This window comes from Strigops habroptila, chromosome 2 (assembly GCF_004027225.2).
Source record: "Strigops habroptila isolate Jane chromosome 2, bStrHab1.2.pri, whole genome shotgun sequence".
In the NCBI taxonomy this organism is placed as follows: domain Eukaryota; kingdom Metazoa; phylum Chordata; class Aves; order Psittaciformes; family Psittacidae; genus Strigops; species Strigops habroptila.
In genome coordinates, this window is record NC_044278.2 from 86,917,215 (window position 1) to 86,989,303 (window position 72,089).

At 38.2% G+C, this 72,089-nt stretch overlaps 1 protein-coding gene across 1 annotated transcript; it reads right to left on the minus strand.

The window, feature by feature from the left end:
• Positions 1–41,400: 41,400 nt before the first annotated feature.
• LOC115604448 (rho GTPase-activating protein 20-like) lies at positions 41,401–59,748 on the minus strand. Its single transcript, XM_030477574.1, has 11 exons — positions 59,489–59,748; positions 45,933–46,985; positions 44,886–45,053; positions 44,669–44,710; positions 43,945–44,286; positions 43,395–43,788; positions 43,110–43,271; positions 42,826–42,935; positions 42,275–42,464; positions 41,839–42,094; positions 41,401–41,689 (listed from the first exon to the last, which is right to left on the minus strand). Exons 2-11 carry the CDS (start codon positions 45,956–45,958, stop codon positions 41,670–41,672), a joined length of 1,710 nt encoding a protein of 569 aa, XP_030333434.1. The 5' UTR covers positions 45,959–46,985; positions 59,489–59,748; the 3' UTR covers positions 41,401–41,669.
• Between the last annotated feature and the right edge of the window lie 12,341 nt (positions 59,749–72,089).

The window sequence follows — 72,089 nt, forward strand, 5'->3', positions numbered from 1 at the left end:
TTTTCTTATTCAGTTTAAGCAAAATCTGAGCAAGATTTTACAATAAAAAGAAGCAAGATTTTAAGAATATGATTGTCAAGCTCTTGACACTGTCCTAAATCTATTCCAAGAAGAGCCAGTAACTGTTATTACAAATTTCAAATACATAAGTCTAAGTATCCTACTGAGGATCTTTCAAACAGGCTAAACCAAGGAGGCAGGAAGTAGAGACATTACTGAAAAGCAGTGATTGGTTTCATATTTCCTATTTTTTGAGTTTCACAAGCATCAGTTTTCCCAGAGATAGTTGTATAGTTTAGGGTTGTTCAAATCAAGAAGATCAGAAGCAGATCCAGGGTGCTAAATCCACAAAGTCATGCAGGTGTTTAATGCTACTTGTGCTTCCCAAAGTTTAAATTAAATCACTATGTGGTCAGTTGCCTAAATATGAGATAGCTAAAGGCTTTAGGATGGGAAGGCAAGACAAGGTAAGGCAAGGCAAGGCAAGGCAAGCGAAAGAAAGGCAAAGCAAGGCAAAGCAAGCCAAGGCAAGGCAAGGGAAAGATGTTCTCTAAATCATTCTGCAAAATCATGCGCACTGACCATACTATCAGTTTTGCAGCTGTCTTATGTTAAGATGCTGTAATATGTAACATACGTAACATGAGATGCTAACAAAGCACACACTGAGTAGAAATAATAGGTTTAAGTTTTATATACAGAAAAATATTTAAGTGATATGAGAGCTAAAATTCTAGTAATTTCAAACCAGGACTTTTAGGAATTTTTAGAAGTGCTGCCACTGCAATTACTTTCCCTTCATATCTTTCTTCATAAGAGGAGAAAATAACTAAGCAGTCTCCTCTATTGAATAAACCTAATCATACCTTTATTGAATTAATTAGATGTTTATGAACAGCAGTTCTTTAGGGATGACTATGCTAATTTTGGGATGACAGTTATTTACTTTTGTTCTGTATTTATGTATTTGGCGGGTGATAACAAATATTCCATTCTGCATTATCTCGTCAGCTCAGCTTGTTGGAGAGCATTTTGATAAGGTAAACCAACAATGAAATTGAGTTTAAATTAAGATTTCTAGCATAATGAAACTCAACATTCACAGCTCCAATTCCACAGTTGAGATCTTGCACTCATTGTAATACAATTAAACTGAGGTAGGGAAAGTATATGCTGTAGAATACTGAATATTCTCACTGAATTGCTTTTAAAACTGAGAAAGCGAACCAATAGCGAAACTGAGCCGACACTAGATGTTACCTCCATCTTAAATACAAATGCTTTTAAAGAACTTGCTTTGGTACTGCAGACAATATTGAACTTGCAGACCACAAGCTTTCTTAACATGTTGTTAAGAAAAATGTAAAGCATGGTTGTGCTATGAATCTTCTTTTATCTTGACCAAAAAAGTACATTCCCATAGGAGTGAGGCACCTGATGCAGACTGACACTTGCTGGTGTTTACATAGTATCCAGCAATTAACTTTCAGCATGATCTAGTTATTTAGCACTGTTTAGACATTATATGGCCATTGTTCCATATGAGAATTTTAAAATTCCACTACGGGATTTAAAAGATTCATTTATGTTTTGTACTGAGACGAATGACATGGTAATCTAGGCTACTCCATTCATGCCCAGAACAACCAAAGCAGGCTCAGATGCCCAGAGCTCAGTGCATGCGTAAGCCTTCAGGGCCAAAAAATTCACATGTTGAATATATTTTTGAATGTGTTTACGCATTAACATTTACATGTATATACATAAGAGGGCAATCCACAAACTCCTACCTTGCTCCTGCAATCCATGGGTTTGAAGAACACAGGCATTGAAAATAAATGTCACCACTTCAGTCTGAGCTAAATGCCTCAGTATTTACCTGATGTTTACACTTATGCAATGGCCTTCATCTCCACGAAGGTGGGGGATGATTTTCCTGTGGTTTCTGCCCCGAGGCCGCGAAGATCAACGGGCCCGGAGCCCGCGGCTGCCGGCACCGCGCTGCGCCTCAGTGCACAGAGTGACCGGGCCCGGGGCTCTCCACAGACCCGGCACCGCCTGGAACGTTCCAGAGCAGCTCACGGCGCGTGTGCAGGCGTGGGAATGAGTCTGCGCTGCGGGAGGGCTCCGACAGACCCTGACTCGGTAGAAAGGGCAACGGCCGCGCTACAGCCGCGTGGTGTGAGTCCCTACGCGGCGGGAGCCCGGGCTGAAACAGGAAGGATTTCAACTCACTGACTGAGAAGACGTCGCTGGATCCACCTCGTGGTGAGTCTGTTTATCTTCGTTTTCTTTCCTTTCTCATTTTGTCTTTCTACTTGGGATCTTTTCTAGCAATAAGAACTTGCTGGGACTTTTGTCCTGTGCATAACTCAAGGGAATTCTACCATTATTCGTGGTGAACATTTAAATAGTGTAGTGTCTCATTTTTAGGACTCCGCACTTTCTTTGGTAGTACAGTAACGTTTGTGAGAAGTATATTTCGTATTTCTTGGGACACGAGGCATATAGCTAGCTCACCATTTCATGTGTCTGCTTGCAGATGTTTAAAGGAATATTCATTTAATTGGAGCTAAACCAAGCAGAGAGCCTTCACAAAGCCAAAAAATATGCTCATTGTGCCATGGAAAACACGAAATTAGCGTTTGGGGTTTTGTGGTGTGGTTTTGTTTTTGTTTTTTTTTTTTTGCAAAGTAGAATTAACAGTTCAACAATTTGCAGGTTGTCATGAACATGAAATCTAACGTTGTAGAATATTTGGAGAAAGAGTAAGAGAGAGGGTAGGCAAGGGGAAATATTTCTTTTCAAAATGCCTTTGTCTTTTTTTGGGGTGTCCCCATCCCGTCCTGTCCCCCCGGTTTTTTTTGTGGGTTTTTTTGTTGTTCTTGTGTTTTTTGTCGTTGTTGTTGTTTGGTTTTGGTTGGGTTTTTTCGGGTTTTTTGGTTGTGGGGTTTTTTTCCCCTCCATCTTTACATATCTGGATACATACCTACAGTTAACAGGTATAGGTGTGAATATTTCTGAGGTTTTTTTAGTTTGTCTTTTGATAACTGGAAAAGTTATAGCCAAAAAAACTATTTGGGGAAGTTAAGATCATGCAACTTTACACTATTATAAGGGTCCTGTAATATTATGACACACATTTCTGGATAATTTGCCCTGGCTACCTTCCCAGTAGGAAGAAAAAAACCCCAACAAATTCCACAGAAAAAAACCCACCCCAAACCAAAGAGCCCTTCCCTCCTTCCCTCGATTTTCTCAGTTAATCAAAACAAGAGATTTAAAAATCAACCTGTGGAGGAAATATACAGTGTTTCCTTATAACTTGTCATCCTTTTTCTCTTCTCCATTTAGAGTGCAGTGCATTCTAGTTAGGGTTCCAGAGTGGGAAAGATCAGGCCCAGGACACTAATACATAAACTTTTTTCAAGCTGACTTGAGCTTTATGTCAAATGATTGTTCAGTAAAACAGTGTTCAGCTTCTTTCAGATAGCATTCAACACTCATAAGAGAAAGTATATGCATGCAAGACAACAATATAGTAAAATAAGGTTCCTGGTGGTTTGAATGAAGCAATCTGGGATTTGGTGAATTCCCACCTTAAGGGGATTTTGTTCATGGTGCCTTTTTTTTTCCCCTCCTCAATGTCAAACAGCATAGTTTATTAGAAAAAAGTAGAAGAGAATTTAATCTTAAAACTTTACATATCATAAATTGGCTACTATCATCCTCCATAATGGATGTATCCATTACATCTTCTGTAAGCCTGCCTTATGCTGAGCAACTGATAGCTGACATGATCATCCACTCACAAACATTAGCACTAACAAATTGAAATACTTGTAAAAAAATAATCCTGAGATCATATTTATGACTGAATGAAAAACAGATCTACCACCAGACCATTAGAACTGAAGTTTTCAATGTTGTAATGTGTGATACATGGAATACTAAATAATTCAGCTTATTGCTATTCTGTTAAAATAAGAAACACTACATATGCTGTAGGTGTCCTTAATGTCATTAATGCATGCTAAAATCAGCAATAAATTACAGCTTTTTTATTATCTTTTAATTAAACTCATTCTGTCAGTATATTAATTGCAAATCCAACCTTTGGTATCCATCCACTTTGGCATGTGTCTGTGGCACTTTCTTTCAAGTGATTTCAGAATCAGTATTTTAAATTGTCCTCAATATTTCAAAAATTGAGTACTAATTGCAACTAAGTAAATTCAAATGAGTGAGGTTTGTCTAAACCTGTGTCAGTTTTAATGATAAACCATTTTAGAACGCAATGCCAATATTCTAATAGACTGCTTATATTTTCATTGCGTGCCAAATTTATTCCCATGAATGCAACACATGTGTTTGTTTAGGGGGAAAAAATATCTTGATAAATTTCATTTTTCATATTTAGTTTTCTTACCCATTCTGCAAAGCATTCATTATTCCTCTTCCACTGAAGAAAAATCTAAACAATTCTCCTGTATGCAAAGACCTCAGGACCATTATTAAAAAATGAAGTCTTGTCATGTCTTAAATAGTAAAAATACTGAGTGATTGCAACTGGAACAAAAGTTTCAATCAATGGTTGAGAAGGCAAGGGCAGGAGAAGAAAGTAAGAGTAATGGGAATAGTTTTTTTTCTTCAAGAACTTTTCATCTTAATCTCTGAAAGCAGTTCCTAAAGGAATCTTCCTGTAGACCTTAATAAAAATTGCAATGAGCAATCAATCAGTGAGCGTCTAATATCAAAAGACAAGATAGCAAAGAATTGGTTTTAGTGTTTTTATTCAAAAACTTCTTTTACTCGTATGCTTCTTTTTAAGGTTCGCTAAACATTTCTAGGGAGCAATTTACTACAGTGATTTAAGAAGGGAGCCTTAGTATGGGATTTACTTTGTGAATCTCCTTTTTCACTTGGTTCATTGAACTAAGCGTATACATACTAAATGACTAACAGCTGAGATTAATTTTCTCATTTGGAGGTTTTTGATTTCCTTACTGATTTGTAACAGTGAAAAAGGGTAAAATAGGTAAATATTTTTAGATGTATTTCCGTACTCTTTTCTGTATTTTTCATGGTGATATAATGAATATTGCTAGTTTGTTGGTTTTTTTTTTTTCTGTGGAGGCTGAATAAAGGCTTTCTTGACTATTTATTAACAAGCAATAAATAAAGTAGATTCCACCATTCCATTATTGTGGCTCTCAAATGTGCCTTTTAATATGCTGCATCCAAAGAAAACCTTTAAAAGACAAAACACCAGACAGTTTAGTCTCTGGAAACAACAAAAAAGACATACCAAAACAACAACAACAAAAAAACAAAAAACCACAAACAAAAAAAAAATTGTAAACAGTATTTTATTTGTGACTTATATTGTTGTTTTCTGATGCATGACATGACTTCTAGCAAGTATTTTTGCAGGGGGAAAAGAAAAAAAAAATATACATATATATAGCCATGCCTATCACTTCACTGAAAACATGGAAAATTTTGGAATCTCTCATTAATAGAAAATATTTTTCATAAGTCATGTAAGACAGGAACTAGACATATTTGGTACCTGTTGGTGCCTCTGTGCTCTGTGAGATTTCATGTATACTCTGGCAGAAGAGAGCTAACTGTCTTCTAAATAGGTAATATTTCCTCCCCTGGTGTAATTGAGGCTTAATACATAGAGGTCCTGTAAATATAAATTATTGAGCTCCATGTGAAAAGGCAGGCAGGCTTAATTTTTCTGTCTTTTGTTTTTTACATGGTGAATAACACTGCTTATGAGATTAGAGTAATAATAATATATGTCATGGTAAAGGAGCGCTTTTTAAAAAAAGACCTGAATCATGAGGAAGCAGAATTACACTTTGTTGGAGAAAGTGGAATGCTGAAAGAACCTGTAAACTTAAAAGGAACCTAAATTGCATAAAATTTAAAAGAATATAAAGGAAATGGTTATGCACACAATGCACACAGAAAAGCTAAATAAGACATTACTATAAACATCTTGGATTTCATAGCCAACTAAAAAGGGTATAAATGGGGTAGAAAAAAACTCATTGCAGATGTAATTTCTAGCCTCTGTTCCTACAAATAAATTTTTTTGCATTCTTGAGACAAACCAAGCACTTTTCTGCTGCTAAGCTCCATCAACAAGTGTCTTAAGACTCAAAACAGATGTTCCTGTTTTTCAGGCCCATTGGTGCTAATATTCAATGTAACTTTGCCCAGAGGAGTAAGGGAACTGATAGAGTATATCTGTAGCATTAACTTGCTGAGAAATGGTCTCTGGCTATGCCAGAGATTTGCTTCAGAGGACACAGACTTCGATTCAGATTTTTTTCCCCACAGTGCTCATCACAGATATCCCAAATACCTAGGAGTCACTCAGGGGTGTAAATGGGAGAAGATAAGTAATGGATTGGTTTGCATTGTAGCTAATTTCCCAAAGACACAGAGCAAATCTAAAAAAGTTTGTAATTAAAAATATATGCATATAAACTTTTACAGCTTAAACATACTGGATTGCAAGTAGATCAAGGATCACTTTCTTCCCTGAACCACCATAATCAAGGAATAAAATCCTATTTATTGATTTTGCCACACACATTTTAAGTAAGACAAAAAATGTACTTTTTTTTTCCAGAGATAAATTTTTTTTTTTTTTTTTTTTTTTTATGGCTATACTTCGTTAAAACTTCTCACTCCAGGAAAAATGTAAGTTGATTTTCAGGAGTAAATAGATGGAGAAAGGACTCAACACATTAGTGATTCACTCACAGAGTTCAGAGAAATACTCAAGCTTAGGAAGAATGACTGTGAAAGCATAAACAAGGTCCATGGTAGAATTCATAAGAATAAAGTATTTGTGTCTGCAGCCTATGGTATCTGGAATATATGGATTTTCTTCTGAATTTTTTTTTTTTTTTTTTTTACTTTTCAGGAACTGTGATTTAGTTTCAACCTGTAAGAGCATTAAGCCTGCATAGTTTTGGAGGGATTTTTGGTGGGAGTGGGAAAGTTGTAATTTTTATGTAAATTTCACTAGCAAAAGATTGGTTCATTTCAGTGTTTTAAACAAAATAGCACACATCTCCTTCATGTTCTTTAGAACTACTGTGTAAAACCTGTTTATGGATAATGCATTTCTGTCATTTCTCAGATAAAATATTGCACATAACGCATGGATAGCAAACTCACTGTGTTCCAGATGTTCTACATCTCCTGAACATATGCTGTTTAGAATGCTTGTACACAAACAGTAAACCTAATAAATAAATACTTGTAGCTTATTTGAGGGAAACATATAGCGCATCTGCACAGCAAGACCATTACAGTACATCTGCATCAGACCCTTTCCATATGCTTGTATTTGATCTGGCCAAGATGGAGTTAAGTTTCCCCAGAGCAGCCTTTGTTGGGCACCTGGTGTCTAGCCAGTGTCAACCCACCACAGGGTTCTGCAGAGTTGACCTTTGTATTCTCAGGATTTGTGGAAGTATGGAAACTTTAAACATCATCTGAGTAGATTGGCAGATGTTCAAAAAGTCAAAGTTAGAGGATACCTTGAATTCAACCTACATGCAAATTTCAAGTGGCCAGTGAAGGTTTTAGAGAAATCTGAATACACGCATGAAAATGTTTGATGTCTAAAAACTTTGATTAGCCCAAGCTTGAAGATTATTATTTTTTTAAAGAATTAACTACCCTGTATACAAAAGGGTGAGATGGAACTTTGGTTAACAGTTACGTATAGTGTCATAACCAGACAGTTTCTTTTTCCGAGAAGCATCCTACTTCTTCAGTTCTTAAAAAAAAACTTAGACTTTAATGTTACATCTCTGGAAATTTGTATATGATAGGCAAATCTCTAGGTCAGAGTTCAAATAAGATTGCATATGTGGCCAAACCTTTCTGGTGACCCATATGGGACACCTTTCTGAGTTTGGTAGAAAATTTTATTTTCCTGTCCAAGTGGTCACTTCTATTTATAAGCAACCTGTAGTTTCTTTTGGAGAAGAACTAGTTTCATGGACATCTGTTACCTTAACAAATAATAAAAGTTTGAGTCTGTATTTTACAATATTTAATGCTATTCCTAAATATTTTCTAACACTCAGTATGAAACAGCATGCATTTAGGGGGGAGGAAGAGTCACTTTTTTTCACTATTCTGCATTTAATAATAAACAGGTCTTCCTGGCAGTCTTTTGAAAGTGGAAGAAGTCACATACAGGCAGACCCTTAAGAGGACTATGCACAAACCCTTTAACTTGAAGTCTGCCTTAGTCCTAGACTTCAGCGTGGAGAGGGTTGGACAAGGCTATTACTAGCAAGGTTTGTAACTCATTGGCCAGTCTAACTGACATACATGAAGCATGATCCGCATGTTCCTTGATTATTCTTTCACATGCACATAGTCCCAAATGAAGTTCCAGGTGTCTGATTGTCAGTGGTAGCCCTGTGTTTTTAGAAGGCCAGAGCTCATAGAGAAGATTTCTTTCTTTTGACCTCGAGACCATTATATAAAGGTGCAAGCAATCTAAAGGCACTTTTTGGAGCCTAAATATGTGAGTAGTTTATATTAGACTGTTATAGATTGTGAAAGAAAATATAACAAGTGTATGATGCTTGAGAGCTGATACCACAAATAAGACACACAAAAATTTCTTTATTTTTAAGCATTTCCTATTGACTAAGCCTAGAAGTCTCTTAATGTATTGTGCTAGTTGTGAATTTCTTTTTTAGCTGCTTAATACCACTCTTCCAATGAAAGAAAATTTAACTTATTGACTTAGCATTGTGGAAGTAATTCCTGGAGCTTACCCTTTTATTTAGCAATGATGGAACTCAACTTAAAAACTACAACTCTTCTTTTAATACGGATACCATTGTTCTTGGGGGTTTTTTTGGGGGGGGAGGGAGGAGAGGAAAGAGAAAGGTATGTTAAGCCAAATTCTTTCCAATGCTTTCTATTCATTATTGATTATACTACCAGGAGATAGTACTAAGAGATTTCTGATTATTAATTGCGATTAATATTTCAGAGACTTAGAAGAATTTCTTCATCTTCTATTGAATTTTACCATACAAAGTGGCTGAAATCTTAAGAAACCTGGTAATGAGATAGTGAAGAAAATAGCATCTATAAGAGAAAGTATGTCTTCATCTGTAAGTATTTTCCATGAGACAATAAATGCAAATTGTGAAACATCCTCTTAGATATTACATTCTGTTTAAAATAATCGTGCATTTGGGAGTTAGGTTTTGTGAGATGAATCCACTCCTAGATTAAATTTAAGAAGATGAGGGATGGCTCAAACTTTCTCTGTTCTTTCTAGCAGGAACTGTGGACATCTGACTGTTGCTTAGCACTCCGCTTTGATAGAAAATACAAAAAATGCCATTTAAACGTAACTAAACCTTTTCCATGTGAGGGTGGTCAAACACTGGAACAGGTTTCCCAAAGAAGTTGTGGGATCTAAATCCTTGATGATTTCTTGATGGTATTCAGAACCTGACTTGACATGGCCCTGGGCAACCTGCTGTCGTTGACTTAGCTTTGGGTCAATAGAGTTTGGACTAGATCTCTAAAGGTACCTTACAAAATCAGCCATCCTATCGTTTTTCTAAATACCACCTGCCCTGGGATACATAGATCATGAAAATACCTACCATATGACTCACAGGAAAGCACTTAGATTTTGTTTTCTGGTCTAACAAAAGATGTAATTAACACTATTTGAAAATACAATTTTTTAAAACTGAAAAAACAATTAACAAGTCCTGAACTACATACTTTTTCAGTCTCCTTTTTTGCACTGTCACACTTAAGTTCTTCAATGTGATGTATGTCTTTGTTTCATGCTGAAGGCATGGCTAACGGATGGCCCACCAAAGCACCAGTTCCTCCCAGACCCATTCAGACTGAGCAGTCTGTGAAGAATGTAAGAGACCTGTATTATCCTAACAGTGCTCTTTGTGTTGATTGTAAAGATTCTCTTGGGTAGCCTCAGCATGTCATCGATTTAATAATAAATGAATATGCTGTGGAAACTATAGATAGGCTGTAGGTACCAAGGCAGCACAATATTTGCAGTAGCAGACCTAAGCTTAACCTAGGAAGTCATAATATTCCCTCTCCAGGTCATATTTGTTCTGGCATCTTTTACAATGCACAGAGACTCTGCAGGGAGGATGTGTTAAGATTAAACAGCTTTTTTTTTTTATATAAATAGACTAACATACCTGTAATAGAAAGACATGACTGGTGAGCTTCTAGGCTAAGTATTAATATGTTTGCTATCCCCCATAAGATGCCTGACTAGTCTTCTGCCTTCTGTATTTTTGAACTGATTTGGTATTTGATGTTACTGAGCTGTTGCCTTGCAGCTGCCTGCTTTATTTCTAGGACATAATACCTTTTTGCTTCAGTATTTTTCTTAAGGTTCTTGGAGTCATAAATATCTGCATCCAAGCAGTGTCACTTGTGTGTGCTTTCTGTTCTCGTACTACACTGTACATTCCCAAAGCTTTTTTCTCACAGCTTAGCAATGTTCTCAGTAAACCTAAATCAAGGTCACACTGTTTTACAGCTAAAAATGCCATGGAGACAGATGAAAGATGCACAGTGCTATGTTGACAGACGTAGAGAATAGGATTCCCCTAAATATCAAACACCAGATTTCTAAAACATGAAAGGATTATGTGTTCAGCCAGTTCGGGAGACAGTGCGGCTTCTGTGAGGCACATGGAACATAATTAAATGACACACTATTAAGTTATAACAATCAAGCACATCTTTTAGTAGGTACTAAAAGGTTAAGTGTGACCTGTTCTGGAAAAAAGTGCATTTTCTGAGGGTCAGAACGTAATCCCAAGCTAACAACCTCCAAGAAAGAAACCCACTTTGTTCCTTATTGATCACAGCAACTACAGTACAGGTAGAACTGCTGGTTTTGAGTGGATTTTGAACTGATGAAGTCTGCCATGGACAGTTTCCAGAGTACTAAACTTTGTTTCTGGGACAGGGGAACTGTGTTAAAATGCATGTTGACTTTCAGGAGTTCTGACGGTTTCTGTGACAGTGCCATGTCTGTTGCCTTTGCATCTTGCATTTAACAGATCGCAGTAGATCATACCGTTTCTGGATAACAAGTTACCTCACTGTTTGTGTGTAATAATAACAAGTCATAAAGAATTCTATGGTATGACCTGTACAGACACATATTTAAGCAAACAGGCCATCATTACTGTATCCCAGGAGAAAGTTTTCCCCATCTGTTTGAAAAAGCCAGAAATGCTGAAATTGGAGATCTCTGGCACTAAAGCTTCCCTCCCTGAAATTCCTTTTGTTGAGTATCACACTTCCTTTTGACAATCCTGAGTTTTCTAAATATTACTATATTGAAGAATGTTTATACTAAAACCCAAAATGACTTTTGAGAGGGGGTTAAGATAGATGTTTACATAAGAAGATATTTAGAAGATAAGGTAAGGTTAGAAGATACTTACATAAGTATGTATTTTTCTTACTGTAAGTTTTATATTTCTTTTCCCTAACTAATAAGCACTACTTACTTTTTGTTCTTAATGGAAACAATCCATTTATCTCATTGTGCTACAAATTACCTTGCAAGTTTGAAGTGAGGCTCCATGCTGATCAGTGAAGTTGCTCGGCTTGACATAAGCATAGAAGTAGAGCAGGATCTGATCTCCCATGTGCAAATGTTTCAGAACATGTAATTATTTTGAGGTTTTGAAGTTTCAGGTAGCTGAACTTATCAAACCTTGTAATCTTTAAAATACTACTGTTGGCAGATCAAATATTGATATTGACCAACTGGTATTGATCAAAATTGTTATTGGTCAAGGTCTGCAAACTCATTCAATATGTGGAACAGAGAAATTCCAAAAACTGAAGATAGTGAATCAACCACCACAGCAGAGCACTGCCTGTCATCAGACCCAGTCTCTCTGGACCTTGCTGACAAGACATGGATAAATCTGAACAAATCAGCACTTAATCTTTTTGAGGAAAATTTCCCTTACAAAAATCACAGTAAAGCCCTGTGTTGGGCATTTGAATTCACTGGTCATTAATATCATTGATTCCCAATTATATAAATAAAGACAATAAAAATAAAAGTGCTGATTATGCAAAAAGCTGCTAAAATAACACAGGTTTTTTTTGTTTTCCCTAAAAGTAGGTGTTGCTATATATAGAATTTATACCAGTGAAAATGCTGTATATGTCCTGTCCTCTCCTTAGCCTTGTCTTCCTCTGTTCTATATTTACCATCACTTTATTTCCTCCACCTGTAGAAAATACCTAAAAATTTCCCCCATTGGACTCAAAACTGAGAAGGAAAAAACTCTTCCAACTATCTCATATTCTTCCTGTCAAAGAATCCAGGCTGCTCTGCGACCCTTCTGTTCTTCAAGGAGACTGGAATGATATCCCAATACTGACTATTAACATGCAACTCTAAAGGAAATGCAATACTAAAAGAAGTTGAAAGATATGAATGCCATATTAAAACATGTCTCACTAGTGTCAGTGGGAGCCATTTATTTGGGTAAGCTAGCTAGCTATTTAATCTAAGCTTTCTGTATCCCATAGTGTGGCATGTTGCTGCTTAGCCTATCCACCATCTGTGACTGAATTACTTGCAGGGAATCTTTTGTCCTTGTGTGAGGCAGGTTAAAGCAGCATTTATAGACTGAAAGCTCCAAGGACAGCAAGAAACAAAGCAGGTCTTTTAAACAGATGAAATCCATCAGATGGGTACATCAGGGATTCTGCGTAAAAAGTATTTTAAGCTCCAAGCATGTGACTGGCAGTTGTGGAGAGTCTTGGAGGGACTAACAACAAACTGGTATAAGGCACTTTAGAAAGAAGTGCTATTGTTCTTTGCCTGTTTTCTTCCCTCTGAAGTCTAGCCTGGCTTTTACAAGTAGGGCCTATGCGGGGAGAGAATAGTAATCACTCCATATCCAAGGCAATGAGTAAATCCTCAAGGGAGCTGAGGAACATATGTGAAAGCAATTGCTGTGACTCCTTTTGAAAGATTACAGAATGCAGTCCCCTAACACCCTGTCATTCTCTGTCCTGCTGACTAACATAAAAACAAGCATGGGACTCAGCTGCTCCCTTTCATAGCTGCCCCTCACTCTTTGTCTTATTCTTTCCGCCCTTTCCAAGCACATCAGAGCTTTGGAATTTGTGACAGCACTTTGCTAGAGGCAGTTGATGCTAGTAGGCTCCCTCCTGTACTCACAACTTGGTAGGACTATATATATAATATCTTTACACAGTGCAAAAAGTATTTTCTAGACATGATCAGACAGAAGTCTCAAATTAAGTGAACATGTAAAAATACTAGTTATGATGAGAGAAATAACAGTTGAACAGCACAGGAAGCATTTTTCTGGTCTGCGACTGTAAATGTTGAGCAAAAAGCCAGTTTTTTTGTCTCAATCTAATTTGTCAAAACAAAATGATAAGACAAAATTCCATGGTGTCCATTATTATAGGAAAAAAAAAATCATTAAGTTAATGACTGTCTTTTTCTTGCTATTTTGACTCCGTAAGCTGTGAAACCCAGTGAAAAAGTTCTATCCACAAGTCACTTGTATTAGCACATTTCAACACATGGCAAACCTCAGGAACGTTTAAAGTTTTTAACAGCTTGAATCTAGGAAATGGCAGTTGGTCAGCCTTTTTACTTACTCTTCTTGAAAAACTGAACTTTATTTATGAATGTTTAACAACAGTGGAAGATACGTTTTTGACAAGAACCGTAGTCTCCTGGAAGATGGACTGAGAATTTAATTGAAAAAGGAGACTGAAAAAGCAATTTTGGAGGACAGAAACAAAATCATAAAACTATTACATTTAACAGTTCTGGTAATTTCTGAATTGAGCACTTATTTTTTCTTAAGTCTTCAATTAAAAAAGTAACTTCTTTTCCTAGTTTTCTATGAGATGTACAATATTTAAATTCTAGGAACCTAGAAATTGCAATAGCAGGGATGATGTGGACTACAGCAAGAGGTAAAATAGTTGACCTGTTACGAATTTCAAAGTTTCAGTATTTTAATTCTTAAAAGGAATATGAAAATAGAAGTATGTTTATCATTTTGCAATACAAAAAAAGGAGTAAGTTTCTGAATATCTTAATTACAAGAAAGCAGGTATGTTAAATTAAAACAGGAAGGAAGTGTTTTTCAGGGCACTTTGAGCAGTCCCAGATTTCAATGCAGTATTCACTACTTCTTCAGTGAATATTACTCTTTGAATCTGGCCATCTTTCTGGCATCTTAGCTTGGGCTACCAAAACAAGCTTTGAAAATCACTACTCGTGGCTGAAAATGTTAGGCAAATAGATAAGGAAAATATAATTGTTGTCCTCACTAACTGTTTTAAACAAGACTTATTTAGGATCAGCTTACTGTTTTCTTATTTATACTACTTAACCTTCTTTCATATTCATAAAATATTATTTTAGGCATATCATTGTAGTATGATGGTCTTTTCACAAATGTCATGACATTTGTCCTCCAAACTGGCTTCTGTCCTCTTCCCTCATTAGCATTTCTGCTTGGCAGTTGTCCATATTCTCTCCTTATGCCTGTGCCAATTCATGACACCTGGCCATAGTAACCTTTCGAATGGTTTAGGACATGCAATTCCCTAGTTTTAGGATAATTTCAATATGCCGCTGAAGCTATGTATGTTTGGACAGATGCCCAGATGTTTCATGAGGCTCCATGCTTATTTATAATTTAAATAATATGAGCTTATTTTACCAAAGGTGAATTTACCAAAGGTAATATTTTTTCAGATTTGATTGTTCAAGAGACATATGCACAATTATGCAGGAGGAGTCACACAAGCAGACATGAGAGATGCCAGGGCAGGAGGGACACCAAAGAAGAAAAGCAAAATAACTACCCAGAGGAGGGCAGGAGGAAAAGCAAGTTGCCCCAAGCAGGGACAGAGAGGAGGCCAAGGAGGAGGTGTGATTGCAAAGGGACTGCAGATGGTGGAGCATCAGAGTAGAACCACAGTGCACTGACCTCTGACTTCTGCCGTACCTGTTGCCTGTATATAGTGTGTGGAGGGGGAACTGGGCACTAGAAAGTGGGGAGGAAAGGTGTTTGTGTATTTGTTTCTTTGTTATTTTTCAATACCAGAATTAGTAACCAAAAGTTTGCTAATTGGTAATTAAAGTGATTGAAATTCCATTACTTGAAATGCGGGTTGTTGTTTTTTTTTTTTTTTTTTTTAGAATTATATTATCATCTTTACTACTGGTTATACAAATAATATATTGATGAATTCTGAAGAAATGGTTAAAATGCATAAAAGTAGGATCACTAGATGATTAGTTTAGATCATTTATCCAATCGATATAAATGGAGCCGCTGGCCATAATCCATAATTAAACATGATTTTCATTTTACAACAAATTACATTTTTAATGTGTAACATGCTCTCTGTCTTTTTCTCATGTCCTGGGTAGTATTTTTTCTGCAAATTATAAACCACCTCTTTTAATGTGAAATTATTTTTGTGCATGTAAAAATAAATCCCTTAATGAATTAGAAATACCTTAAAAATAGATACTTTAAAAGATACTAAAATGTTTTCTTGGTCAGAGTGTACTTTTATGTACAGATATACATTGTAGTAACACGATAGGCTCCCCACACTCTTTTGACTTCAAAAGGAAGTACGATTATTTTTACTCTAACTTGTGTTTATCTTGCATTTACTCTAATTCCCTGTATTTATTCCATAAACATACGCCTTCGGTAACTTTTCTGCAGTGAGACATTTCTTGTCATTGACATTGATAAATAACAGGTGCTTCATGTAAAAAAGCTCTATGATAAATGTTTTCAGAAGAGGTGTCAAAGAATCTCTTGATTAAAGTCAATAAAGCAGAATGATGACTGGGAAATGCCCTTTAAGGTTAGTGGAACTACAGTCTAGATAGTCAAGGGCATGTTTCAACCCCAAATTTACCATGTCTTGCTGTAGGAGTACTCCCTGCAGTTAATTTTGTATTTAGTGTCTGGAGTTGATTTATATACAGACTTTGTTGTAGAGTTTCCTAACAAAATATTTCATATTTCTGTTCTTGAGAGTGATTAAAGGTGAACATCTGTGCCGTACACAAATTATGACATTATGAAAGTAAGTTTCAAAAGTGCGTAAACAGATACGGTAGCTGCCTCAGCTTGCTTATCTGTAGCAATATGGTGACCCAGATCTCTGACAACTAGATTTGTTTACCACCTTCTTGGTGTGTATGTGAAATCATATATAAGAAAGTGCATACAGGAATATGCTAAAGTATAGGTAGTAGACACAATAAAACCTGTGTTTTCATATGTATTAAGGTGTATAAGGTAAATGTAGCACCTAATATATTAGATGTATTGTTAAGTTCTTAAGAAAACACAACTATCTACATAGGTTTACATGCATAAAAGCCTAGACAATTTGAGACTCTAATGATATGCATAACTGAAAAATGAAATACTTGTCTACAATATTTAATCAGATAGATTAAGGCTAGGATATATTTCATTCAATACAGGAATCAATAAACAAAAGTTTGCTAATTGGCAGGTGATTAAATTGACTGAAGTTCCCTGACTTAAAATGTTTATTATAGTTATTTTCTATGTTTATTCTACCAAAAATATTTATTGGTTTTGATCTGAATTTACTGACAATTTTTGGTTACTACAAAACTGTGTTTTGTGAAAGCAAGCGTTTGTTTTTTTTTTTCCCCCGGGGGAAAAAAAAAAAAAAAAAAAAAAAAAAAAACAAAAAACAAAAAAAAACCCAAAAAAAACAAAAAAAAAAACCCAAAAGAACCCCAAAACTAAAATTGCACCATTCTTCAGTATGATACGGATATGTTATATGAATATAACATTTCCGTATCATACAGACTCTGTCAGACCAGGAATAACACCTATTTGGCATTTTTACTTCTTAATTATTATTCTTAATTATTAAGATATGGGGGTGTTTCACTGATAACTGTATGAAAATCTGCCTCCAGAGAAAAAACCAATAATACATTTTTGGCTTGTTTGTTGATTTGTTTGGGTTTTTTTTCTGGTGTATCAGTTATTTAATACCAATGCTTTACATTATCTGAATATCTGATAATACTGTCTGTTTCACAGAAAAAAAAACAAACCCAACCCTAAGGCAGACACAGATCTTCTGTGTAAGCCCCCCTGATTTAAGACAGGGATATGGGTTAGCTATCTTTTACCAAGGCTGACTACTGATTCTCTGTGAGACAGCAGTCTTTAATTCTTAGTCACCGAACAACTTGTGTAATTGTTTGCATCTACAGAATGTATCTAGAACTCTACCTTTTCAAAACAGCATTTTATATTGTACTGTTCGGAGGGCAAGACAGTGGCGGGGGAGGGGAGAAGGAGGGAGGATCAAGCCCAGTATTTTAGCCTGGCAAACCCTTGAAATACTGCTTCATAAAATTTCAAGCTGCTTTAACTCTTCCTCCACTGAGACATTCATAAAGGTAAGAGGGATACATTCCATAGTCTTTAGCAGAGTTGCGCTACCTTGACGGTTATTTGAGATCTTCTAAACTATTCTGTAACCTAGGGTAGTAAGATTCAAACTTGACAAAGTTTGGCAAAAGACGATAGTTCATTGAAACCTCTCAGGAAAACGACTCACTGTAAGTGAACATGAGATTTCTTATTTACCATATTAAGCTCTGTTGTTTTGTCACGCTCTACTATGCTCTACTTGGAAAGATTCTTACTACAGAAGATAGGAAAATAATGCCAGCTACATAAGTACTAAATATGTTTGCTGTACCCTCAGAGAAGTGGCATAAAGTGTATTCCAAATGGAGCTACAATGTGTGTGTGCTGTAAAATATTTACCTCTGTGGATAGTAACTAGAGTATCTGTGAATGTCATCTGATACCTGTCTTCATAAAGATAGCACCAATTGGTAATCAAAGTTTTATCTTCATGAAGATTTCTGACCTCATTCTTCAAGAGAAACTTGATTAGCTACCAGGTTTCGTTGGACTTTCCATGGGAATTAGGTCAGAATTTATGTCGTAATCTAACTATATTTTTATGAAACAGATTTTTACATTCATGGTTATGCTGGAAACAACCATAAATCACCCATTTAATATCTTTCACAACAAATGATCAACAGCTGTTTTACATATGCATACAGGTATCTAATTGGATTAATGAAGTCTTGTATTCTTTGTAAAAAGATTCTGTTTGTTCAGCACAATTGTCTTACTGATTTTTATGCACTACACTATGCATACCCAGCAAATACCTGTAGTCATTAATTCTAGCAGTATGAGTTAGAACAGATATTACATATTTCTACACTGCCTTATGCTGCAAGACTCTAGACCAGTGTGTTTTAGTTTGCCGAGGCCATGAAATACTATTGTGAAGCTAATTCATTAATAAGGACTTGGAGTCCTCACAGGTGGCCAGGCGGTAGCAGATAATGTTAGGACCTGAGAAAAGAATGAACAGAATTAAATGAAAAATGGGGTCATAGCTTTATTTACACCTGAATGTAGTATATATCCAGGCAGAAACCTTATTTAAGAAAAAGCAAAGCAACAGAACTATGGAAAAACATTCTTTAATGAAAATTCTATTTCTTAGGGGTTTTTTCTTTATTTCATCTACTGCTCTTTGTTTACTCAAGTGCTTTTGTAAATAAATTGATCAAGGAGTCATCTCACCAAAGAGACAGTTGTACCTGAGCTAGTTAGCATAGGCTTCTTCTTTAACCAGTGATGAGGAAGAAAACCACCGTCACCAAAAAATATGTGACACCTCCCCCCCAACAAAATTTTCAAAAAAAGCCACTTTTTTTTTCTATTTTAGTAATTTCTATGAATGAGGTATTTCCTTCTTTTTTTTTTTTTTTTCCTCTGTTGTATCCATTGTAGAGACAGACTCTGACTGCTTTGTCAGAACAAAAGGAACACTAAAATATGCTTTGAGACAGTTTGAACTTGGGGATAGTCTTAATCCGATTAATACAGACAAACGCAAATATTTTTAGCACACAGTGTGATCATTTAAAATTTTCAGTAACTTACAATAATTTTAGGAGAAAATATTTCACCAATATTTTGCTTTTAACTTGAAAATTTGTGCCTTTTAAGTTGAATGAAAATTTGTGCCATCACATTTCATATATAAACGTATGTGTATATGTGTATATGTTTGTGTATATACACACACATATCCTTAGTTCCTAAGGCATGAATGGTGAAACACAACAATTAAATACTTATATTTCCAAATACTCTGAATTAAACATTTGATAACATGTATTAATTTTTACAGGGCAAGAATATTCTGCCAGACTTTAATTATTATTTAACTGTTAATATTTTAGATCAAAAGTACAAAGTAACATTTTTTGCAACATGAATACTATGGAAACAGTTTCTTAATGTTAAAATATCCAGAAATATTTTAAAATATGTATTTCAAAATAATTATAATAATTAATTTCAAATGCAAGATAGTTGGTTTTGGCTTTTTTTTCTTTTTTTTCCTCTGGGCCCCATCCCCACACCTAGCATTTGTTTCACTTATTCCACATTTTGTTACATTTGTTTTTTTATTATCCCTCAAAGTTAAATACTGACTTTAGTTTACACAAAATGCAGATGCATCTTAGAAAATGCTATCTTCCTCTAGATATATTGAATTCATCACAGTCACTATCAGTTTTAAAAGTATAAACTTTGAACAGAAAGGATGTCTCAGCTTCACAATACCACGCAGAACTTGAGTAAATATTGTCCCTTAAATATGTTACCAAATAGTAAACTTTATGCCCCAAGAAAAATCAAATCTGTTAACTACCCATAAGACTTCAGATTAGAGAACATAATTTAACTTTTTTTTAATTATATTTTAAGTAGTTTCTGTTTGCATATGTTAAATCCTTCCCCAATCTCCTGTAATTGTCAAATAAGATGAGATGATCCACAATAATGAATAATCATAATTAAATAGCTAAGAAGCATGCCTTGCTTCACTTTCCTTACACCGTTATCGATGTCACTATCAGCTCTTTGCACATGGAGGCTATTACTGCAGCTGCCATAGAATTAAATGAAATCCATCTGGAAACATCTGGCTCCTCAGAAGAAAATATGAATAATTTCACAATTGTGCCTGCTGTATTCTAATTATGATGTAAGGGAGGACATCAGCATGCTGTGGACTTGGTGATTAACGCAGGGCAGCTGAGAAATAGGCCTAGTGAGATGAGCAAGGCACACAGATCAGCTCAATCTATTATCTTTTTTTCTCAAGGCTCTTAAATACAACAGTGACCTTGTGATGGGAAACAGTAAGTTGCTCTTAAACCCATTTAAAAGGTCACATATTTCACAATATGTTACAGGAGCTAAATGCTTGTTTTTCAATTCAGTTATACAAAAAACAAAAAGGAGTGTTATGTAAGTATGTATAATACAGAAAGTATGTGTACACACATACACTTTGCAAGCCTTTGTTTTTCCAATATAAGTGTAAGTCCTTAGCTTGTTCACTTTTTCTTTTTGTTAATTAGCATATGCAGCCATTCCTCCCTTGCTTGGTTCCTATTCTGATTAAACATCTGACTGCAGGTGTTGAAGTAATATGGAAAATGGTATGTTAGTATAGTGACTAGGACAAGAAAAAAAAAGTAAAAGCTTTCAAGTATTGTTTCCAGTCTTCACACGTAAGTGTGGGCACATCAACAAAATCTCAGTTTTAAAGTATACTCACTTGTACTGCCTTGTGTTCTGGAGACTGTGGAGCTCATTTAATTCAGACTGCAGATTCATCCAGTTTCTTGCCTGAAATGTTCATTCAGGCAGTAATTGCTATAGAGCAGTTGGACTAATGATCCTAGATTTATTCTGGTAGCAGTCTATGATGCCTACACTAAATTAAGCAATTCAGTGCAGACACTCATCCACATTGTCCTGTTTGGCATCATTTGCAGACACTTTGTGCTATCCAAGCAGTTATAACAGAATGGGGAATCTACATCCTAACAAATTCTTCTTTACTACTTACTTTAAAGACAAAGTAAGAACCATTGATCACAACAAAGACAAAGAGTAAATAAAGAGAATGAATCAAAGACATTAAAATGAATCAATTTAAGTGAAGGATTATTTTCACAAGGAAAGTGGAAAAAAACCCACCAAAAACCAACCGACAGACCAAAACACTGATCTTCTGTGAATCACTGGTGGGGAAAAAAAAACCCCCACAAATGTTTCTCCTGTGAGCAGGGCTCTTTCTGCTACTCTAAGAGACAATGTAATCTTTCACTCTAATTATTAGAGGGGAATAAATGTCATAGGATTTAGCAATTTTCTAGTGCCAGATGCTGCTGCAAAGAGTTTTGTTAATTTAAATATTGAATTACAACTTCAAGTCTTTGTAAATACAATGGTTGAATTTGCTTTTATTAATTTATTTATTTATATTTACTTGATTTATGAGAGGTGTATTTATTTTTTTTTTCTTTTGGTCACCCACATGGAAAGGTAGCCTTTATAGGAACCAAAATTTTTCTCTTCTGTATTTAGTGGGAATAATAAGCATGTTCAGCATTAATACTGTGCTTTTTTCATTTGTTCCTGTATGTCTTGAGGACACCGTTATGTCCATTGCAGACATGCTAGGTTCAGAAAGAGGCTTTGTTAAGTGCACATGAGGAACTACCACAACCATATACTGAAGTCCTTGCAAGGAATCTAAAATCCAGAGTAGCTGACAAAAGTCAGTTAAAAATATATTTAAGTAAACCCTTGAGTACTGACATAGAGTTATCCAACAGCAGAATGCTAAGAACTGGTTTATATTTTTAAATTCTGTCATCTTCAAGAATGTAGAGGATACTTAAGTCCAGGCTGCATTTCTAGCCCAGTCTTTTTCCGTGTGTACTTACTTAGCTATGAGTACTGAAAAATGTAAAACAAAACAAAAAAAACCCAAACAAACCCAACCACAAACCTAAAATTATCACTATCAACCAAAAAGGATTTGATCAATGAAAGCCCTCTTGATTTCATTGAATTTGATAAAAAAGTCATGTTAACTACTAGCTATCATTTCCAATTAATGAAGCTACCTCAGAAATCTGAGGAGACCATAGAGAGTTAAAGTCCTTCTTTTTGCTCTGCTGTCTCTTGACTGTAATGAAGTTTTACAATTCCAAAGGTCTGAGAAAGTGTGGATAGTTAAGAACTTGGGTGAATTACTATTAGCTGCTATGACTGACTAGTAACCTCCATAACACTGAAGCCGTTTGCATCTAATTCACTTAGGCTGAATTGAGAACAAGAGTATCCTAAGAAATGTTATAGGATCTATTTTGTTCTAGACAGAGAATAAATCCTTCTGAATTTTTCCTTTCTGACACTATTTAAAACATTGGGAAATGGAATTTTTTAAGACATATATGAAGCTATATAATAAAAATGTACAGCTTTTTTTCCCAACAACAAGTTGATATTTGAAATCTGCCAATTAATCTGCCTTGGAATATCATTTTATGACATTTTTACCAATTTGAGACACAAATCTAAATTAAAGTTACATTTCACCTAGAAAGCTTTGCTTATGAATTCCTATTTTCTTACTCATTAAAAGAGGATACCAACGCACGTTATTGTTTCTATTGTCAAGTCAACATTTATTGAATAAAATGGGCCTAATAACCTTCTGAAAGAATGAAAGCAAATGCATGTGTGAAAATATTTTCTAGAAAATTAGCTTCTGAACATTCCACTTATTATGTCAGTTTCCAGTGGGAGGATAACATTCCTTTGGTGGGTTGACTCAGAAGGTAATTTCAAAATTAAAAAGTAATGAACAGGCAAAAATATTATTTGACCATACCCAGAAATCGCATTTGAAAAAATTCTAGTTTGTTAATTTTGTAATCATGAGAATACCCTCCAAATAATCTTACACTTTCAATTAAAATTTGTGAAGAGAGGTTAAATTTTTGAAAGCTTCCATTTTCTGCTCTGTTAATTTGAATAATATAATAGAGTATGAATCAGATAGCCATAGTCTGGGGTTTCAGTTGAAGTGAAAAATATAGCAAGAGTTTTGCCACAAAGAGACTTGCTGGTAAAAGAACAGCAAATTTTGTTTTTCTCAGTTCTTCCTGGCTGTGCAACAAAAAGCAGTCCCACAAAAAATGAATATGAGATTTTAGTTGGGAAAGGCACAGCTTGAGTTTGTGGAAAAGCACTTATATTTGTATCTGATCAGCAATATGTTTTTCTGTTTTGTGATCACAAGTTTTTTCTCCGTCTCATTTTTTAGTGAAAAGCCCTAATGTTTGTTTCCCACATATAGCAAGTGTTATGTCCCCCTAGGCTATAATATTAAACATCCTGACACACACTTGTTTCAGTTCCCTTGATGGTGCTTTAGACTGAAATGGGTTTAGTGGGTTTTCTCCAAGCTTTGGTAACATAATGTCATTGAGCTTTTTCCACATGTGGTATAATTAACATCTAAATTTTTTAAAGAGCAAGTAGCAGGCCAAGAGTGGATGTTTTTTATCAAAAATAAAGAACTATTGTTTAAGATTTAATGAAACAGTATCACCAGTATCAACACATCCCTTGTTAAATGAACTTTGCTATTTATTCTGGTAAAAAGACTGCTATTTTAATAAAGTAGTGATCTTCTCAGGAATGGCACAAGTCCTTCAAAAAACTGAAACAGTGTATTTGTTTTATTTGATATGTATTTTCTGTAGTGTATCACCTTATTCAATACAGTAAGTGTGAGCTGACTCCACCAAGAACAAAAGCTCAGGGGAAAAAAAAAGCTTTTAGTTGAAAGACAGAAATACATTTAATGGAAAGTTGCAATTTTATTAACTTAAGAAAAGAATGATGCGTCCCTCCCCTTCCGCCCATCTGCCTGTCATAACTTACAACATTAAGAGTCAAAAGGTGAACAAGATGTTTCCTATGAGGAGTAATGCAAAGCTGATGTTACTTAGCCAGCCTAGGGGTTTTTTTCTGTCCCTAGTCTTCAGTGGTTCTGAGTGCCAAGACAAGTCACCTGAAGTCAGATGGCTTGTCCATATTTGCGTGATACTGCAGCTATCAGACAGTACTCACTGAGGTCAGGTAGAGCTATTCTGCAACTAAATTTAGTTCTTTGGCTTAGAGCTGGGCATGATTTGTATGTTACTCATGTTCTTACTGCAGTCTCGTCCGAGTCCCAATATCTATTTCTACAGGCTCCCATAAATTCAGTAACAGAGTATATTTGCAGCAGCTTTATAGTCTTTAGGAATAAGTTACAGAAAATATGTGTGTTATCAATAAACATGCAACTCTTTGTGATTTCCAGAGATCTGAATGTTGGAATCTTGCTGGGTTAAGTTTGGTATTAACAGTGGTAAATGTTTTCTCAGTAAGTTTAAAGGGGTGCCCACTTTTGTACTATTATAGCTTGCTTTAAGACCACATTTGCCAATAGAGGTCATATTTTCACTTCCAAATAAATGAATATGGAGTTGCAAAAATTTCCACTGCTTCTACAGCAGCAGCCATAACAGATGGTTCCTCCTTATTTGAAGTTTATGTACTGCGTGTTATTTCCTTTTAGAAAGGTAATGAGTGCAGGAGAAAGTAAGGTTACTTTTTCACTGGCCTGCAGCAGTGGTCGTAGTAGTAGTATTTTCTGGGAAAAGAAGGCAGTGGTTAGGGAAAAGAATATGCTTAGAGAAAATGCTGGAGGGCAGCGTGTTGGAAACTGAAGAAAAGGAAAGAGAAAGGAATCTTAGCATGTGCAGAAGCTGATGGATTTCTGAGAAGAGCAGAAACACAGACCTCCAGTGTAACTCAGAGAGATAAATTTGTTTATAAGCTCTTTTATGTTTGTTCTGTTCTTATGCTGAATTTGCACTGTTTTTTAAATTAAAAATAGCTGTAGATTTGATTGGTTGGTTGGGGGTTTTGTGTGTATATGAGGTAAACTGTATAAGGAAAAGGTACAGGAAGGTCTGCTTAACAATCTGGCCAACTCAGAGTTAATTTAATAATGAAACTATTGTCATTTACTCCCTTACAATTGATTTGTTCACATAATAATTACGGACTTCAGAAATTTTTAAGGCAGCTGTAACCTTTCAAAAAACATGTTCACCAAATATGCAAGAAAAAATAAACTTGCAAAGAAAAGATATGTTTTCATACCATTTCCAGCAGTAGGCAGTCAGGTGTTGGTAAAACTCAGCCATTAATGTATAGCTGTAATACCCTTTAGAACAGGTAAGTTAGAATAGTCCTGATTCATCTGTCACTGTTTGGTAAAACACTTCTGTGTATCTGATCTACTTCAATACAGGGATGTACGGCAGTATTTACAACCTAGATCTTTTATTTGGTGACTTCCTTTTTAGGGAGTCCTCTAAAACATAGCTGCAAGTAACCAGTGTTACTAGGCTGCTGTGTGCATAGATGTGCACTTGGGCATTATCATTCTAGGTTACCATCCCAGAGCACTCTTGTAGTTAGACATCACTTACAATTCTATATTTTTATTCCATTATCAGAGCCCTGCTAATGTTTACTGAAAACATTGCACCTCCATCTCAGTGCCTGTGCCTTGGTCTGATGAAATAGAAAGATAAACAATGAAGATTGTCATTGGGTATTAGGGCATAATAACAACTTTCAAAGAGGAGTGTTAACTCCAGTGTTGGTCCCATTATTTTAGGGTTTTATCAACTTATTTTGTCTCTTATCCAGAGAAATAAATATAATTTATTACAAAGAAAAAAAATAAAGGGATTCTCCCATTATTATTTCTAAGTCATCTGCACTGTATACTGCTCTTGGTCTACGTCTTTAACACAGTTTTGTGGGGTTTTAATGCAACTGATGTCTTCAAGGATATGAATATTCATATACAGCTCTGGAATCTCAAGGAGATAAAAGCATTTCAGTAAGAATAAAATTTCAACTTTACTGTAACCTCATCTATCTAAATGTTAGAGGTATCTCTAAATAAATTAACCTGGCACTGCTGGATTAGTTGGGGAATTCTGTTATCGTATAAACAGCTGAGATAACCGTGTGATGCATCATAAAATTTGTGATCTGCTTCTGATTTGTGTACCTGTTCTATTACTAATTAAGACTTGCCAGGTACTGAAAAAGCAGGACTGAAAAAGGATAAGCTGGGATAGTGTTTGATCAAGTAGTTATGCAGTTCCTACAGTTGCCACAGACAAAATAGTTAATTTGTATTTCACTATTAAGAACAGTCAGAACTACCATTGAAATATCTAACTTTCTTACTTGATTAGTGAGTTATTGGGTATCGTATCACAGAACTAAAACATGACCAAGCTAAGTGGGAAGATGTGTGACACAAGATAGCAACAACTCGCAGTGTTAAGGGCTAGAGCTTGCCAACATGTAATGAACAGGGTCTTACTAAGAATTGTGCTACATGAAGTATCTGTAGTTGGTGCTTTAAACAAAAACAAAAGACTAATTGTGCATGGCAGGCCACAGCAAGCTTATAGAACCAGGTAAAATGCAGATAGCAGTGATACAATGAATCAGATATTAAGATAATTTAAAAAGGATGTTAAGGTCCTTGAATGCATCCAGAGGAGGACAGCAAAGCTGATGAAAGGGCTGAAAGGTACGTCCTATGAGGAGCACTGGGTTCTTTGGGCTTTTCTAGTTTGGAGGAAAGGTGGCTGAGCTTTCTACAGCTTTCTTGAGGAGGGGAAGTGGAGAGGGAGATGCTGATCTCTTCTCCCTGGTGTCCAGTGATAGAATTTGTGGGAATGGTTCAAAGCTGCACCAGGAGAGGTTTAGACTGGACATTAGGAAGCATTTCTTTACTGAGAGGATTGTCAAACACTGGAACAGGCTTCCTAGAGAGGTATTTGATGCCCCAATCCTGTCAGTGTTTAGGAGGCATTTGGAGAATGACCTTAATAACATACATTAACTTGTTCAGTCCTGAATTGGTCAGGCAGTTGGGCTGGATGGTCATTGTAGGTCCCTTCTAACTGAAATACTCTCTTGTCTAAACCAGCTTGTGCCACAGTTCTGGGTTTCGGTGTTGTTTTTTTGAGGGGATGTGTGGTTCTTTTAAGATGCTTTGATGATTCTTGAAAAACTGAATCTGAAAAGAGTAAGAAGGCAATGTGGGATACAGATTTTAGAACATGGTAAATAAATGTTAAGGAAGAAAAGGACCTATTTTTAAATTATCATAATTATCAATTTATTTAACAAACAGCAAGAAATGGAGCTGTAAAAGTGTATGAAAAATTACATGACACACTTGTCTATTATGAATTGGAACACATTGAAATATTATAAAATTCAGAAGTGATGGAACAAAAATAATATGCAAATAAAGTGTCAACTTATATTTTGAAAATTGCATATTTGGAAGAATGTTATTCATTACAAAGGATCGTGTTGAAATAATAAGAGACACAAGGATTTAAATGTGAAAGAAAACTTTATTGTAAGAAAATTGCATCTTGGAAATATAACGTAACAGAAAAAAACAAAATTTGAATTAAGTTTTTCTATTTGAGCCTAGATTCTTTTTTCTTTCATGCTTCCAGGACAATCTGTTTGTGGGAGTAGTTTGGTTTGCTTTCTAAAGGTTTGAGGATATTAGATTTCTTAACCAAACAAGGCTTAAATCAAAGGAATTTTAGTAAAATGTCTTCCTAGTTTCATTATGTCCAATTTGTGTTAGGTGAATTTTTATTCTGAGAGAGTGTTGCTCCAATAAATTGAGACAGATAGAAACAATAAACCTAACATGCATTCATAGGAAAAAAAAAAGTTGTTTTCAGGCAGAGATGTTTTGTACTGTAAAAAGTTTAGTTCTGTTCCCTTATCTGAAACCTGTGTCAATAATTACATGATCTTCAATATGTCAGAACAGTTTCAGGACATTTTAAAATTAAATTTCTGATTATATTAACTGACTTTAATTCTCCTAAATAGGCAGTTTTCATATAAATTCGTAGTTTCCAATGATATACATTGAAAAGCTTGAGCTGAAATTGGATATATTTTCAAACAACTGGAAAAAAATGAAGCAATATCTAAATTTACAGGGAAGATAAATAATCAGTTTTCTATAATTGTACTTTTTTAGCCTGTTTTTCAGGCTACTAACATTTTCTACACCTTTCAGCAAAAGATTTTACAACCAAAACTGAAAGTTGGCATTTAATTTACATGTCTTAGCATCAAGCTGTGGTTCTATTTGCTACTTAACAAGGCAAAAACAATTCTTTAGTGTAGCAGCTTTGGTAAAATCTTGCTTATACCAAAATAAAAGCTAGATCCACTCCTAAAAATAAGTAGGATAATAATATTATTAAGTCACTTACATTTCCGCATAGTTTTAACCATAATCAAGTTTGGTTTGCCATCTGAAACAAATATTAAGTATAAAGAATTTTATAAAATATTTATTAAAAATGCACTGAAGAGTAGATTATTTCTGAATTTTTGTTAGGATATGTTTTGTACATAATAAGTTTTAGAGATCTGGAGAATATTTCTATATGTTTATTTGTCAGAAAAATCACCAAGATTAGGGCTTAAGTTTAGGATGTTTTCTGGAATATTAAAAAAAAAAAAAAGGTTGGTTTCCTTATGGAAAAATATTATGCTTTATTTCCATGGCAACAATTTAGCATTGTTAAATGAAGCATTCTAAACATGTCAAGTGAACTCCTTAAGAACATTACAGCTAATTTACAGCCAAGCTCAAATTAACCATTCAGCATCTTTTTCATTCCAATCAGAGTCAACTCTAAACCAAATTTTTTCCAGGTACTACATGGCTGAACATGGTGTGACATAAAACTTCTACCTCCAACCTGTTTTAGTCTTTTCAGTCACACAACTGACCGGCACTGTCATTTGTTAATATTGTGAAATAAAATTGTAAGTCTGCTATTGATGAATGTGGTTCTCTGAAGATATTTGTCTTTTGAGTTGTTCAGCATAAAGACCAAACTAACTGATGCAAATAACTTCTCTTGTCAGTCAAGATACAATACACTACAATGATGCTGTATTGTGTAAATATATCTTAGTTACCAAACTCCAAATTGACAAATAATTTCTTTCAGGCCATCTTTGAATATTGCATATTGAGTATTTCCTAATGTATAGTGGCTTTTATTACCATAAAAAAAAGGTTAAATCCTATTTTACTTTGTATGTGACTGATTCGTGGCTTGTGAAACTCATAGGTTTCTTTAGTAAGGCCTTTGACACCATTTCCCACAGCATTCTCCTGGAGAAACTGGCTGCTTATGGCTTAGATAGGCATACTCTTTGCTGGGTGAAAAACTGGCTGGATGGCCAAGCCCAAAGAGTGATGGTGAATGGAGTTAAATCCAGTTGGTGGCCGGTCACAAATGGTGTTCCACAGGGCTCGGTTCTGTTTAATATCTTTACCAATGGTCTGCACAAGAGAGCCAAGGGCAGCCTCAGGAAGTTTGCAGATGACACCAAGTTAAGTCAGGAGTGTTGATCTGCTTGTGGGTAAAAAGGCTCTACAGAGGGATCTGGACAGGCTGATCGATGAGCCGAGGTCGATTGTATGGGATTCAACAAGGGTCAGTGACAGGTCCTGCACTTGGGTCACCACCATGCAATATTACAGGCTAAAGGGAAGAGCAGCTGGAAAACTGCCTGGTGGAAAAGAACCTGGGGGTGTTCTTTGACAGCTGGCTGAACATGAGCCAGAAGTGTGCCCAGGCAGCCAAGAAGGCCAACAGCATCCTGGCCTGTATCAGAAATAGCACAGCCAGCAGGGCCAGGGCAGTGATCATCCCAAGGCTGCACCTCGAATCTTATGTTCAGGTCTGGGCCCATCATGAGAAGAAAGACATTGAGGTGCTGGAGCATGTCTGAAGCTTAAACCACGACACTGGTGAAGGGTCTAGAGCGCAAGTCTTACAAGGAGCTGGGTGCAGTTTAGTCTGGAGAAAAGGAGGCTGAGGGAAGACTATTGCTCTTCTACAACTACCTGAAAGGAGGTTCTAGTGAGGTGGGTGTCAGTCTCTTTTTCCCAAATAAAAAGTTGTAGGATGAGAGGAAATGATCTTGCATCATGGAAGGTTTATATTGGATATTAGGGAAAATTTCCTTACTGAAAGGGTTATCAAGCATTGTAACAGGATGCCCAGGAAAGTTGCTGAATCACCATCCCTGCAGGTATTTAAAGGATGTGTAGAGGTGGGTGGTGTGTAGGGACATGGTGTAGTGGTGGATTCTTAAAGATCTTTTCCAACCTAAATGATTCTCCGATTCTATGATTCATCATAGTTGCATGAACAACAGATAATGATTAGCAGACAGTTTGCTCATAGCTTTCTCTGAGAACAAAGATGATACCAGAACTTGTCCATGACGCTGCCCATATGTTTGTGCAAACATAAAGATTGCCAGGAATCAGAACAATGTATTTATGGAACATCTTAAATGAATAGTCTCTATGAGATATGCTGATCTGAACTGATTAGATTGTTTAGGAAGCTAAAGCTATGCTTAGAAAGCAAAAAATGGTGCATGGAAAAAAAAATAAATCTAAATAACTCCAGTATAATCTAGTTGTTGGGAACACTTAATAATTAGTTTGTCTAATTTTTTAAGAATAATGGTAAGCTATGAAAAAAGAAATGAAAATATACTAATAAAAAAGGGAAGAAAAAAAGAACCATTTGACCCTACTGTAGCATGTTACGCTATAAAATTTGAAAGAAAACTTGAAAAAAAGATCCATAAACTGATGAAATTTTGTTAGTGTTATCTTTCAAATGTTGAGGATTTCCATCCCATGAATTATGTTTGATGCCTCCTGGCAAGTGAAGATTTCCTTCAACTTCTGAGTTGTAAATAAAACTCTTGGCATCTTTTTGATGGAGTTCCAGGGGAAGAAAAGAAATTAGAAAAAAAAAGGTTAATTTGCAATATTAAATGCTAGAATTTGGAATCTGTAGCCAGCGTGGTAGTTCACTCTGGGGAGTTTTCTAATATGCCTTAAACACTCTAACAAATGAGCAATACTTAACCAACACACATGTATATGTGTTTATATGTCCATTGCAGTTGCACTACTTAGCTGTGTCTGTTCAGATTAACTTTATTTCCCACATAGCATATTACAGTGTTTTAATGCTAATTTCTTCTTCCACGACGACTTTTACTAATTCTAAATAGCAGTCTTTCACTGGAGGTGTAGTTCTGAGCCATAATAGTACATGTGTCTATTCTTAATGTTGCCAATTTATTTTTTAAAGCTAATTGCAACAGAATTGCAACATAATATTTTAGTCAATATCTAAGAACAACACTGCTGTGTATCTTTAAAATTTGTATCACATATTAGTGCCAATTAATCAATTAATGCTTTTACAATTTATATAATTCATTAATTTATTCAATATTATTGCAAAAACAAGGCCAAAGTTCCATTTTTAATTATAAATCTTATTTTAAAATCTCTTTAGTTCTAGTGGCTTTAGCCTATAATAATACTCAGATGTTTAAGCATCAGTTGATGCTTTTTGGATTTTGTGTGACCCCAAAATGCCTCATCTGTGAGGGAATAGAAACACATTGTCAGTGTCACATATATTTCAATTTCTCATGGAATTCATCTTTCTCCTGCATATTTCAGGGATGATGAAAAGCATAAAGTTGTTGATTTTAAAAAATGTACATTATGTTCCTAGGTGATATTTCAGCTAATAAGCATTTCAATAATTTCCAACAATTTATGGATAAAGGCCCAGTATTTCTTTTGCTGTGATCAGTGAAAAAGTAACCATTCGTTTCTATGAAAGCATGATTAACGTAATATTTATATTATCAGAAGAGAAAATGTTTCTGTATCAGGACATACCATCCAATATTTATAAGTCAGCAATATTTTTGCAAAATATTTTAGAATTTGTCCTGTATTATTTCACAATCTTCTATGTTACATATGATACATGTATATATATATGTGTCTTATATGTAACAGTATATGGGACTATCATAATTTTCAAATGCTGTTCAAAAATGAGAAAAAAAAAGTTTCGCATTTAAAAAAGTAAAATTAGACATCTGTCAAAAACTGAAACTCATGCATTCATAGAACACTGCATGAGATTGACTGTTTCATAAATAACACTGAAAGTGTGAATACAGCTATAATCTGTTTCATTACTACACAATTTCTTACTAGCTTTACGTACAAGCGTTTTGCTTTGTTGAATGCCTTGCCATGTGTGTCATATGTAACGCATTTCTTCATGTGTTATTTAAGAGGTATCAAGACGTTATAGGTCCCAGTGATTGACATATTATATGAGTGCTTTCTTATTAAAAAAGGCATTTCAATTGCAAATAAGAGATAATAAAAACAATATGATCAAATTTTTATTTTTTTTTTAATTCTTATATTGTTTTATATTTCCCAAAGAAGTATGCTTATATGTACTTGGAAAACAGAATTAAACAAATAAAACACATAATTTAGGCTTTAAGTGTGGTGGAAGGCAACATCACTATTACCCTGTAATTCTTGGCATTAAACTCACTTCAGAAAACCATGGAGATTACAGATACAATAACTCCACAATGTGCGTTGTTAAGTGGGAAGCTTAATTGGCTCTGAGCAAGGAAGAACCTGGAGGGATATGAAGATGAAAACGTATGAGGGGTACTTTGTGAAAACAGTGTCTTACAGCTCTCAGTCAGACACAGAAGGAAATGATTGCTTCCTCACGTTTTTGTCTCAGTAAAAGACTTGGGTCTAAGGCCCCTGTTTCCTATGGCTTCTTTATATTCCCTTTTTCTGATGATAGTGTGTCCTGGGTTCAGCTTTAACAGTTATTTTTCTCCTCCTTAGCAGCTGGTGCAGTGCTGTGTTTTTGGCTTTAGTCTGAGAACAACGCTGATAACACACCTATGTTTTAGTTGTTGCTAAGTAGCGCTTACCCCAATCAAGGACTTTTCAGTCTCTCATGCTCTGCCGGTGAGGAGGGGCACAAGAAGCCAGGAGGAAGCCGAGACAGGACACCTGACCCAAACCAGCCAAAGGGGTATTCCATACAACAGCACATCATGCCCAGTATACAGACTGGGAGGAGTTACCCAGAAGGTCCAGATCGCTGCTCGGGTCGGGCTAAGTGCTGGTTGGCAGGTGGTGAACAATTGTATTGTGCATCACTTGTATTTATTTTTGGGTTTTTTCCTTTCCCTTTTTAGTTTTATATTCTCTCCCCTTGTTACTTCCCTTATCATCATTATTACTGGTGGTAGTAGTAGTAGTTTTGTATTATACCTTAGTTACTGGACTGTTCTTATCTCAACCCATGGGGTTTACATTCTTTCGATACTCCTCCCCATCCCTCCAGGAGTGGGGGTGAAGAAGGAGGGGAGTGAGCAAGCAGCTGCGTGGTTCTGAGTTACCAGCTGGGCTTAAACCACAACATAACGTAAATGCATGGGGAGGGGGTAAGTTGGGGAGGGGGCGTTGATGATATTTCTATCTTAGACATCATAATTTCGAATCACAGAATATCTCAAGTTGGAAGGCACCCACAAGTATTATTAAGCCCAACTTCCTGCCTCTAACACTAAACCATATGACTAAGAGTGTCATCCAAATGCATCTACAGCTACAATAAAGCCACATGTTAGTGTTCTCTTATGTTATCTCCATAAACAAAGCTCTCTGGGTGCTTCATTGTAAAGACGATGTTCAGGATTTTAATTGGGTTTTTTTTATTACCTCTCTGAACTTTTCTGTTTTCAAGTGTCCAGAAGCACTTTAGAGGAAACATTCTAATTCCTCAACTATGACGTACATTTTGACTCTCATACATTTCAACTGTTACTGTATATTTGGCTCTGTGCATACAGAAAGAGTGAGGGTGGTAAGTCCAAGTCAATGAACGAGTTTGAGAAAAGTTTTTAACACTTCCTAACAACTTCCAGTAGCCTTAATTCACAATAAAAAGAGGGTCAGGATGTTGAACATTTTAGAAAATCTAGCTCCTTTCCTCTTAAATATTATATGCTTATAGGACATCAGTAGTCTTACAGCTACATCAAATGTAAAAGCTACTGTAAGAACTGTTTCTTCATGTACTCTTACAAATCTTTCAGGATTTTAAGAGATTTCCCTGACTTTAAGTCTCTGGATAAAATACAAAATAAATAGGAAGACACAGTTTATGAAAGATTGAGGAGGGATATAAAATTTGATTTACTGTAAATAATTCATGATGCCCGTTTGCAGCAGTGTGAAATCCTTTTTTGCAGTTTCAGTTTTTGGTTATAAATACACATGCAATGAATACAGAACATGATTATTTTGCACAGACAGCAAGTTTGCTAACTGATTGCACATGTGTACTAGCGATATCTGTATATTAAGAGATGTAGCAAACATTCCACTTGAATGTGTTGAAGTAACAACAAGGCTGGGATGAAACTGAAATTAATGTCATACTAAGTTCTGTGAAAGCCTGTAATTATGAATCAATGGCAGAGTTTCTTAGTCGTGAAAGTTCTCAACTGTTTTTTTGAATTATATGTATTTGCAAGACTTATTTTGTAAAATTGCTTTTTGACTACCTAAGATACTATAATCTTTGCATATTTTTCAAAAAAAGGACTTTATGAGTAAATTAAAAGAAGTCTAAAGTTGGTATTTGATCTTCTAGACAGTGTTCATATACTGAAAATCACAAAATTATTATAAAAATTCAGAAATAATGTTCTGATTTTGAAAGATACCTACCATATTTTTACACCTTGTGCCACTTTTTGCAAGTTAACACTTATGGACCATTTGTCCTGCTACTTGAGATTCACTTGTTCTATTTTCAAAAGAAATTTCTTTTTCATTGTCCACTGAAATCAGATAACATCAGGAATTAAAAATGAAAAGCACATGAATAACATTTTAAAAAACCCCAACAACTTGAAGACATATTAGAATACTAGAAATTGGAGATTTTTGATGAACTGCTAAAAAAAATGACTGCTATCTCCATTGCCTTCTGTGGTGGTGTGTGTGATGCTATTTATGCCTTATAGGGGTGGTATCAGTGGGAAGGGATCACACAGGGGAACATGTGCACAATAAAAATAGAGTAGAGCAGGTTAGTGAACATGTGATAAAATTAGAATAAAAATCAGTAGCAATGTGAAAAGGAGGTTTAAATTCCTTGGGCAAGTATATGAAAATACAGGTTTCAAAAGTACTGCAGCATCAAAATATGTACTATATATATCATTATAATTACATAAATGTACAATATGAATAGCACCAATATGAACTGTAGTACCAAAAAAAAAAAAATCTGTACTAAAATTCTGTTGCCAGCACTTGAATTAAGCTGTGTGTGAATCCCATTTTCCCCTTTCCTTAATCTTCTGGAAGCTGAGGGAAGTGAAGATGGATTTTCATTCTTAGAACATAAGTCCTCTTGGGAAATTTCTTAGTAATACAAAATATTGCCATGCTTCAAGCAGAAATTTTCAATATAGTGTTTAAAATGCTTATTCAAACAATACCAGTGTTCACTAAAGCTGCCAGCTGAACCAGCACTGGAAGAAGTATTAGTACGGATGGAGGAATATTACCATGTATACACTGTAGACCCTTAATGACACATGATTGCCAGAAATTTAGATTTGTCAAACAGAAAGGAGTTTCACATATAAAATCTACCAGGAGCATAATAAAGATTTTTAGTTCTTACACGAGAAAGTTTACACTGGAAAACAATGAATAGTTTCATTTAGATTCAGAAGTACATATACTTTTTCCATTTATAGCAGACATACCTTGCTTCAGTATCGCTTATGTTATTTGCAAGGAACAAGTGTAGAACTCAAAGAATAACACTTCAAATCTTCCAGGAAAAAAAATCTTTCTAAACAAATAAAAAATATTGTTTCAAGAGACAAAGGTGAAACAATTTACAATTAAATTCACACCATCTTTCAAAACTCTATCCTTCAGATAATGAAAGGAGACATTGCTTTACTTAACTGTTGTAAATTAATATAATAGAAGACAAAGCTTTTTATTTAGATTTCCAAAAGTACTGTGAAGTGACTAGATGTTATTATATATGTCTTTCAGCTAGGCTATATCTTGTGATACTACATCTTGATATTAATCAACTGCAAAATCTGTCAAAGACCATGCCTCTAACTTGACATTTGCTGAGCTAATGTGCAAGACTGTCAGCTGGGGAAATGAAAAAAGTTGAAAGAAATTCACCTGTTTGATTCACAGAAGCTCATAAAATAATATTTGAGTGAACCTAGAGAAGAATATCCTGACTGTTGTTTTTACTTTATGTTCTGAGAGTTTTGGGAGGCTCCAAAAAGGATCAGAAAATATATTTAAGACCTTGGGGACTGTCCTGATTTCTGTGGTTGGTAGATTTTTTAAGATAACATGAATAGAAGCACAAAAAACAGTGAAAAATGCTTTTACAATAGCACTGAAGCAGAAGCTTACACAATGTTCTAGATACATTTCTATATACTACTGTATCTGGGATTTCATGAATCAGTAAACTTTAGATTTTAAAATTGGCTGTTTCTGTTCATTATTTTATCATACATGGCTATAGTGATTGTGAAGAAAAGCAGTGCCAAAATTATTAACACAATATTAGATTCACTTGTCTTTTCTACTGTTAAAGAAAAGGGGGTAACTCAACTGACACAAGAGAAAATGGAGAAGAGTTATATCTTCAGGTGGATGAATATACTACGTCACACTTACCTATAGAACCTACATAACTCCACTGATGTCTACAAAATCCTCTTCCCTTTTGGTCTTCTTCCCTTCCTATCAAAAAAACTTAACTAAAAATGCTTACTGCAGTTGTTAAATCTCAGACTAAGGGTAATAGAAAAAGAGATGGTCAAATTTGAATGTGAATATGATCATCTGCAGGTGAAATATAGTATGCAGCTTTACAATTATTAGAAATTCCATACAAAGTGGAAAAAATATTAAAAAGCAGCATTTATATTTAATGATTGCTAATTTAGGCAGATGTTCTGAATCGTGCTCTAGAGGATCCTGTCATACTCTGGTATCTAAGTTGGGTGCCTGCTGTTCAGTTATGACTTTTTTCCAAGTCTCAGGTATGTGCCAACAGTAGGAATGCAGTTGATATGAGTGAAAAATTAGGATGCTGATCTGCTAAATTTTTACAGAGCATTTCCTTCACAGTAGGCTTCCCTTGAATCAGCTATGCTGAAGGCAGTCTCTCTCAGAACAGTGGTACACAATCTAGCAGAGTTATTGTGATAAAACCTTGCATACACCTGCAGCACTGAAGTCTTCCTAAGGTCAAGCTTGGTACTACCACCACTTGCCATTTGCACAAGAAAAAAGAAAACTTGTGTAGCTGGGTCAGAGTAAGTTTCGTCTTTCCCTGAGGATATACCATAGTGTCTACTTTAAATAAATATAAGCATGCATGTCTAGGTACATACACTGGGATAGATGTTTTCTGTTTCCTGGCCATCACAGTAACTCTTTCTCTACAAGCCCTACTGTAAACCCCCTGCCTCTGAGACTCAATGGCCTGAGTGCCAAGGGTCTAAGGACCAGTTTGGACATAGCTCAGCAGGACAACATTTGCTCCAACTTCTGAGAGAAAGCTGTGAGAAAGAGTACAGAAGTATAAAAAAACCTCAAATTATAGATAGGAGTAGGAATGTTGAGAGAGGGATTGTCATTAGCTCAAGGATTCAAAACAGAGAAGCACCTATGTGGAAAATTATATAATCCTAAAAGTAAACTAAAACAGAACGGGTGATAGGTGAGGTCTAGCTGGATGTTTCCTGCATTTCTAGGCCCAAGTCATTAGTGTCACTACCCATACCTCTGTAGGAGAGGATGGCAACTAAACAGTAATGAGGAATCATTTCAGGAAGCTGTGGGGACTTCCCTCCTGCCTGATGCTTGCCTGCCTAAGAAATGGTCTTTGGGTACCTTATCAAGAGAGGCAAGTACACGAATTCTCAGCCTAATAGTCTGTTACATCCTAGCTATCTTTTGTGCATGGTAGACAGCTAATAATTGCTTTATATTCTTAAGCTCTGTATGTTCTTCTAGCAGGGTCTCTTTGCACCTGGCTAATTATGCCCTGACAGACTGAACAGAAGAGGGGAGGTAGTAACATTTCAGTGTGTAGTGAAAATGTGAGATTTATGAGACTGAAGGAGAATATGAAAAACTACTGTAGTTTCTGGGTTCATTTCCTAGACACAGGCAACTTAATGCCATTTAAGATGCCATAATGAAACTAGCACCTAGAGCCTAGCAGGTATGACATAGAACCTATGGACAGACTTGCCCTTCGGAGGGGACAGCTGGAGGGGGCAGCCACAGGATATAGCTAGAGAATCTCAGATCACAACAGAGGATGCCCAAGGGGTAGGCTACCGCATAAAGCCTTTGGTTTTGCTTCAACTTAAAAAATCCAAACTCACCTTTTAGAACACGTATTGAAAACGTCATCAAAATGGCTCCCATAAACACACTTGTGCGGTAGTATTCATTTGCGTGATCTGGTAGGAGAAGGGCCAAGAATATGGTTTCCTATCACTTATCTCTAACCATTTGAAATCTAGCCTGAATACAGAGCCATGCAAATTCTCTCTGCACAGGCGCTGAAGACAAACTGGTACCTTTAAAGTACAAGAGATTTCGACCAAGAGGTTTGGGGCTTTGGTACTGAATGTGAAGAAGGATGGAATGAAAGCACAGCAGGATAACAGAAATACTGACCAGTGGCCTTCTGGGCAAAAGTAGTGCTTTTGTTTCTCAGATTAGAAGTAACATACTCTTCTTTCCCTGTCAACACCTTTTCTTGGAGGCAAGTGTCTCCTCAGGTTTCTTAGGAGAAAAAAACAAAGTTTCTGGGAGAAAGAAAAGGCTGATACAAGTGCAACCATTGCATGACCTTTTTGTCTTCTTGGACAGGTAAGCATCACAGAGAGAGAGAAGTGAAACCCAGAGATGGAGAGAGGAGTAAAAAGGGAAGGGGCTCATCCAAATACAGAGACTGGCCATACATACATTTGACACTTTATTTCTGTGTGCAAGTGGTAAGAAAATTCAGGAAGGCATAATACATACAAAGAAATGCTGAGAACTGCAGGCAGTCCGTACAATGTATTCCAGCAAATGCAAGGGCAATACACGCATATCAGTCGCTCTGCCTTATTACAAACAAATCACTCTGTCAGTACTCGGATTTGAGACAGCTTTGTTTGCAGACAGCTGGGATGCCTGCTATCATTTCCCAATGGCATTTAAATAGCCTTCTGTTTATAAAGTATCACAGTATACACTGGACATCTATGGTAGATCACACTACGATCTTAAGAGCTGATGTTTTTCCCTCTTGAGTGCATACGGATCTGAGGGATTTTTTATTTTTTTTTTTCAGAAAATAATTTAGGTGAAGGTTCTTGTGGGGTTTTTTTTTCTTTTTTCCTTTTGTTTTGTTTTGGGGTTTTTTTGTTTGTTTTGTTTTGCTTTGGTTTTTTTTTTTGTTGTTTTGTTTTGTTTTGTTTTGGGATTTTTTGTTGGGGTTTTTTTTTGGATTTTTTCTTTTTTTTTTTCAGCATCTCTCTGCCCAGAATGAGTAGTTGTATATAAAAACATTTTTCTGTCATTTCTTTCTTAATCCATAGACCCTCTCAGTATACTTTCTTTTCTGTTTTGCATTCTGCAGTATGTAGATGGCAATGTAGAGAGATATGGCTTTTGTAATTCTTCTGCTCTTTTACTAATAGAGCTGAAAAGTCACTCTAAGACTAGTCTTGTGAAATCACATGAAGTTACTAGAAGTCCTTTCCAACCCTAACTATCCTATGATTCTATGAAATAACTACTGCCTAAATTGCAAAACCACTAAACCAGAACTCCTATCATTCATTATATCTGTATTGGCTTAAGGGGATGAAAGGGAGCTAAGACACTACTTTTGCAGTTTACCCTACAACATGTTTCCTAAAATATATCCTAATAAACATAGTAACAAACACAGTAAGAAACACAGTAACAAACATAGTAATAAGTGCAGTAATAAACATGCCGCCCAGCATAAGTGTTGCCCCCGATGTCCCCCTCAGAGGATCTTCACCGCCATGTGTAAGGTGAAGTCCACAGGCCAGCGCCCCACTTGGGGAGGTGTGCCAGCGGGTGGGCATTTGCTGGCAGAGCTGAGGAGCCAGCCAGCAAGGCCTCCTGCGAGGGCTGGGATGGGTCTGAGCGCACTGCTCTGGCTCCGGGAAGACTTGGTGGAACCTTCCAGCCAGAGCAGGACATGGTGACTCTGTCCTCGCGGCCGCTGGGGTGGTGCTGGGGCCGCAGGGCAGAACTCCAAGCCCAGGCGGCAGAGCTCATCTGGGGAATCCAAGCAGCACAAGGAAATGGACACCTACAGGGGCAGAGTCAGAAAGCGCTGATGAAGCCATAAGGCCAGGAACAAGCAGGACTTGACCCCTGGCTTTTTTGGCAGTATGTTGTAAAAGGGGTCATTCCTAGCACAGGAGAGAGGCTCCCTACTGGCAGCTACAGCGCTGCTCTGGTCCCTTCTCAACACAAGTGATACCCCCAGAGCACGGCAAGTTGACAGCGATGTGCAGTGCCCCCTTGCCAGGCAGCAGGGCTCAGCAGGGAGCCCTGGGAAGCTGGGATATGGTCCTTTCCAATGCCCAAGCAGCAGCATCCCTCTCTCTGCCATACTAAAATCACAGGTTGGCAGCCAAAGCATGCTTTTTTTTAATTGTTTGAGGATTTTTTGTTTGGTTGTTTGGTTTGCTTTGATTTCCCGTGCCCCCCTCAATTATCTCAGGTGAAGAAAGAAGTGCCAATATCTCAGCATCTACAGATACTTGGATCAGATACTTGGAACAACTCCTTGCATGTCTTTGGGATTCAGACAACACCAGCAAGCACTTGCATTGCTCCCTGGCATGAGCAGAACAGCAAGAACTCAAACTGTGAGTCAGCTGACCATGCCAGGGTGTCTGCTCTGACTTACCCAAACAGAGCTTCTACAGGGACAAAATGAAACCTGCCACCGCTGCAGTGGTATGTTTCTCCTGACATACATGTTCCCCTGAGGGGAGGTACATGCCTCCTGTCCGGGACCATCCTGTGCACCTCAGGAATATTTCCTATACTCAGAGCTTGGAAAGATGGAAAACAGGGTCTGCTACATACCCAGGCTCCTCCTTCTTCTTCCCGTGCTTGGAATTCCTTAATTGCCCATCCCTGAGAGCTCTGTTGACAACCTGCTCCTCTTCCTGCAGGGTGGCCCATCACTGCCCTTTTCACAGGTTGCTTGTCGCTTTCTGCTCTGTTGTGCAGAGCCTGGCAACCTTTCCATTCAATAATATTGTTAAGACAGGTGAAGCCATGATTACCTTGAACCAAGCAAAGCTAGGTAGTTTTGCTTTTTCTCCCCAGAAAGGCTCCTTTGGTGTTCACTCTCAGGAGCGACAGGAGGCACCTGCAATGCAAATATGTAAGTTAGCAGGGGGAAAGGACCTCCCTGCCCAATTGCTACCTTAGCTCTGAAAGGCACAGCCCTTGGATGGGTTTGCTCAGCTCAGCTGAGCCAGCTGTGGTGGGATCACTGCACAAAGCGGGATGGCTAACCTGCATCAGCCTTGCTTTGCACTTCAGCAGAGCTGCAGGCTGGTGGATGACCGTGCTTGTTCCTGCAGCAGCAGCTCCACCTTCTGAGGAGGGAGGCTTTTGTTGTCATGCTGTTTGTGCACTTCACATACCTCTGCTGTTCTGGCTCTGCTGGCAGAGCTGGTGGCTCCTTGACCCCCTTGCTGGCCAGCCCAGCCACCTCCTGCCCAAGGAGTTCCTGGTGGTGGTCGACGAGGAACTCCACTAGCTGCGTCACCTGCACACAGCAAACCACTGGTTTCACCGAGGGAGCCGATAAGGGCTCAAACAGCCTTTCCCAGCTCTTCTCAGCTGCTGCCCCATGGCTTTGCTGGCGGGAGGAGGCAGCCAGGGCCCTTTGAGCATAAAAGCTGGGGTGGGCTGGGGAGGCTGTAGACGGCCAGTGAACACAACGTACCTTCCCTGTCTCCTGTGCCAGGACATTCAGGGGCAGCTCCTGGGGTGGGCTGAGGAGGTTCGGTGCCAAACAGGTGGCCAGGTTGCCAGCGGTCATTTTGCTGGTGGTCACATTCCTGCTGATGTTACTGAGCAGGGACAGCAACTGCTGGAGCAGGAGCAGGTTGGCCTCAGGTAACTTGCTGGCCACCCTGGGGGAACAGGAACACAACGTTGAGAAGTTGGTGTTGGCAACACAGGTCTCCCAGACTGATCTCACCCAAGGCCACTGCCTGGCCTACAGCAGAGGGACTGCCTGTGCTGAGATACAGCCACCTCCCTCCCCCCCTGCCCTTCTCAAAGAGGCCCTTGTTGGGGCAAGCCCCAATGCCTGCGGGAAGTGCTCCTGGGAGAGAAATGCTTTTCTCTGCCCCCTTCCCCCCAGACTGAAACACCACAGCAGCAGGAGGTGGCTTGCAGAAACCATGGCTATTTCAGACAGGCCACTGCTTTGCAGGCGAGTCCTGGCCTGCTCCAGTCCCTGCAGAGCAGCCAGGCTGCTCCCACACTTACTGTTTCAGTGCTGCCAGCCTTTCCTGCCTGCTGGTCTTCTGCAGGGCACTCATCCACTCCTCGTACAGGTGGTCGTCGAGGAGCTTGGAGGGGATCTTCCGCAGGAGGTCCTGCAGTGACAAGGGCTCTGCGTGAGGCTTTGGCCACTGCTCCCAGGAGCACCCGCAGCATCCGTGGCCCTCTGGCTCATGGGCAGGCGGGTGGGTTTCCGCTTGTGCTCCCGCAGGTGCCCATCAGCACCAACGGAGCCGAGAGCTGCTGGGCTCCAGTTCAGCCGGGCTCACCTTGAGGAGGACAGCCAGCAGCAGCACAGGCTGGCTTTGGAGCTGGACCTCCGCTCTTCTGTCGAGGGCCTCGCTGACCTCCCGGGAGGCGTGCTCGCTGGCTGCCCGACGGAAGATCCGCTCCATGGATGGCCCGTGCTCCTTCAGCAGAGCCAGCAGGTCCTGAGGGCACAGAGGAGGAGAGTTGCTGGGCTGGAGACAGCTCCCGAAGTAGGTGCTGGGGACAGCCCCTCTCTGGAGGAGCCGCCGGGATGGGATGGGGAACCCCTGGCCGGGCTGGCTTACCTGGATGGGCTGGGGCAGCGTGCCGTCCTGGCTGCAGAGAGCTGCCAGGGGCCGGCCGAAGAGAGTCCCCCCGCTGGCAGGGCCCGGCGGTCCCGGCGCCTCTGATGCAGCCGAGGTCCTTGGCCGCGCAAATGGCCAGGGCAGCCTCCTCCTGCTCCTGCGGGTGCCGCCTGCTGCCAAGGGAAACATAGAAAAGAGCCGTGGAGGAGAAGTACCGGGAGAGCACTCCCAGGCTCCCTCAGTGCTGTCGCCCCGCTGCCCAGGGCACAGGAGAGATGGCGGCGTTTGGGAACGAGGGGCCCCAGGGCTCAGCTCTCTCCTGTCGCAGAGCGATGGGGATGGGCGTGCCCTGCGGCAAGGGCAGCAGCAGCCCCATCGCAGCACGTGTGTCCGCCTGCAAGAGCAGGAGAGAAGGGCCATCCTTCTTCTCCAAAGGGCCGCTGTCTTCTCCAAACTCACCATTCACGTGGCCACGTCCACCTTCACTGCCGGTGGGGACAGGAGGTGGCAGCTGCTTGGCACAAGCCTGCAAGAAATGTGCTGCACTCACCAAGCAGCCCCGCAGCAGAACGGGCCCCTGGTGAGCTGCATCAGCCCCTGGTCGTGTGTGAGATGAGAGGTGGGGATGGGTGAGATTGCACCTCTGGTGACCCTGACCTGAGCCAGGCGCTGGAGCAGCTTCTCCAGGCTGCTGGCATCCAGTGTCATCGCCTGGGCAAGGGGAGAAGACCAGAAGGTGAGCAGTGATGCAGCTGATGCTGGGCTGGGGCAGCCCCTGGGGGCAGAGCAGAGGCAGGAGGGACACTCAGCGTGGCAGCCACTCAGCTCCTTCAGCACGAGCCTGATGGAGGGCAGCTGGGTCACCCGGGCTCCCTGCACTCCTTCAGGTGGTCTGTGCACGGGGAAGGGGCAGAGAAAGAGTTGTGTGAGACCCAGGCCAGCTCTTCCCTCTGCTCCCAGCCTGGGGAGCACTTCCATGCTGCCCAGAACAGCCAGTACCGCCCGGCAGTGGAGCGGGAGCAGCAGCAGTGGTGAGGATGGGGCCGGGCAGGTGTTGGCTGGACACAGCTGGACGAAGCAGCTCCGCCAGCTGTGCCTGCTCAGCAGTGCGGTCGTCTCTGCTTGCAGCCCTGGGGCACCTCTCCCTTCAGCTGTGGGGACACCTCTGCCCAGCTCAGAAGAGCTGTTTCAGCATCATTCGGATGCCACGCGTGGAGCATCCCCCCGCAATGGGAGCACAGGCTGCCCAGGCTGCAGTGCCAGGCAGGGCTTACCCAAGGAGGGCGCTGACCCACAGCTCCTTCACTGCCCGGGAGCTGCCAAAAGAGAGGAGAAACAGCCTGAGTGCCTGCTCTGCCCCAGCCTGCGGGCCGAGGCCGGTGCCGGCACAGCCCTGCCGTGTGGGGACGGCCACAGGGTCAGGACGATGCCCTGTGGGGCAGGACAGAGGTGCTGCCCACACCTCTGGTGGGACGTATCAGTGAGACTCACCAGAAGGTGACAACGCAGGAGCCGCAGGGCCAGATGAAGAAGAGGGAGCTGGTGGCCTTCCCTTCCTCCTCCTCCTCGGCAGCATCCCTGGCTGAGCCCTTCCCGCCGCTCGGCACCTGGAGCAGGCCCAGGGCCAGGCAGAGCTGTGGGTGCGGGGTGCTGCCACGCCTGCAGAGGACAGCGGCAGGGAGTGAGCTGGAGGTGGCTGAGCCCGCTGGCTCCCCTCTAGCGCTCGCCTGCCACGGGCACTGCCACGGGCGCATCCAGCACCAGGGTGCCGGGGCATGGGGCTGCCCCTTGGCTCTCCCTGCTCTGGTGCCCTGGTGCCAGGGCCCGGGCTTGGGAGGGAAGGCAGCTGGGCTCTGCGAGTCTCACTTGGTCTTGGCGATGACCACGGTGTCCCTGCAGAGGAGGAGGTCCCTTTTCTTCCCCTGGCCACGGCCCTGGGCCACCCCCACTTGCTCCCGCAGCAGCGGCTCGGGCGACGCTGCATCAGCCTCACACGGCTGCTCAGGGCCAGGGTCGTCCCTGCAGAGCAGACGGTGTCGGGCATGAGCAAGGTGGCTGCTGCGGGGCCCGGCTGTGCCGGCGTGTCCCTGAGCCATGGGGAAACCCACCTGGACCCGCAGCAGAGCCACTGGCCCATCTTGAGCGGGCCGGGACAAGATGCGCGAGATATAAACCTCTCGGAAAATGCTGGGGATGGGAGTGCTCGTCTACAAGAGGTGGGCACTCCCACAGCACAGCACCACCCCTGAAGGCACTGGGGCCGTTGCCAGGCCAGCACCGGCTTAGAACGAAACGCCATGGTGGCCTCGGTTCTGGAACCCGGGGACCCAGGTGGGGCAGGGCTCTGTGGGGCTCTCCCCAGTTTGCCCATGTCCAGCCCCGGCCCCAGGGACTGCTCACTTACAACTGCAGTGTCAAATCTGCATTATTACTTTTTGTTCCTCTGTTCCTTGGCATGTTTTGGTGATCAACCTGATTTTTAATGGCCCTTTAGCACACATAGTCATACGCTTCTGCTAACACACTGCAATGTGCTACCTTTCTATGTAACATAGAAGCTTCATCTGTTGTCATAGGAAGATGAATGATGTAGTTGGAGGGTGTACTTTGTATCACAAGTGCTCCTCCAGTGCAGCATAGCTGCTCAGCTAAGTTTTTTCTAGAAGTTTCTTAAGTGGCAGTTTCATGACAGGTGGGAATCAGAATAAGCTTTGTAAGTTTCCATTTTCCTTCACTTGTGTTATAATAAATGGAGTTGTTGGTTAAGAAAAATGAATGCTTTCACTTATTTTTACTAATATTTCTGCAGAAATTAGTGAGATCATTATGTTGAATTGCGGTGTAGAGATTATGCTACAGGACCAAAAGACGTAACTGACTCTCACATATTTGTTTGGGTGGAAAGGCAGACGAGAGCAATTGTGTTGTAATCCTAACAGGAGCACCCCTCAGCTGGCAGTGGTTGACAGTAGCCTCTCAGGATGTTTTTGGTCCACTGTACCACGACCTTACAGGATAAAGATTTCTGAAACCAATATGTATTTGCCAAGAAAAATACAAGCCAGAGTACATGGTTTCTGTTACCCTGTAAGTGGAAAATTGAGAGAGAGCAAAATCTCAGCCTCTGTGTAAGTGTCAGGGCATGGTGGGAGCCAGCTGTCCCCAGGGGATGGGGAGCTGAGGGAAATACTCCAGCCTGAAGGCAAGGGGCCTTGCTAGCCAGGGCCCATCCCACCACCCACAAATGAGGCAAGCAAGACCAGCCCAGGGATGGTGGCCAGGTCTCGTGATGATGAGGCGGGTCTGAGGTCAAGCCAGGTAGTCAGGCCAGGGTAAGGATCAGGTCTCGTGAAGGTAATGAGGATCAGACACAGTCTAGTGATGAATGATCTTGTCCACAGTGATTAGGTGGGTGCAGCTTGGAAGTCACACTGCAGGTCAGGATCAACAGGGTTCACATTTGACAGAATGAAGGTCTATCCTCTTTTCTGTGATGTGGTATGATACAAGCTACAATCCATTCTGTTTGTGTAGTCCATGATTGGCCTCATGAGGCCCAAGATCTTTGTTACTTCTACAGCCACCTTTAATCTGAAAGGAAAAAATTCATGATCATGTGTCCATCAGTCTCTGAAAAATCATGCAGTTCCTTATCCCCATCTGTCTACAAAGCTGCATTCCTTTTCATTCATTAGTTCATTCACCCTCGTTTTGAACAACTATGCTGGTACCAATGTAAAAGAAATCTCAAAGAAGTTAGGATAACATTTGACAGGATTAAAAATCAAGTAGGGAGTCATCAGGGAGTCAGTCACTATTACCTACTAAGTGCACATAAAGTTGTTACTTTACCATGATGTTGTGGGAGTTTTAAATCTGGATGTCAGACAAATGCATGTTTTACAGCTAGAAAAACATCACCAAAGACCTCTCATTGAAAGAGAATGACTATGAAGATCTGCACAGGCTTTCAGAATGCTGAGTATACTGGGGGATTAATGAAGGCGGCCAAACTGTGATAATATTGGAGTCTCGGGTGAACCAAGGAAATTTGACCCGAAGTTCAGAGGACCTATTCATAACAGGTAAATAGCTTAACTCGTTCTATTTAATCTTTTCAGTTTTGAAGTGAACGGGATAAATAGCTTTGTTAGCAAAACTTGTGAATCTGATTCTGCAATTCTTTTAAAATCTGGATGACAATCCTTACCACCTTTAGGGATGTGTGATTACTGGGGAATATTTAACTGTATGCTCCTGAGTTCTTTGTATTTGGATACCAATTCTGTACGCCTCATACTGTCTAGTACCTGCTGAATTGCATTGTGCTGATATAAGTAGGACCATTTGAGGTGTTGTCATGTTCTGGGGTGTAGCGCCATGTGATGCACTCTGTCTGGTTTCATGCAGCACAGGACTGGAACCCTGGCACACTCTCTTCTTCAGCTGGTTTTCCTGCTCCCGAAGTCACCTCATTAAGAGACTGACTTAGTTCTCTGCAGATCGTGTCCTGGGTGTGCACCATTCCTTTTGTACTGGGGCTGGCGAGCGGGGTAAATCCCTGGCAGCCAATGGGTAGTGCTTGTCCAGTGGCAGCAGCACTGCCAGTGATGGGGCTGACTGCTGGAGCCAGCCAGCCTGGAAACCCTTACTGGAGTGGACAGCTATTACATGTATGGAGAGTCTCTCTGTGAGGTGAGTGAGGCTACCCATGGCACTGTGGGCTGCAGAGCTGGATCCTAAGATACTGCAATTTAATGGTATTTTTGATCAGTCTCTTACTGTGCGTGAGGAGTGGCGAAGCTCTGATGGTGGTGTGCCAGGAGAACTCGTTTTTGCTGTTACTGTGTGATACTGTTGGTAAAAACTGGTTTCGCACTGCGGGTTGCTGTTACAGCTATGTGGTTGCTGTGACAGCTTCTGCGATTCCAGGTGTGTATATACTATATGTGCTATTCTAGTTGTACGTTCCACAGTAGCTTCTTAAAAACACAACCAAATTACTACAGTGCAACACCACTATACCACGTATGTTCAGTGCATTTTATAATGCTTTGGTGAGATAGTATGGTTGGAAGCAATGTAACAAAGATCAGTTCCCTAAACATGAAGGGTATGGCTTCATTGTACATAAGGCAGTGAGAGCTGCATTGGTGCTTCCTGAGCATACTTTGCAATGAGGTGCACTTGGATTTAGATTCAACATACCATTTCTGCAAGATACCCAGATGACTTTCCAAAATTCCATCCTTGAACATACAATATACGATGTATTCACATTTCTGGCAGTGTTCAAGGCTAGGCTAGATGGGGCTTTGAGCAACCTGATATGGTGGAAGGTGTCCCTGCCCATGGCAGGGGGTTGGAGCTGGATGGTCTTGGAAGGTCCCTTCCAACCCAAACCATTCTGTGATTCTGTGATACTTATGTTACATGCAACAACCAGAACACCTAATTTCTGTTTGATTTCTAGACTTTCTGAGTTTCTGCCTGCATTTACAGCACAAAAATTCACCAGAACAGATATATCAGAATAAAAACGACTTGCTTTCCAAACTTAATGTTCCACTCTTCAAATAGGACAAAAAGGTCATTAAGTGCCTGTTGTCATTTGTCAGTGTTCACCATATTTACAAAATAATCCACATTTTATTCTTAGTTTTGTTCAATAAAGCTTTCAGACTTGTGATATTTTATAGCTTTGAACGATACATGTGCACGATCTCAGAATTGTCTGTTTTATCCCTGTGTCTGTTAGTATGGCTTGTGAGGGGAGTTGGGGATAGATATAATTATCCATTTATGTTTTAGGTAGAAACAGAGGAAAACTTGGCCTGTTTATCTAGAACCGAGGTCTGTCATTTTACAACCATTTGTTTTAAACTGAGAGTTGATACAGGATATATTCTTTCAGATTCAGTCTTTTTATACTTCTGTTTTAACCATCCCTCTTTAATGTCAAAAGAAAGAAAAAAAAACCCAAAACAAAACCAAACAACAAACAAACAAAAGACCCACACTAAACAAACAAACGAAGAAGACATTGGAGTAGGGAGTGCTACTGAGTATTCTTTCCAGGGCAATAATCTAGGTAAACACCTTTTCATTTCTTACCATTTCTTTTAGAGTTGTTCTTTTGTCTCTAGAAATATTTGTAGCTTCTAATCCCCCAAAATTTCAAAATCTGGCATAGAAGCCCTGTATAATGCACAGGAAAGTTTCTGCTGCAAGAAAAGAATAATCTGAGCTTTACTTATCTGATCATAATTTCATATTCTTCAAATGCTATACATTGAGGTGACATACAAAGGACTCCTGTTTCTAGACCTCATACAGAATTCAGGTTTATGAAAGTATGGATCTTTTTTCTTTCTTATATAAGAAGGCAGGCTGTGTGAAAGTGAAATTACTTTCTTCCCAGTGTTTTTGATTTGTTTTCAAATATGATGCATTTCTGGTGCAAAAAATGTCACATACAGTACAGTGAAAAAGTGACATGAAATTATGCAATTTCAGCTTCAAATAGCTGAATGCAGAGTATTTTTCAAAAGTGTCATACAAAATGCATTTAAAATAAAATGCACTTTCTGGAGGGAAAATATGTTTTCATTGTCAAATGCAATCCTTGTCCTTGAAATGTATTAAGTGTTGTTGTTTCCAAATATAAAACTTCAGATATTATGTAGAACTAATGCTCAGTTTCTTAGTAAAATAAATTAAGATTTCTGAAAAGCCTAGGTTTATATTTGTCATCATCAGAAAGTCAGCATAAGAATAGGAAATGCAAACATTTTTTTAGTGTCTTACCCTGCCTGAAAACTGATGAAAATATCCCAGTGTCATCAAAATCGTATGACAGCTAATAAAAGAATCATTAAAGCTTGAGTCTTTCACTTAAAATTGGAAATAAGCAGAAAAAAAAACCTTCTGCTTTAAACTTGTCAAATCCTAATGATATTTTAATTACAAGAAAATAATGCTGATTTTTAAGTTCATTTTCTTTCTAATTTTAATTACTAAATGAAAAGTTCGTTGAAGTTCATTAAGTGGCTCTTAAGATAACAAAATTAGATCATTTCCTAATCTTTAAAGTTGCAGGGTATCTGGGTATTCGTAAAAGAACTGATATTTATCTTTCTGATGAAAGTATTACTTTCCCTTTTATGTTTAATTCTCCTTCCTTAATGATGCTGGGGTTTTTTGGTTTTGTTGTGGTTTGGGGTTGGGATTTTTTGTTTGTTTTATTTAAGCCTAAATACTCAGGATCAAGCTTGTAGTTTTCTTTACTTTCCATGACAGTTTTGATTAATTTGATTAATAATTAATTAAAGCCAGGCACCTGGGGAGCAATAACCAGTTCAAGCTTGGGGGTCAAATGGCTGGGAAGGAGCTCTGGAGTGAAAGACATGGAAGTCCTGGAGGACAACAAGCTGATCATATACTGGCATGCGCCCTTGTGACACACAAGTCCTTCAGCCTCCTGAGCTGTGTTAGGAGGATTGTTTCAGAGGTGGTCTTCCTCCTCTGTTCAGCACTGAGAAGGCCACACCTGGAGGTCTTTGCCCAGTTCTGGGCTCCTTGGTGCAAGGGAGACACAAACATACTGGAAAAAGTCCAGAGTAGGTCCTCAGAGATGATTCAGACACTCAAGCATCTGGCACACAGAAAAAGGCTCAGAGAGCCTTTTTTCTAGCTGGAGAATCAGCTCCAGGAGTTCATGCAGAGGAGAGAAGGCTCAGGGGCATCTTATCAACGTGTATAAATACCTGGTGGGAGGGTACTCCTTTTCCTATTGCATTTTTCTGAAGTCTGTGATACTGCATAGATTCTCCTTCTACTTTCGTAACCCCTATTATACAGTATTGTGTGTATTGTGTTTTCTCAATAAATATTGTAAATGATGGTGTTGTTTCCTACTGCATTACAGGAAGAACTGTGCTGACATATACCACATGTTTGACTATGAATGTCTGTCTTCCTTATATGAATGTGAAGGTCTTGACATGAAAGTATCCTTTTAATGTGTCATTGGATTATTTGTCTAGAATCCCAAAGTATCCATGAGCTATTATTTTCATCAATCCATTCTTCTAGTCGGTAAAGAAACAGGTGTTGATTCCTGGTTTTGCCTGGAAGACAGGAAGAAAATTCTCCACCCAGCAGAAGTGTAGTGTCCATCAAACTTGTATAAATTTTCACAGTACCTGTTCAATCTAACAAGTAAGAGGCAAGCTCTCAAAGCAAGTATTATCAGGGTGTGAGTCCTGCCATGGTTATGCCTTTGATCTTGGAGACTAAGAAAATGAAAATCTCATTCTTCAAATAACCTTGTTCTTCAATTATTTTTTCAGTATCGAACACCCTGCAGCTCATTTGCACTACAAATTCATATTTGCATATATATAGTATATATGATTCACTGAATATTTAAGTATTAACTACAGCATAGGCGTACCGCTATATCACTGTGTGAGCTGATAGCTCTCTCTGAACTGCAGTTCAGAACTGCTTGATGAGCTAGTAACATAATACCAAAGCAGTAGATTCAAGTAAGAAATGCATTAGAGAGCACTCTTAAGACAGATTGATGACCTTTTGCTTATAGCAACACCCTTTTTTTTTCCTATTTCAAAAGTCTGAACAGCTATGTCTTTATTTCTTTATATCAGCTTAATAGCTGTTTGTATTCAGACACTAAAGTGATCTATGAGTAGGACTTATTTCCCCTAAAGACTACACAAAGTAATATTACCTGTATTTTCTTCTAAGATCATAGAAAGAACATAGTTTTTGCTGCCCAATCTAGTCAGTAAGGAAAGATGAAATCTCAAAAATGTTTATGCTGAATTATGCATATATTTTCCCTACTCTCCCCTTTCCCTTTAATTCCAGTAGAATTATGTCTCTTCATCACATCGTCTTTCCCATTTGGAGCACTAAATACCCTTTGGAGATAAAGAAACAGTATCTTATTGTATGTGCCGTGAATAAGGCGTATTTCATGCATTCTGTTCACGCATATTGCTTTTACATCCATTCACAGGAGATACCGTACTTGTCTCTTAAGAGTATAGAATGACCACAGTCTATTGCATCCAAAGATGAGTTATTAGAGAAATGCACGCAACATTTTCCATGTGATATGAGTTTTGGGGTTAAAGGGGGTTATTAGTTAATTGTAGATTGATACAAGGATGATATGTAACTAAAAAAAAAAAAAAAGGCCAACAACCAAACCAAAACAAAAGAATAAAAATCAAGCTCATGAAACAAGCTTAAAAGCTTAAAATGAAAGTCTTATTAAACAAGGTGAAATGGAAGAAGGTACTAGTTAACACCTTGGATGTAGCTTCCTTCATTCAAGAAAGAGTGTGGTTGTTATGTAGTAAGGGTGAATCAGTGAAAACAAGATAATCTGTCTAGCAGAATTTAACTCAGAAGGGAATCACAGAACTATCTGACTGCTCTGGGAAAACAAACAAACAAACAACTACTCTCAACTACTTTAAAAAATATTTAGTCCAATAAGATATTTAGGAGCAGATAAAATAAATGGTAGTAGAGCTAATGCAAATGGACAATATATGAAGGGCAGTGTATGAAAAATCAGAGCAGAATTTTGATGTAGGACAACCGGGAAATTTTAAGTTGCTGTGGATGATTGGTGATCTATTCTGTTACCCAGAAGTCATTAAAGGACCTCAGTCTTTAAATAAAGAAAAAAATATCACATCTATAAATCCATTTTTGTTCAAAGATATATGTGTGTTTATTTACTTCCATCTTTCTAGGATGTTCAAATGTGGTAGCACTGGACAAAATTCAAGGAGTGATAGAGGAAAGTCATGGACTTTTTTTCCTCACAGCATTAGGAAAAAAAAAAAAAGGCGGTAAATAGAAAGTTCTGTAAGAATTTCAGTTGCATTTTTCTGCTTAAAAGAGCTCAGTCACTTACAGACTTGATTTAAAACAATGGAAAGGTGAGAAATATGCCTCAAAGTCTGGTGTCAACTTGAACAATTTCCTTTTTCCTCTCCTTTTGATTCTCACCTTTAGGCTAGATCAGAGAAGTGCTTCAGTGCAGGTAATCTCTTAATTGCTGTAATTAAACTAAGTCAAAAATGTTAACAGCCTAATAAATTCTTGTTAGCTTTAAATATAAAAAGGTCCTCACTGCCTTTTAGTTCTTGAAAAATACAAAGTCTTACTTTGGTGATCAAGGTTTAAAAATAAAGCAGAAAAAGCTATTGTCTATACCCGATTTAAAATTCACAGAAACAGAATCACAGAATCATCAGGACTGCTGGAGTTTCTCTGCTCCAGCCTGCTCCTGTGCAAAGCAGGGTCAGCTACAGCAGGTCTTCCATGGCCATGTCCAGTCAGGTTTGCAGTATCTATCTCCAAGGTTGGAGACTCCATGGCCTCTCTGTGCAACTTGTGCCAGTGCTTGATCACTTTCACAGTAAAAGAAAAAAAAACCAACCAACAACTAAACAGAAGGAGGAAAAAAAGTGGTTTTATGTGTTTAGATGGAATTTTATGTGTTTTAATTTGTGCTCACTGCCTCGTGTCCTGTCAGTGGGCACCACTGAGAAGAGTCTGGCTCCATCTTCTTCATTCCCTCCCACCAGGTATTTATACACGTTGATAAGATGCCCCTGAGCCTTCTCTCCTCTGCATGAACTCCTGGAGCTGATTCTCCAGCTAGAAAAAAGGCTCTCTGAGCCTTTTTCTGTGTGCCAGATGCTTGAGTGTCTGAATCATCTCTGAGGACCTACTCTGGACTTTTTCCAGTATGTTTGTGTCTCCCTTGCACCAAGGAGCCCAGAACTGGGCAAAGACCTCCAGGTGTGGCCTTCTCAGTGCTGAACGGAGGAGAAAGACCACCTCTCTTGACTTACTGGCAACATTCCTCCTAACGCAGCTCAGGAGGCTGATGTCAAGCAGAATAAAAAAAATCATAATAATGTTGTTGAGGAAATTAAGTGTGTGACTTTGTATTTCAGTACATGACATATAGGGTCATGGGTATATTTTATTTCTCTTTTCATATCTTTCAAAGTGTTGGCTAACCAATTACATATTTGAGTTCATTAAAATCTTGGTTAAGATATATTTTATTTTGTAACTGATTTTGTCTTTGTTAGTTTTTTTGTTTTGTTTTTTAATCAATGGTTTCTGTGTAAAAAGTTTTAAGTTCCATTTAGAGAGATTAGGTTTGTGCTTATAGAAGTAATATAAGAGGTCACAGAGAGCTGTGGTTTTAATCGAAGCAAATACTTTATGGATAGAAGAAAGTCAAAATCAATGAATTACTAACGTGTAGGGAAAGTCACTCTTCCTTTATCTATAGAAGAACTGTATGTTTTTATACCTGCTTAAATGAATTTCTAAATATTCTCTTGGGCCTAAATCAATGCCAAATCTGGAATTGCCATTGGCTTCAAGACTAACAAACTCAAATCAACACTGTGTAGGAATAAGAGGTACCTTTCAGACTAAAAGGTCTTCTGAAAATTGACAATATTAAAAAAGCATATCAACAGATGACTTTTGAGTTGTTCAAATAAATCAAAGAGTAATCCAAAAGCTGACTTCCAGCTCCTGTATTATCCTCAGCTGTGGGTATCCTTCACAGTCAAAGCTTCCATCACTTTTTACACTATGACTGCGCAGGAAAAATCAAGACTTGCAGAGAGAAATTAGGGCAAAGCTTTCTGTTGATCTTTAATTGGTATAAGAGCCCTTGTGAAGTCAGGCATCACAGTGTGCATCTAACAAAATGTTAAGGGGCACAGGCTGGTCGTTCTTTAGTTCTAGTACATCGTTTCTAAACTGGATGCATCAGGCAAAAGTTGAAGTATATAAATAAAACAAACTGTGACAACATAGCAGTGCATTAATCTTCCAGTACAATATTTTCTGATACAAACTAATTTGTTAACTTACAAATTAGTAAGTTAATTTGTGTTTAGGCTACTCAAGCATGGGGTACATGTTTGGCAAAAATGGTCCTTAAGTACTCTCTTCAAGTGCTACTTCAACCAGTACAATGACAGCCACCAAACAGATGCTGGAATAAAAAAAAAAAAAGAATAAAATGGTATGGAAACTATAACATTAAATGTTTGGAAGTAAAATATTTCCTAATCAGCTTCTGACATTTAAGCTTGACACCTAAGCTACTGAAATAAAAGTGATGAATAAATAAAGAGCAATATTAATGTGCATTCAGAACTGGATATTTATTTCAGTTTTGCATTCTTGTGCATTTGTTTATGCTCAGAGTATGAACTGCAACATTGCTAAATCATAGAATAAAATCATAGAATGATTTAGGTTGGAAAGGACCATAAAGATCATCTCGTTCCAGTCCCCCTGCCACAGGCAGGGACACCTTCCACTAGACCAGGTTGCTCAAAGCCCCATCCAACCTGGCCTGGAACACTTCAAGGGATGGGGCATCCACAGCTTCTCTGGGCAGCCTGCTCCAGTGCCTCACCACCCTCAAAGTGAAGAACTTCATTATATCTACTCTGCTCTTATGAGACCCCACTTGGAGTACTGTGGCAGTTCTGGTGTCCTCAACATAAAAGGACACAGAGCTGTTGGAGCAAGTCCAGAGGAGGGCCACGAGGATGACCAGGGGGCTCGAGCACCTCTCATATGAAGACAGGCTGAGAAAACTGGGGCTGTTCAGCCTGGAGAACAGAAGGCTGCATGGAGACCTCACAGCAGCCTTCCAGTACCTGAAGGGGGTTTACAAGGATGCTGGAGAGGGATTCTTCATCAGGGACTGTAGTGATAGGATGAGGGGTAATGGGTTCAAACTTAAACAGGGGAAGTTCAGGTTAGATATAAGGAAGAAGTTCTTTACTGTGAGGGTGGTAAGGCACTGGAACAGGTTGCCCAACGAAGTTGTGAATGTTCCATCCATGGCAGTGTTCAAGGCCAAGTTGAACAGAGCCTTGGGTGACATGGTCTAGGGTGAGGCGTCCCTGCCCATGGCAGGGGGGTTGGAACTAGATGGTCTTAAGGTCCTTTCCAACCCTAACCATTCTATCATTCTATGATTCTATGATTCTATGACATCTACTCTTTCAGTTTGAAGCCATTCCTCCTTGTCCTGTCACTACATGGCCTTATAAAATGTCCCTGTCCAGGTTTCTTGTAGGCCCCTTTAGGGACTGGAAGGCTGTTCTATGTGTCCCTGAAGCCTTCCCTTTTCCAGGCTGAACAAGCCCAACTCTCTCAGCCTGTCGTCATACAAGAGGTGCTCCAGCCCTCTGATCATCTTTGTGGCCCTTCTCTGGACTCACTTGAGCAGGTCCATGTCCTTGTTATGGTGGTGGCCCTGAGGTGGATGCAGTAGTCTGGATGGGGTCTCACCAGAGTGGAGGAGAGGAGGAGAATTATATCCATCGACCTGCTGACCATGCTGCTTTTGATGCAGTCCAAGATACAGTTGGCTTTCTGGGTTGCAAGTGTGCACTGCTGGGTCATGTTGAACTTCTTGTCAACCACCACCCCCAAGTCCTTCTCCTCAGGGCTGCTCTCAATCCTTTCTCTGCCCAGCCTGTATTTGTGCTTGGGATTGCTCCAATCCAGGTGCAGGACCTTGCATTTGGTCTTGTTGAACTTCATGAGGTTTGCACAGGCCTCGTGAAGCAGTAATGGTGAAAATTATGTATAATCACATACGGTGTTAAAGATTTTTGCTTGGAAAATATGCTTAAAATACTATAATTTGAATAAAAGTCTTAGCAACAAATGAAATATAGTTTGGTTTTGTCCTGTTCTCAGCTGGTAAAGTAACTAGTAGCCCCATTTAAGTTTATGAAAATACCCAATTTGCACCAGGAAACTCTCAGTATGTATCTAGAATGTTTGAAATACCTTGCACACTAGTACAATTATACTAGTAAATGTATAATTCAATACTGGTTTATGTCTACTTTCCTGAGAAGTTCAAAGCTTAGTAGTAATGGCATAATGTTATTATACCATATGAAGTGAGAAGACGAAATCATATTAAGCAAAAGCAAGTACCTCTGGGGCATCCTGTGGATGTATTTTAAGGCAATAAAATAAGAAATACTACAGAAAATCACTGCAGTGCTGAATAGAGACACTCCTTATGAGCAGCACCCATTTTGGCAGAAAAAAAGAGGTCTACTGCAGCTTAACCCATCAACAAAATTATAGAACAATTCACTTTTTCACTGTTGGCATGGGTTCTTATTTTACACTGCTATTTTACAGGAACAAGGGCTCCTTTGGGAGCTCATCCTAAAGAAAAAGGAAGGAAGGCTTTTTAACTGCAATACATGAGCCCCATTGCCTTTTCCCAGCTCTGTGGGGTACTCATTAACTAAACAAAGGAACCACACCTTCTCAAACAGACTTTTTCTGCTTCCTCTCTGAAACCAAGAGAAGTTGCTTTCTCTCCTTAATCTTTTTCAGGGATTTTGCAGAACGTGAAAACTGTCTTCAGCTCTTTTACAGGCTTTAGCAGACTGTCATCTGGTCCTGCAGAAGGCTGGTAATACACAGGCTGCTTTATAAAAAATAAAGAAACTGGGAACCTGCTCTATGCAGTTAGTAGCTTAAAGGTACAGTCAAAGAAACCTTGCTGTAAGGGTGTTAGGGAACAAACTTTAAATATTAACTTTCCTCTTCAAAACTCCACAGTAAACAAAGAATATTTTACCCATCTTTCCTTTAACATGCAGCCTATCTTACTAAGAAGGTACAAATAAGGTTGAACAAAATGTTGGGTTTTTTTCCTAGGTAGGAGTTGATCATATGTCACAGTTCTGTGTTTGTAATACTTAATTATCACAGTGTTTTGCCCTTCTGTATAGGTGTTGACAAAACCAGGAATGTGATATATTTCTAGGAGACAGGAGATGTAGGCGGAGGTTGCAGAAAGGGAAGAATTTCAGAGAGTCAATTAAAGGGACTGTTATACCAAAGAAAAATCAAGGGAAAGGTCAAGGAACTGAGTAAGAAAATTTGATAACTGTAGAAGTAAAGGAAAAAAAAAACCAAAACCAACCCACAACTGTTAACCATTTTCAGTGAATTAAATGTAAGAAATACCAAGAAGCTTAGTGACACATAATTCACTGACACTCTTCACTCTTTGCTGGGTTTTCTTTGATCATACAGGTAGGCCAAACTGAGTGTATAGTTTCTAATGCTTATGTATTGTTAATTTGGTGTTTAATATGCTCCTATTTTAATACAACATCATCAATAAAAACAAACAAGCAAAAAAACCCCCCAAAACCCCCGAAAACCGCTAAAGAAAACACCACCCAGTCTAAATAAAATACATTTTGTTGATCTTTATAGGACTGAGCTTCCAGGTATCAAGTTGAAAAGCAGCAACTCTCAGGTTCCCGGAAAATGTAGAACAATGCTAAAAAGCCTTAATTCCTGACATATTTATTGCAGCTTTGCTTTGTATATATAAAAAAAAAAAAAAAAATATATAGAATAATACATCACAGAACAGGGAAGCAAATATTTCCTTGAAAATTTTAACAGAAAGGCTGACAGGTCAGCCACTAATCAAGAGAGAAAGAAGTGTTTCTAATTAGAAGTAATGCTTTGATTCAGTCTGAAAAAGGGATAATCTGGTTAGGCTATAGCAATCCAAATGAACAGATGAATACAAAACAAATTATGCTAGCTAAAAGGTTTTTAAAATAATTATTTTTGCTGGGCATGGAGAATACTTTAACGTGATTCTAATGCAGATGAACTGAGTGCAGCAATTGCTACATCAGTCTATTGATATCATCCTGCTACCGTAAAAAGTTTTCAGGAAAATAATAAGTAATAGATCTTCAAACCAAAACGACAAATGCATAACATGATATATTTTTTAACTTGAATACATAATGAAACAGTTGCCTGTTTACATCTTTTGAGAAGAAGAATAACAAATGTTTTTTTTGTAAGATATGTAAAAAACCCCAAACCCACCACATATATAGAATAAAACAAATGTAATAAAAGAAAAAATAAATATCTTTTTGGCAAGCCGTTTTCTGGTTGAATGTCAGATATATTGAAAGTGAACTTACTTCTGTCTTGGGTAGTCTCCAAAGCATCTCCTGAAAAATCAATCAAAATCAACTTTGAGTTTTTACAGTTTGAAAAGCTTTAATAGTTGGAGTTTGTTTGTTTTGCTTGGTTCTAGTTTTCACTTCATTGCTGTGTAGGTCCAACATTTATGATATGCTTTAAATATCCTCTTTTTCTACAGTTAAAGTTGCAAGCAACAGAGGTAGTGCTACACCAAGTAGCAATCCCTGTGCTTCAGTTACTCTTCCCTGACTTGGTAAGTGTCAATTCTGGACTGTTTCCAAGCTTTAATGTTGAAGAAATTTGTATGCGTCTGTGTAACACGAAAAAAAGAGAAATTACAAGGTTTCTTAGTACCATCTAGTGGTAAGAAGAGGTATATGTTTCAAAGCACCAAACTGGTGGTAGTACTGATGATAATAGAAAGGTTAACAAAAATAATATTAACCAAACTGCTGTAAAACATGTAAGTTAAAAATAAAAAGTTGCAATAATAAAGAAGTCCACCTCCTCGTTTCTTTTTATTGGTCTACGTGTGAGAGAAAATAGGCTCTGATGTCTAAGACTGTAATTATCTTGCAGGTATGAAATGGGCAACTGAAAATTTGGTAAGCAGCTATATTGTTTGCTATAGTCATACAGTATGTTTCTTCAAAATTTATTTTCTGATAACAACTAAGCAAACAAGCAAAAAAAATGTTTCTTCCCATTTTCACTGGCCTTCGATCATGGTGATGCTGGTTTAGTTTACATTGTAATTCCATGAGATTTCATTGCAGAACATGCAGATTGGTCATAATTACAATGGCATATTAAACTGAACAGTTCCTCATTGTGCCTTATAAAAATTGTATAATATTTACAGCGAATTTTTTTTTTTTTTTTTTTTTTTTTTTTGATTTCCTGTAACGTTTACCTGGGAAGAAGTATTTATTTTATCTATAAAGGAATCATGTTGTAATTAGTATTCATTCCTTTTACCCTCTGAAATTAAAAGCAAACAGATCAGTTTTGGTCTGGTTGGTCATTATGTTTGCCTCATGGCTACAGACAATGCAGGGAACATATGACAGCATCAGTCATGAGAATAAGCATAAACATAAAGTGATCATATACTGCTAGAGTAAATTAAAAGCTGCGATTGCAATGGTCAAAACCACAGTATCTTTCAAGAACATTGAATAGACTATCCCTTGCTTGGGTTGTCTGACAAATGCACAGATTCATCCATTTTCTGTCTTCCTTGCTGAACTAACTTCCCAAACAAAAAAAATCGTTAGATTAGATTACCCAAATCATGGTATTAAATAGCTATACGAATGTGATTTTTACAAAAAAAGAATATACTATACTTTTTTTCTGCAGTGGCACAGAAAAATAATAATAAACCCATCAAAAAAGCAACAAAAAAGGCAGGAAATATGGTACAGAATGAAAGATATGAATTGTAGCCTTTTAGTACTGTTTGAGACCCTGTTTTCAAAAGCTCTCTTCACTTAGCTTTTCCTTTTATTTTTTTTATGACTGTAGATGTGAGCTCTTTCAAAGACACAAAGTCACTTCCAGAAGCAGAGCACTTTCAGAAAAAAAAAAAAAAAAAAAGAGACATGGGCATACTGGAGAGAGTCCAGCAAAGGGCCACTAAGATGATGAAGGGTCTGGAGCATCTTTCCTATGAGGAAAGTCTGAGGCAGCTGGGACTGTTCAGCCTGGAAAAGACAGGGCTTAGGGGGATGTTAATATATTTAGATTCCTGAAGGGAGGGTGCAAAGAGAACAGAGCCAGATCCTCCCTAGTGGTACCCAGTTATAGGACCAGAGGCAATGGGTACAAACTGAAGTACAGGATATCTGAACATAAGGAAACAGTCTGTTGCAATGAGGATGACTAAGCATAAGTTGTCCAGGCAAGTTGTGGATTCTTCATCCTTGCACATGTTCAAAAGCTGTCTGTACATGATCCTGAGCAACCAGCTATAGGTAATCCTGCTTGAACAAGAAGGTTGGACCAGGTGGTGACCGTCAGAGGTCCCTTCCAAGCTCAATGACTCTATGATTCTATGAAGATGAGCTTCCAGTCTTTGTCTTATTTAAAAAATTACCCTACAAAATCTATTTGAAGTAGAAAAATGGTTGAGAATAAGTCTGCTATTAGCATCACTGCTTCATTTCTAGTTTCCGTTCTCTAGACTCATATACTGTGAAACATGAATCCGGAATACAGGGCCTAAACACGATGGTATACAGTGATAATCTCAGAATGAAGAATGTTGGGAAGCTGCTCAGAGATAACTGTAAATAAAATGGTAAGGATTAGTCTATCTGGAAGTTACACTTCATGTGGGACTTCAGAAGCAGAAGGCTATGAAGTATGTGTACTAGTAAACGAGAAAACAGTGTAATGAATGCAATATTTCACTCCAGTTATGAAATGAAGAGCTATATTCTGCACCAACTGCCATTTTGCTAGTGAATTTTGAGTGAATCTCAAAAATTCTGTGCCATAATTGTAATATTCTATGCTGAAGTTTGAAGTTACTACTGCAGTGTAGGTATACCATTGGAAAAATGAAGCAAAACAGTTTACTAGAATCATTTCAGCTGGAAGTGATTATATATTTTGCAACAGACTGCTGAACCTCCATCTTCCCATTCTCAGAAGCTTTTTTGCTTTCACCTTATGTTTATTATTTGCTAATCACACTCTAAAATACAAATTCTTTATTTTCCTTCCTTTTTTTTCTTTTCTCTTTCTTTTAAGACATTTCAATAGATCACCTTATCTTCTTTGATAAATTTCTGATCCTGCAGTGTTTTGGCATGTAGTTCAAAATTGTCTGTAACCAGCTTGATTTTTCATGGTAAAAAAAATAAAGCTGTAGAAAAATATCAGAAAAGCCGTTCAAGTTCTTGTATTATGTGAATAGCCACATGGTATTAAACTAATAACCAAATCACAAAGTAATAATTATTAAAGTACCTGAAAATTGTTACATAATTCAGTCATCTGCCTGTTACTAGATCAGCAATATGATTGAGTGTGGCAAAACTGAATCTCAAATTTATTTAATATATTCCATTCAGTGTTCAGTTTCTTTGTCTACCTGGTGCTAGCAAGCAGTGGAAGGTTTAACATTAAAAAACATTCCACTGGTTAATAGGCCTTATTGAAACAGAAGATTTCCTTTAAATTGTTCTATTTTTTTTCCCTTTTCTTAGTTTCCCTCCATTTCTGTAAGACAGACATACACTCTTTTACTATGGTATATTATTCTTAATTTTTCTGTGTTAATGGTATAAAAACATCTAAATATTGTAATTATGTCCTCTTTTTTTTTTTTTTTTTTTTTTGAATGAAACAATTGTATATATATTTAGTTTTGTTGCAGTTACTCAATCTCCTTTCAGGAATAAATCCATCTGGCCTTCTGAAAACTTTTTCAGTTAGTCTTTGAATTCTTTCTAATTTTACTTCATTTTCCTCTGATAGTGACAGATTCAGAAATTAATAAAATAAGACTAAATTATTTATTGAGCAGCAGTGTTGTTTACTACTTCATTGTTCCCAGTAGTTGAGGACATAGCACAGTTTGTCCCAGGTCTCTAGGTACAAGCCTTTCAAGACTGTATTGAGAGAAATGGGCTCAGACAGTCATGCATTCATTGTGTCCATGTTTTCATCAGAAAAGGAAATGGTGCTGCCATGTTAGAGCTGTGCATGCCTGTGCTAATAAATCCTCTGAAATTGTTTCCTGGACAATGGAACCATTTTGTTATAGTCCTTCAGCCATTCTGGAGAGATGTTAGGATTCATAATTGCAAATGTTTGAAGGTCAACATCAAACCCAGCGCCTGAGGGATCTGTTCTGCTCCCCTTTCTCAAGTTGCAAAAATATTGCGAAGTACTGATGCTTGGTGATACCTAGTGGTAAAAGATGCACTGAAAATATTTATGTATGTGTATTTGTATATGTATAAGTACACATACTTGCATGGTGGTTATGTATACTTAAGGACTGAATGTAACATTGAGAAAATTAATGAAAGGATAGATCTAATACAGTTTGGAAAATATGTTCCGGTATACATTCATTGAACAGAACTGGACATGCAAAGTTGCTATTGCCTCTATAATATCAGAGTTAAAAAAGCTGCTTAGATATTTCGGTCTCTCTTTGCGGCTTGACTCTGGCTCCTAAGTTGTCAGTGGCATTAATAACATTAAGATAGCTGGCAACATACCTTTGGACATCCCTGTGTCCAAAGGTATGGTTTAACCCCAGCCTGCAACTAAGTACCATGCAGCCGCTCGCTCACCCCACCTTTCTCCCCTCCCCAGGTGGGATGGGAAGTAGAATCAAAAGAATGTAAAACCTACAAGGTGAGATAAGATTTAATAACTAAAATAAAGAAAAATATAATACTAATACAGGGAATAACAAGGAAAGAGATATAGAACTAAATGGGAAAAGGGAAGGGAAAAAAAAAACAACAGCAGTGATGCACAGTACACTTGCTCACCACCCGCTGACAGATACCCAGCCCAACCCCAGCAGCGATCGGTCCCTTTCAGTAACTCCCCCCAGTTTATATACTGGACATGATGTGCTGTGGTATGGAATACCCCTTTAGCTAGTTTGGGTCAGGAGTCCTGCCTCTGCTTCCTCCTGGCTTCTTGTGCCCCTCCTCACTGGCAGAGGAGAGTCCTTGATCAGGGTAAGTGCTACTTAGCAACAACTAAAACATTGGTGTGTTATCAGCATTGTTCTAAGACTAAAGCCAAAACACAGCACTGCACCAGCTACTAAGAAGAAAATTCACTCTATCCCAGCTGAAACCAGGACACACTGTTACAAAAAGTTTGGGGTTTGGCTTTTTTTTTCCCCAAAGCTTTCTGGCCACATATGAAAGAATCAGAGTTTCCAACTGTAGCATTTAAACAAATGCTCTGTTAAAATTTAAACACTTGTTTTGTTGTCTCCACATCAACTACTTTTAAAATTGACAAAGGTATTAATTCACAATTCATAAATTTCAAATCATCCTCCAAAAGCCAGATCTTCAAAAATAGCTAAAGTCACATTTTTTTTTCACCTACATGCAGTGTTCATCTTTTCAGAGGATTTCAGTGATCTGAGGCAGTTGATCTCATTGTGGCATATGTATGCTGAACATCGAGATACTTGGTTATTCACATAAGAGCTTTGATAGGGTCGTAGTCTGTTAAATGTCCAGGCATCTAAATGGGAACTGTAAATAATGGGTTCCTTCAGAAGTCTGGTCCATGACTCTTTTCAGACATTTTGAGGTTTATATGCTAATCTTTCCCAAGTGCTGCCTATGCTCATATCTCCAGTGTTCGATGTAATAAATCTTGATGGTATTCCTAATCGTATCAACATTTCTTTTAGTTTTCCTGCTGAAGAGAGATTATTTAAGGAAAAGAAAAAAGCATCAGCATTCAGGCCATTTTTTATTCAGCATTAATTTCAGCTCCTTCATTTATTAACTGACCTATTTTCTTTCTGTTACTTCTTTTCCCTCTGAGATATTTCTTTGCTCCTGTTGTCATGTTATCTAACATGCACTTACTCTTTCTTTTCTTTGAATTAAAACCAGACAGAAGTTCTTCCTGAAAGTAATTGTTTTCTTCTGTGTTGCTGCATCTATTTTTCTTCAGCATTAGACAGTATTTTTTATGACATCATGCTAATTTTTCTAGGGCGTTAGTATATATGAGAATTCCCTAGTTCTGCATCATTTATTACTTACTGCTAATTAGAGCCTAATGGCTCCATGAAGGCTTCTCTGCTACTTGAAGTGTAACAATGACTGGTAGATTTGATGCTTTGTGGGGGGGGTGTGTGTGTGGGGAATATATTAAAAAAAAAAAAAAGATACAGATTAGTCTATTTAGTAGTGAAAATGCCTGAAACACCCTAGATCTTGTCTATTGGACTCTGAGGGGTGAATGAAACAGACTCAACAATTTACTACACATGAGAAAAAAGCAAACCTCTAATGTATTTATGTTGTAAATAATGTAATCATAGCACAGATTTATTTTTTAACTTCCCTATTTCTAATCCACTTCCAAAATCAGAATAGCAAGCATCTAATACAGAACTGGATGGGAAAGAAGTGGTGACCTTGAAGCTGCTGTAGCTGATGAAGCTTGAAGGACAAACAAATCTTTCTGAATGGGAATTCTTGATTATTCCAATGACAAATCTGACAGGAGGTTATAAAATTTCTATAGGTATTCAAGAATGCGGACATCCAGTGCACAATAGCTAAGATTCTCAGAATCACTTTGTCCTGGAACAGTGTACTTCACATTTAGTTTGTATGGAAGGCAATTTCAAAAGCCTCAGACACTAAATTCTAGGACCTTTTCCCATTTTGAGCTGAGAAACTAAATGGTTAAAGCTGAGCTGAGGAATGGCAAGAATACACTCTCACCAAGTTTCATGAACACCCCATCCACTGATAGATAACAGATGCTGGAAAGCTTAATAGCAGATGACCAATGCAATGACAGTGTAAGCAGAAGAGCTTTGGAATTGCTATTACTTCAGTGTGCTCAGATAAGGCCTCTAAAGATGCCAGTGAGGCAGATAACAAGTGCTGAATGCCTGATCAGTCCATTCCTCCTCTGTTAGTCTCCTTTCAGCTATATCACCCAGATGTGAGAATTTGACACTCTCTACTCTCCAGTATGAAACCCAAGTATCCTCAGGCTTTTTCTGACTATTTAGAGACCAAGGAAGGGACATGCTGTGTGAAAAGGCGCAACTGTGGGCAAGATCTGAAAGGGTAGGACCATATCCTTTCCAAAAATATACTACTGTTCATGCAGAGACAATTGTTTACTAGTATCTTCTGTGGTTAACCACTTCTAAAAAGATGCAACAAGGCAACAGGCCATGGTGAAATTACATGCTGCAGATGTGCCATGGCTCTCCTTCTCTTCCACCATTCTCCGGCAGACCTTATTCTCACAGTAAAGCACGCTGATTTTACCACTCCTTCCTTGTAAGAGTGGCTTTAATTGTAAGCAATTGCATATGCCTGCATTTAAAATTATACTTGTGTTTACAAAGATCATACTAGCAGGTTTACTTTGTTTTAATTCAGCTGATGTAATATACCATTATTATCTAATATGTCTAAGCTATTTTTAAAGTAACATAATTTTTATTGGTCGGATATTAGCAGGGAAACCTGGTGACTGTAATACACAAAATATACAACATATAGCAGCAAAAATCTAATTGACATGAACAGTTGCATAATGTGCCACAGCATTCTGTGCAAAAAAATCTGTGGAGAAGAAGGAAAGTAAAATACAAATGAGACAGATTAATGAAAATGAAGCAAAAATGTGAGATTTTCCTCCCATTTGAATACCCTCCCTTCACAAATGCATATGTGGTTTTACCTATTAACATTATCTGCTGTTTATTCAGAATATTTATTTTCAGAATATTCAGGTTTCTCTTATATTTAATTTGTCTTATTTTCCAGCTTATTTCATAACACTTTTGAAACTTCACCTTTGTCTAATTACTTTAGAATATATGTATGTTTCCCACAAAATAAAAACAATAGGAAAAAAACCCAATAAAACTGTGTTCAGAGATTCTTCTTTTTTTTTTTTTCTTCCCCCCGTACTGCTTTAGTTTTAGGACCAGTGCATTACTTAAAATATGAATGTATTTTTAACCCCAGCTGTGCACTGGGAGTTTTGTAATTTAGTTGTATCTTTTCTTAGAAAATATTAGCATGTGATATATAAACCCCCCCTGAAATCTCTAAAAAATGAGTCCAGGAATAAATGGAAGCACAGTCCAGAGATGTAAGGGCTGCACAGCCATGAGGCCTCCACTTCTGCTATGATGTGAAACATGTGTATTAATAAGGTTGGTTTAAACCTCTGTTACACTCTTTTCTATCCTCATTCATGTGTATCTCTAAACATGTTTCTGTATTTTAATATTGACTACAAACACTACAGTTTTATAACATTATGAGTTTGTTTTCCTCATATGTTGATCACAATGGTGAACTACAGAGCATCTATGAAGACTAAATTACATAGTGTACTAAAGATACTTAATTCGAAATAAGTAGTTTGCAGTACACCTTTTTAGTAATCTTATTTCCATTAAGATATGTAATCAAAAGAGAGGATATCCAGTTTTGCAGAATAATAGGAAACAATTCACTTGAATTTTTTTGCTACAGTATGCTCAGAGTTTATTTAGGAAGCAGTATTTTAGTCACCTAAGACTTACAGTTTAACAAGATGAAGATATTGAGAAATAAAAATTTGTGTGTATATATATATGTCAATAAGTAATGGCTTTTTGACGTGACAAAATACTTTAAATTCCTTTCCATGCCCTTCTATATGTCCAAGAGTGGAATGAGAAAGAGAGATTTCTCTCACTCAGCTTTAGCATCTGTATCACGCTCCACTACAACAGTTGAAGAGTGGTAAACATTACTTTGGAACAGTCAACTCGGTTGTCTATTTCAGGGTGTAATAAATCACATATTGAAAGTTTATTTTTCTCTCCAGCAGCTCCAAAGGCTAAATTATTTGGACTTTGGTATATACCAAGTTAGTAAAAATTCTTTCCATTAAGGATGTTTTTTAAGTGTTTGATTTTGTCAGAAACAGATAACTGAAATCCTTATGACAAAGAATATGTTCAGTCCTACATCCATCCTAAGTCAAATGCTAGTAACGAGAGCCTGTTTGCCAGATTAACTCTTTGCAGTTTGTAGTTTTCACATGTTTTCACAGCATGCCATCACTTCTTGCTGGGTTTGTGGCAGCATGCTGCAGCCTGAGTTAGGGACTGTGACCAGATTCTGCAGGGCTTTGTGCATGCGCAGAGTGATGCCAACAATATGCTTTTTGTCTAAAGAATTGATGCTTGGGCTGATGCCGCAATGCCCACATTATTTGGTATAGAAAAGAAAATTGTGTAGACTTTAACGAACAGAATGACAGAAAACAGGAGAAGAAATGAAAGATTTTTTAAAACAAATGTCTTTAGAATTAGTATGTCAGTTATTTCAGTGGAATTGGTTACTAACAGCTGAAACAACTCTCTTCTTTCTTTGTCTCTCTCTTTCAGAGTAGATTTTCAATTTTACCAAAGCTTGTTTTAACAAAACATTAAGCCCTCCTCACATTCTTTTAATGTCTGTCTTTAATGGGAATTTTCAAAAGAACTGTGCATATTAGGACCAGGAGTCTTTTGTGGCTTCTGTGTTGTATTAATATGAATAATTTTTTCTGGTAGTTGTATGCTCCCAAATAACACAGACACCTTCAAAAAATCCCTTGCCAGCTAAATCACAGCACACTATTTCAATCACTTTCCTAAAGCACAGATGTGAAAAGTCTAGTGTAAGGAGGGATTAGTACCATATGGTCACAGATGCAATGTAAACAGATTTATTTTATTTTTTTTTTTAAGATCTCCACAGAATTTTTCCTACCCAAATGGCTGAAAAATTGAGAGAGACTCTTTTATTACTGCTAAAATACAGATAGTTGGGAGAGATCCTAGTTCTGTAACTATCAGAAACTTCTGGCTCAGGGTAAGTCCAGAATTTGTGAGTCTGGGAGCCCTTGCTAATAATTCACTGATAGAGCCCATCCCTCTGCTTGAGAAGCTTTTGCTATGTCTGAGCTGATTAGGGAGTGAGAACACAAGAACTGAAAACCACTGGTTTCTGCAGCTCCTCTCAGGTTTTACAAGATGTGCAGGATGGAGAGGAGAGGTGTACATAAGCATAAACTCTTGGTCTTGAGACATAACCTAAGCAAATAAGAAGTCCCAGCATCTGGGAACCCTTCTCAAAACTGGAAGAGAGGACTTAACCTGAATTCTGTCAGACTCCTACTGAGCTATTTTGTTGTAAGGTTTTGTCCTTATTTTCTGAACTAGAAAAGAAAAACACTAAATCTTTTAAATCCTAATAATATGAAGAAGAGTAGTAGGGAAAGTGAAGGAAGTTTTTTTCTCCTATTCTCTTTCATGTGGTAACAATAACAACAGAAAGACTTTTTTATCTTTCTTCCCCTCTTCCACCCCTACTCCCTCCCTAAGATATACTTTTGAGTACTAAGTTCAGAGAAACAAAGGGAGAACAGGAATAAAATAAAAAAAGGTCGACCAAGGACAGGAAAAAGAGTAGAGGGGATTATTGAAGAGGTGACAGTTTAAAAGAAGAAAGATCTTGGAGAAGCAGTACTCAAAATATAAACACTGAGGGACAAGTGTTTTAAAGAGAGGGTTAATAAACTTAGCTTTGGCAGTGGAACAGATGTTTATCAAAATATTCTACCTCCTCAATATGAAAGGAAATTACAAAGTGACTACTCTTTTTTTTTTTAATTTTTTTTGGTGTTTATGAAAAACTGCAGGAGCAATATGTATCATCTTATCAAAGCCACGAACCATGGAACTTCAGTATGCTTGAGATACTCTGACTGCCTGAAAAGGATATCAGGACCGTGATGCCTCTTTATCTGGCTTTGGGACAGTTATATCACTAGGTAAGATCAAATTGATCTGATCATTAATAGGCATACTGTGGGCATAAACAACAATGAAGGACATAAAGAAAAAATGGGAAATGTGAAAGTTCTTCAGAAGAGGCAAACAGAATCCTTGCCTGGTCAAATAACACAGGCCAAAAGCAAAGCAATACCTCCCTGAAGGAGAGGTCCATACCAGGCATTCTGATTTTTTTTTTTTTCCCTATGTAAGCAATAGAATTTAATTTTTAACGTGCCATGCTTCCAATTTCCAAATAGCTAATTTGCTAGTTTTCCCACACTTGTTCTATTCCTCACAGTTATCTACAGATTACACGGTTTCTGTTTCTCCTCACCTCAACTTCTTCTTATCCAACCTGAATATATTTTCAAATTTTGATGGCCTATATTCATCATGGGACCTTTAAGTGTGCTAATATTTCCATTTTTTATTGTTTCTGAGCTAGCTTCACTAAGGTAAAACCTGTAATAGAGTTTTCTTGGAGATGTAAAGGCATATAATTTCTTTTGTGAGGATATTGAAGCTGCTGCAGAAAAAAAATGGTCAGTTTTCAGTCTTAAAATCAGAAAAAGAGCCTATGCTAACAACATTCCCTTGAGTATAAAGCTCATTCTGATCAAGATAAAGAACACCATGCTATTTTGCAGTTGTAGGGGAGACAGCTTCAAGGTATAAGGCTATACACAGTGAAAGGTCCTTTTCCTGATGCATGTGGACATCCCTAAAATATGAAAAATAAATTGGAATATTAATGCAATATCTACAAATCTCTTACCACTACTTCACATATATTCACTTTCTCCCTGTTAGATTCAATAGTTTGTAATGGATAGCTATAGATCTTTTTTTAAGATCATCGTAACTTCTCCCCATGGTCTGTTTTTTTTCTATTTTACTTTTATATTTCTTTTTTCCTCTTCATGGCAAGATATACAAACATTTGATTGTATATTAACCTGTCTTTACTTTCTCTTTGAGTGGCGCTTTCCTGAAATGGGACAACTTAGGTTGATATGTAAACTCTAAATGTCCACATGCAAGACTGAATGTCATTAATGAACCCAGTTTGTCCATATTGAGTGTAATATGGACAACTGCTCCAGTTAGATGTGTCCCTTCTTTCTTCCACTCAGCAGCATCTATTTTTACCTAATTCTAGGAAGCCCATTAATACTGTTTTTCTTTCTTCCAGCTTTAAGGAGGGTTGTGGACCGATAAGAAGTTTCAGAAGAAAACATTTCTTCTCAGACATTTCCATGTGTGGCTGAACCAGCACCACAGGGGAACTAATTTCTGTGGACATGAACAGTTTTTCCTGGAATGAAATGCAAATTTAAAATGAAATCTTAGTTCTTAAAAGCAACCAAAAGTGCTGGCTGCAGATTCAATGTATTCTAGAAATAGGTTCTAACAGTGGGCTTGAAACAAACTTCTATCATTCCTGGTGGAGCAGACTGAGCAAACCCAATTGCTGTGTAATCTACAAAACAGCCACCGTGTTTCTGGTATGGCTGGTCTCTTTAAACTCCTATCAACTGATGTATGTGGCTGTTTGGCTTGTCAGTACCACTACTGTCACTCACTTGTTTTGAATTATAATACAGTAAAAGTCGTGTGTTAGGACATTCCATCAATGCTCCTTCTCACTGACAGGTCAGCTGGATATGTATATTAGTTGCATTTTGTCTATAACACTTCAGACTGCACATAGAAGCTTTCAAACTGGAGATTCACATCTGAAAATTATAGAGAAATTAATCTTAAAATCTAAAAAGAATAACAATAAAGTAGCCTTTTTTTTTCTTTTGTGTTAATGGTCTATTTTATTACCTGTGAAATAAATGTCCAGAGCTTTCTGCAAAGAAAAAATACAGCAAAGTCAGTTGATTTCAATAGTATTATGCCAGAAATGAAGTCAGCTCTCAAAGTAATTTTTTTTCCCTGTACTGACCACAATAACAATGTTAGCACAAAATAAAAGAAAATTGATGAGAAAGATAGCATGTACTTGATATTGA

Bases quoted from the DNA above. Each gene is read 5' to 3' on its own strand.
- LOC115604448 (XM_030477574.1), bottom strand. From the start codon at position 45,958: ATGAAGCTTCTATGTTACATAGAAAG. The intron at 43,789-43,944 runs GTGAGTGCAGCA...CTGCTCTTGCAG, and splicing joins TTCTGCTGCGGGGCTGCTTG to GCGGACACACGTGCTGCGAT. The intron at 41,690-41,838 runs GTTAGCCATCCC...TTTGCATTGCAG, and splicing joins GCAAAGCAAGGCTGATGCAG to GTGCCTCCTGTCGCTCCTGA.